Raw genomic sequence first — 72089 nt, forward strand, 5'->3', positions numbered from 1 at the left:
ATGGGGGATGCACGGGGGGGCTATTCTATATGGGGGGATGCAGGGGGGGCTATTCTATATGGGAGGATGCACAGGGGGGCTATTCTATATGGGGGGATGCTCAGGGGGCTATTCTATATTGGGGGATACACGGGGGGGCTATTCTATATGGGGGGATGTACAGCAGGGGGGCTATTCTATATGGAGAGATGTGCAGCGGGGGAGGGGAGGCTATTATATATGGAGGGATGTATAGATGAGGATGTATAGAGGAAGATGTTGCTGGAGCATGAAGCCTAAAATGTCTGTCTGGCAGATCCCGTGGAGAGGAGTCATGGCCAGAGAAGCCTTCATGATGGCCGGGGCCAGATGGAGAAGAAAAGGAAAAGTGGACGTCTCTTCATGCAGAGAAGACGCCTACTGTGAGTGACAGGATGTAACTGCACTATAATCACCTATAAGGTCTGCAGAACCTTTACACAGCTGGGATCTACATCTGTATCAGGGTGTCAAATTCAGGCCCTCCAGGTGTTGCAAAACTACAATTCCCATCATGCTTTAGCTGTCCAGTCATGATGGGATCTGTAGTTTTGTAACAGCTGGAGGGCCGGAGTGTGACACCTGTGTTCTCTGGTCACTGCTTTGGGAGAATATTGGTCTTTATATAGCGGCTGTTATTTGGTGGATAGTGGTATCCAGTCCCCGTATGCTGAGGAGGTAGTGGGCATGGTGTGATGGTATAGTGGTATTATCCATTCACCGTATGCTGAGAGTAGTGGACATGGTGTGATGGTATAGTGGTATTATCCAGTCACCGTATGCTGAGAGTAGTGGGCATGGTGTGATGGTATAGTGGTATTATCCAGTCACCGTATGCTGAGAGTAGTGGGCATGGTGTGATGGTATTACTCGTCCTGTGTATTCTGGTATTATTGGTAATATTAGTGTTTTATATAGTGGATTGTATTCAGTCACAGTGTAGCGGTATTAGTCACTATGTGGTGATAATGGCCGTGCTCATGGTGTGGTGATATTATTTGTTACTTATATACTGGTAGTATAGGAAATATTGGTGGGTTTGCTTAGTGACAGTATGGCAGTAACGTGTACAGTATGGGGATAATATTTGCTTACTGGTGTTATTAACTATGAGAGTATCATGCACAGAAAGTTCTAGATAGATAGATAGATAATAGATAGATAGATAATAGATAGATAGGAGATAGATAGATAGATAATAGATAGATAGATAATAGATAGATAGATAATAGATAGATAGGAGATAGATAGATAGGAGATAGGAGATAGATAGATAGATGGGCAATAGATAGATAGATAGATGGGAAATAGATAGGAGATAGATAGATAGGAGATAGATGATAGATAGATAGGAGATAGATAGATAGATAGATAGATAGATAGATAGATAGATAGATAGATAGATAGATAGATAGATAGATAGGAGATAGGGAGGGAGATGGATAGATAGGGAGGGAGATAGATAGATAGATAGATAGATAGGAAATAGGAGATAGATAGATAGATAGATAGATAGATAGATAGATAGATAGATAGATAGATAGATAGATAGATAGATATCCAGTAGGAAATATCTATCTAGCAGCTTATTATGTAGCTTTGATTACACATGAGATCACAACCAGCAGACACATTTTAATAATTAAAACCTTACTGTTTATACCGCCATTATATGGAGACATAGTCAGGATAAAAGGATTAAAAAAAATATAGTAACTTTTGTCCAAAAACAGCACCACCCCTGTCTTCAGGTTATGTGAGGTATTACAACTTGGCTCCATTCACTTCAATGGAACTGAGCTGCAATACCTCACTTAAACTGAGGTATGGCACTGTTTCTGGAAGAAAGTGGCCATGTTTTTCTCCTTTAAAGGGAATCTGTGAGGTCCATACCAGGTCTAGGGCTGTAGATCTCAGCAGACAGGTGTGAGGGAGATATCACTGACAGGACCTTTAATCCAGTGTAAACTTTTATAATTGTCCTTTTCATTACCAACTAAAGTTTCACAACAGCAGCCGCAGCAGCAGCACCCTATACGTCCATCAGTCAGGGCAGGAAGGGGCGGAGGCAGAAGGGGCGGAGGCAGAAGGTGCTGCTGTTGCTCCACATCTGTGACACTTCAGCTGGTAATGGAAAGAATGATTATAAAGGTTTACACTGGACTAAAGGTCAGGTCCCTGACCTGTACGCTGGGATCTACAGCTGTGTACCTGGTATAGACCCCACAGGTTCCCTTTAAGTGCACGTTCATACCTAATCCAATGCAGATTTGATGCTTCTGATTTAATCAGTTGAAATGAATGCATAAATATGCCGCATCAAATCCACAGCAGATTATGTTATAGCATTATTTTTAGGTGCTGATGGTGGGTTTCACATGTTTAAAGGGAACTAATAAGCCCGTTTGAGCTGATATGACTTTTATTCCCCGGCTCGTGACTAGATACAAGCGGGGAAGTAGTCATGGTGGTCGGCTCCCCGCTCGTATCTAGTCACTGCGCTCTGCCTGTCAGCGCGCTCAGAGGGGATGATTGATAGGCAGAGAGGTCCGTTACTGGCCTCTCTGCCTGTCAATCATCCCGCCGAGCGCGCTGACAGGCAGAGCGCAGTGACTAGATACAAGCGAGGAGCCGACCACCATGAATACTTCCCCGCTTGTATCTAGTCACAAGCCGGGGAATAAAAGTCATTTTCTCTGTTATAAAGCACCTGCTGCGGCCGTGGTCGGTACTTGTCGCGGCCGCTCCAGGTGCTTTATACAATGCTCCAGGGAACTGATCGGTTGATTGTTTCCCTTTAAGGGAGTAGTGGGGGACATGGCTAAATGAAGCAGAATTGATATACCATGATATGGTATGTGGGCTGCTGGGGTTTGATTGCCAGGGCTGATTTTAAAGGACAACTCCCGCGGGACCCCAAAAAAAAAAAAAACACAGACACACACAGACACCATACTCACCATCTCTCCGGTGACGATCGCCACTCGATTCGCCCGCCGTCCGCCTCTCCGTCGCCGCCTTCCGCCATCCAGCGATGTCTCCAACTTCCGGGTCCAGGGGATGGAAAAAGCTGCCAGTGCGCTTGCGCACCGGCAGCCTTTTCATTGGCTGGAGCGCATCACATGGCTTCCAGCAAGCTCAGCCAATCAGGGCTGAGCAAGCTGGAAGCCATGTGATGCGCTCCAGCCAATGAAAAGGCTGCTGGTGCGCATGTGCACCAGCAGCCTTTTCATCCCCATTCACTTTGCATGAAGACGCCGAGGAGGAAGAAGACCCGGACCGCCCCTCGGCTCTGACGTCGTCGTCACCAGATGCCGCCCCGGAGAAGAGGACCGTGACGATCGTAATAGGTAATGTATAAATTCCTTAACTTCCGGGGTGGGGGGTCGGGGGTCCGAAAGTGGGGGAAGGGGGCCAGGCCGGGTATTTAACCACATTACAAAGTTATATAACTTTGTAATGTGTGTTAAATGAGCAAAAAAAAATTTTTGTGGGAGTTGTCCTTTAAGTCCCAGTCCGGCCCTGCCTCTCACCCTGAGGAGCAGGAGACATACGGCCCCCACGGGCTTTGGAAGTTAAGTTGGCATGCATTCCACTTTGTGCTGTGACTAAGTCTGAAAATACAAGGAAAAAATACTGAATGCTCATATAAACCTTTATCTAGGTATAAAAAGTCTCAAAACTTTCTGAATTTTTAAATACTTTAAATAATTTATGAATTTTTTTTCTTTGAAATCAACTGGTGCAAGAAAGTGCCAGAAATTTGCAATTTACTTCTGTTAAAAGAGTCTCAAATCCCAGTACTTATCAGCTGTTGTATGTCCTGCAGGAAGTGGTGTATTCTTTCCAGTCTGGAGAGCTGAACAGGCTTTCTATGGGGAATTTGCTACTGCTCTGGACAGTTCCCAACATCATGGACAGAGGTGGCAGCACCTTTTTTTTTATATAGCAGTAAATTACAAATCTCTGGCACTTTTTGGCACCTGTTGATTTGAAAAACGAAAAAAAAAAAATTGTGAACTACCTCTTTAATTTAAACAATTTAAAATAGATATATTAAAATAATTAAAAAATAAAAAAATAAATAAAAAGACTTTTCCTGATTCACTATAGAAAAAAGTTCCACATTTTCCGTCTCCAGAGGGATAAATTATTAAGGACCGTAAATAAATTCTAATAGATAACACGGCTTGATTACTTCTATGTAGTGCATTTTTTTTATTTTATTTTTTTGTAGAGAAAAAAATTTATATGACTGCAAATGTAATCCAACGTGTTAAATTGCAGCTCCCGACTTGATTGCTCTATTCATAACGATATATAATATTGTGCGCCGTTAAAATTTATTGTGTGTATATTGCTGACGATACGCATATATATCACTATAACAATACGCCATATTGCATGCAAAGCAGATAATTACGCTTATAAATTGCCGGGGATGGGAGGCCCTGCCTTGAGCATGCAAAGTGAAATGAACATGGTAATATTCTCTATATTTTCTTCTCCGGAGTGAATTTATTTTACTTAGATTTTTTTTTTTTTTTACCCAAAGCAAATAAAAGTGAGAGTAGTCGGGATCCGAAATATTTCCCAGGGAAAGTCTCATCTCAGATGAGAGCTTGAGAATGTATTTACTGTACATATAATTAACAATTATTAATAAAAGGAGATGTTCTTTTTTTATAATGGAAGAAAGTGAGTTGGATGGGTTTTTCTACCGATTAATATAAAGTCGGGAAAATTAGGTAAAAACTAGATCTGAGGCTTCCGGTTTCCATGGCTACCATCGGGGCTCTGTGATCACTTCGGAGAGCCCTGATGGATACTGGACAGAGAATTCTCCCTCTGCAGAGGGAGAATTCTCTGTTAGGAGCCCTACAGATGCTGCGGCCGTGTTGACTGCAGTATCTATAGGGTTAACTCTCACCACCGGAGCGTTTCGGCGTCTGTGTTATCCTCGATCGTAAATTAATGTCGCTGCAGCATCAGGCATAGGCTGAAGCGACGTTAATTCACAGTGCAGCGTCGGGAAGAGGTTAAAGAGTAAAGACCCTGTATCCATCAGATGTATTGGCTGACCCTGTTGAGTTCAGCTGGATCGGCCAACTATTTCAAAAATATAAATGGTGCCCGCTCCCTATTACACCTAAAGGGCACTCCGGAGACTCAATGCTAATACATTGCTTTACGAAAATTATATTACTTTGAAATAAAACAAAATAAATATATAATTTTTTAGATACTATTCAACTTCCATTGACTGACAGTAGTAAGGGGCGACACCGGCCTCTCTGCTGCTACCAAAGTTTGTGTTGGGAACTGCAGGGCTATTTAAGTTCTAGTGCTGCATCGCTGGATGTGTATGTAGTGTCCCAGTACAGGGGTCACTAAGCTTTTACCGCCTGTCAGCATGTAGCTCTCTCGGGTGTCACACCAAGTGCTGGCAGCTGTGTTTTCCACTCCAGCCACTTGGTGTCTCACTCTCCCCCTGTGCACAGCGGCAGTCTTACTAAGGTTTAGCTATGTGTATGTTTAACTAATCGGAGGTGCAGACACTCTACTCTTTTAACCCTCTCTCTATCTTACTTCCTGTCACACGACCCTATATAGGATAGGGGTTCTTTCTGTCCTGGGGAAGTCAGTTAATAGTCACTATGTAGTCAGTCTAGTTTGTGTATGGGGGACAGACCAAGCCTAGAGTTCCTGCTGCAACGACTAAGCGCGCCTAGCCTAAGCCAGAGGCCTTGACAGGAACTGAGATTAATTTCTATGAGAAACTGATACCTGCACTATGCAGTGTTAAACCCTAGAAGTGGGGTAACCAAAACACTAGGATCAAGCAGAGGGACTGATCCCCAGTAAGGCAAAGATACTAAGGGCCAAAGTACCTTACTGATACACGCTTGTCCACCTGAGGAAATCTTCAGTGGGAACTCAACCTAGACAGAAACCTAGGACTAGTGCTACCTCACATGGGCAGTCTCTGAACTTGTGTAGTCAGAAGGCAGTCAGATCTATGTATATTTCTATACTTGAGTATGTGAAGTTCTTCTTTCAAATAACTTTCCACACACACTGCAGAGTTCTGTTACTAATTAGGCAAGGGCCCCTACACTACCCTTGCACAACAGTCCTTTCCTTCTTTCAACTATCTCCAGATAGTCAACCTCAAAAGTCTTACTAAAATCTGTACTTTTGGCACTAGCACCTGTGTCTAGGGGTGGGTATTACCATTCCCAGCTAGCATGACAAGTTGCCCCCAATAAACCAAAGCCCACTGGCTGCACACAACATCTCAACCAGCGCCCAAGAATACAACACATATAGTGAACCTAAGTTCCCCATCTTGCTGTGATTTGCAATGACCTGTTCTCTGGTTGCCCCCATCTAAAGAGACCAGAAGAGCGGTCTCATAGAGAAGCATTGAAGACACTGGCCTTTCAGTCTTCTACAGCCCTAGGGAAAGAAGAGGGGTCAGAAGAGATGTGACGTAGGCGACATCAGGATCCAAACATCATTGTAGCAACAGAATGACACTACGCCACAAGAAAGCAATCATCATGGGTGACTATACATGCCAGCCTGCAGCCAGGAAGCAAATGAAAAAAAAATTGGAGTGCTTCTTTATGCTTAAAGGTATTACACTACACCAAACATATTGCCAGTGGAGATGATCACATAAGGGATCCAATTACTTTGATGATAGATGAGTTCTCTATTGTACTTCCGGAAGAACAGGCGAGGAAGAATGGGGGCCATATAAACTATAAGCACCATGTAGGGGGTCAGACTACACTTTATCTCTTCCTGGGAGCTGTATGAGTCAATTGCAGGGGCGTAACTACCAATATCGCAGCCATAGTGACCGCTAGGCTATTTTGGGGGACACTATGTACAGAGGGGGGGGGGGGGTGAAGTGAGATGCTTGCCATGTGGGGGCACTAGGGAAGATGTCTACCATGGGGGAACACTAGGGGGATGCCTATCATGGAGGACACTAGGGGGATGCCTACCATGGGGGACACTAGGGGAGATGCCTACCACAGGGGACACTAGGGGAGATGCCTACCATGGGGGACTCTAAGGGAGATGTCTACCATGGGGGGACACGTAAGGGCATGTCTACGATAGGGGGACACTAGGGGAGATGCCTACCATGGGGGACACTAGGGGAGATGCCTACTTTGGGAGACAATAGAGAGATGCCTTCCACAGGGGACTCTAGGGGAGATGTCTACCATGGGGACACTAGAGGAGATGTCTACCATAGGGGACAAAAGAGGAGATGTCTACTACGGGGAGCACTATCTACTGGGTGGGGTACCAGAGGAGATGCCTAACATATGCTATCTACTGGGTGGAGGAGTAACAAAAAAGGGGGATTACCTACAGTGGGATGGGGAGAGGAGGGGGGGGCCCAATCAAGTGTTTGCTATGGGGTCCAGCCCTTTCTAGTTACGCCTCTGGTCTATTGACACCTATGTATCTATTGACTCCCATTCATTTCAGCTGCTTTATAACACAAAGGACATGTGTGCTTCCAATATGGCAGATCCATGAAATAGTTGACTGATTGGACAATGAAACTAAAAGTAAATTATACTTGATAAATTTGTTTTAAAGTTAAATGCATATTTTGCATAAGTATAAAAAAAAAAGCTCGAAGGCAGTCACCAGTTTCTTTAGCCCACAACAAGACAAGTTAGTCATTAGAAGACACAATGATATCATGTTCCTACACAACAATCCCTTATTAGACACTTGTGGATGTTTCCTAGTTGTAGCGAAACCAAAGAAACCAGAACGTGTAATGTAAATATTTGGGATCTTTTTCTTTCCATCTGTTTGTTGTATGAGATGGCGGAGTGTCTCTGGTGTGATGTCGGAGCCATGTATGGATCAGATGTCTCTCCCAAGCTGCTCCCTCTACCCTCTCACAGTATGCTCCCTCGATAACACTGAGAATGAGATATTTCAGCTGACCACCTCTACCCCCCACTAGGCTTGATTGAACAGCGGAAAATCTTAGGTTCTATCGAACTCAAACCTAGCCGAACCTTCCGCATTTGATTCCTGATACCTATACGGTCCGTGGGGAAGGGGGTGACAGCCTGGGTACCGCCTGGAATTCCAGGATAGAGCCTGTTACCTAGGCTGAATCCCGGAATTCCAGGCAGCACCCAAGCTGTCTCCTCCTTCCCCATGGACCAGGAAGGCATAAGGAATTAAATGCGGAAAGTTTGGCTAGGTTCAAGTTCGATAGAACCTTCGATTTTCCACTGTTCGATCAAGCCTACCCCCCACCCTCCTACCTGTTTTGAGGCTTTAGCTATAATGCCAAAATACTACTACATTATATTACACCTACAGAAATCAGTGAGTGGGCGGAACATTCAATTTAGCAGAATGTAGGAGCAGGGACTGTCAGCGTCCTGCTCCTACATTGAATCCCTAGGCTGCCAGCACTTTATGCGAGCAGCCTATGGGACACTGGGACGTGACCTCTCCAGCAGGCATGATGATGTGACGTCATCACGCCTGCCGGAGGTTCCGTCCCCACGGCTCGCAAGATGGAGCCCAAAGAGAAAGGAGAGCTGCTCCCTGCAGCCACACAGCCCGGATTAGGTGATTAGACTTTTTTTTTTATTGGTGCACAGCAGGTGGGGGCACAGCATGGGGGGCATTATTACTAGGGGAAGAGCAAGCAGGGGGGCATGGGGGGCATTATTTGTATAAGAGGCACAGCATGGGCATTATTATTATATATTTAAGGCACAGCAGGGGTGTTATTACTATATGGAGGGCTCAGCAATGGAGGCATTATTACTATATGGAGGGCAAATTAGGGGGCATTATTGCTATGTGGGGCACAGCATGAGGCAGTATTAGTATATAAGGCACAGCATGGGCAATATTACTAAATTTAGGGCACAGTATGGGCATTATTACTATATGGAGGGTTCAGCAGTGAGGGAATTATTACTATATGGAGGGCACATTAGGGAACATTATTACTATGTGGGACACAGCATGGGGCATTATTAGTATAAGAGACACATCATGAGGCATTATTATTGTGTGGGGGTACACAGCAGTTTGGGAGCCTATAGGAGGGAGAAAGGGAAGCAAGTTGCAAGAAATGTGCGGAGCCTAAGATGTCTGTCTGGCAGGTTCTAAAGGGATCAAACGTAGCTGGAAGAAATCATCATGGTGTTCTGGACCGGATGGAGAGGAAAAGGGAAAGTAACGTCTCGGATCAAAGAAGACGTCACCTGTGAGTCACTAAATGGCGGCTTTTATATTGCGCAGAGCATTATTTAGTAGGGGTGCCCCAAGGTAATTTTTTTTCTAAGGGGTGCCCCGAGGTGGAAAAGGTTGGTAAGCACTGCTCTAAGAGTACATTTTAGGAACTGCTTTTCAGCAGTGGTTTCTATTACAGGACTGCTCTGGTATCGATGATGGGGCTCAATACTTGTGTCCATGTAGTGTATATTCCCATGTCCTGCTATATTGTGTTATATGTTATCCTGTGCCATCTTAAAAAGTTATATAATAGTGACAGCTCAATGATAAATCAGTATCTAGTAGATTGTACTCCCCCCACTAGTCGGTCGCTCATTTTCCCCATATTTTGGCACTTTATGGTACTCACTTACTGGTATGTTTTAGAACCTGCTTTTCCATAAGTCCCGGGCGCTGTGAAATAAATAACAATAATAATGATAATCTAGCCGGCTGGTATTTTTTTGATTTTTAGTCTTCGGCTAAATTGCCCAAACAGATTTTAGTTTATGTTTTTACTTTATTTTAAATAAATTCAGTAATTACATCTATTGCTTATTCTTAAGTTTATTTTGCCAGCAGACTTGAGCCAACTAGAAAATCTAATTCATAATTAAAGAAGAGAAATGTGTTTGTTCCTTCTGCGTTAGCAGAATTATATTTTGTGAAAAAATGAAAACATAGCTCAAAGTATCATTGTAAACATACCATAGAGGAAGAACATGACCTCTGGAGATAGGGGGCCAAATTGGTCTGAAGGTCCCTTTACACTAACCTGGGTCACTGCAAACGAGTAGTGATCAGCAAGATCAGTGAGCGTAGGGGCCACATTCATGATCAATGTATTATTTGTGCAACCATATAATCCCATTGCTATCGGCCGCACATCTCCTGTTTACACAAGCACCAAGTACATCTGTCTTGGGTGGTAAGTGTGTGTGTCTGGGGGGGGGGGATGTATATCAATCCCAGAAGATGTTTTATTCCTGGGCTCCCCGATCGAGATGAGCAAACCTAGTCTTTCAAAGCGAGATTTGTTAAAAACTTTTTAAAAAGTTTAGTTCAGTACCAAAACAAACTTTTTGCTAAATTCGTAACGACTTTGTAAAGATGTCAGCCTGCACAATTTAAAACACATAAAAGACATTAAAAAAGGTATGCTCACCTGCCCCAACCTCCCCCCTCCCCCACGGTATCCTTCTATCTGGTGTCTACAGCCATCTCAGGCCTCACACCTGAGACGAGAGTGACAGCTTACTCAACCAATGACTGGCCGCGGCATTGTTCCGCCTTAGGGCCCTATTCCATCGGACGATTATCGTTCAGATTATCGTTAAATCATTCAAATCTAAACGATAATCGTTCGTTTGAATAGCAGTTAACGACTAACGGGCGTACGAGAAATCGTTGATCGTTTAATAAGACCTGGACCTATTTTTATCGTTGCTCATTCGCAAATCGTTCGCATTCAATAGGAAGTCGTTCGGTCGTTCGCAGTAGTGATGAACACAATAGCGACGACAAGAGGACCGCAAGAATGATCATAAGATTATCATTCCATATAAATGGGTGAACGATTTCAGGTCTTTCGTAATAGCGGTCGTTTGGATCGTTTATCGTTAACGATTATGCTCACGATAATCGTCCCGTGGAATAGGGCCCTTAGTCAGTCACTGATTGGCTGAGCAGGCTGTCACTTTTGTTTTGGGAGTGACAGCTCGCTTAGCCAATCACTGACTAACTAAGATGGGCCAGTGATTGGCCAGTGATTGGTTGATCACTGACTGAGATGGGACAGCAACACATTTAGTGATTGGCTGAGCAGGCTTACACTCTCATCTTGGGAATGACAGCCTGCTCAGCCAATCACTGGCCATGGCGCTGTCCCATCTCAGTCTGATTGGCAGAGTGGGCTGGAGGTGGCCATGGTGGAAATCAGAGGCCGGAGAAAGAAGATGTAGGTGGAGCACAGACAGGTAAGTATGATGAACGAACTTGCTGAATCGCACTAAAACAGCTAAACACCTGTAACCATTTAGCTGTTTTAGTGTGGTTTGTTTAAAGGGGGTTTTTTTGCCCCGCTTATGTCTCCGGGTCAGGTGTGGTTTGCAATTAAGCTCCATGTACTTCAATGAAACTGAGTTTCAAACCCCACCCAATCTGGAGACAAGAGTGGTGCAAAAGTGGCCATGTTTTTGTAGCACTGGATAATCCCTTTAAGGTTTAGCACGGACAAACTTGATCTTTGCAGTACAGCAAATTTTGAAAACTTTTCTTATCTCCCCAACCTTCTTGAACATCTCTCCTGGGTTGTTCCATAATGGTTGCTTTTGGGTGGTGATAGAATATAGAACTTAGCCAATTTTCCAAGATTCATTTCTAGTCCAATTCAGTGCATCTATTAGTTTTGGCTAGAATAAACGTGTTTGCATATGCAAAGTATGTACAGGAGCAGAGACACCTTTCAAAGGACTGGTGAGCTGACATTTGTTAACTGCTTTACTGCCTCGATCTTCCTTGTATGTTCGTGTCTCCAGGCTGTGGGATTCAGATGCCGAGGGAGATTGGGCTCACACGAACCAGAACTTACTGTTAGTTTGTTAGTGCACAGTTGCACAGTGAGGAATGCAAATAGTTATTCCGTCTTTTATACATTACAATGGAGACAAAAAGGAAAACACATATTAATATTGTACGATGTGCCATATTTAAGTAATAAATTTAATCTCAAAAGTGTTCCCCCCAGGCACATGTCTACAAGAGGAGTCGGACAAATAGCTGAATATACATTGTAATAAGTTTTATCATCAAAATGTCCGGCGGTACAAATTTCTAATAAGTTAATTACTGCACAGAATTAAGCGACATAAAAATATAATGGATCTATGAACGGCAGATTTGAGGAAGCATAATAGGCAGTATTCAGTACATAACATCTGTTGACTGCTATGTGCCAAATAGATAAATTTGAAAAGTCTAGCGCCAATAACATTTCTACGCATTTTACTCGTCTTTTAGAAGAAGAGCTTGGACCACCTATGGAGCACAGCTTCGCTCGCCATGCTTTTACCCAGCATGCAAAAAAAAAAGAAAATTTATAATGTATGAAAAAGTTATGCTGGTAAAAATCTATTCCAAATTACAATAGTCTAAATTTTTTTTTTATCTTCAAGAAGCAATTTGCTGGAAAGGAAATCAGATTCGCAACGTATTACTGAAAAGCTTATAGACCCAATTACACGAAACGATTGACGTCTGTAATTGGGCGATTATCGGCCATTACGCTCGATAATCACTTAGTGTAATTAAAGGCAATTGTCTTTCAACGTTTTTCAAAATGTTGAAAGACTAACGACAATGATGGCAACGATCTTCTGCCGTGTAATAGAATCGGCAGCAGCAGACCGCCGCTATCTCCTATGGGCTCCCCAGACGATCTAAAGATCATCCAGGGAGCCCCTCCCCCTGCTCCACACAGCCCCCGTACTTAGCCGCTTGCTGTTGTCATGTGTATTAGCGCCGGCAGCAAGCAGGGAACAAGGAGCAAGCGATCACTGACCCCAATTGATTGTTCTTTTCTTGGATACTCACTCTATTCCTCTCACAATCAGACCATTAGTTTGCCTACTATTTATACACGCAAAAATAGTGTTAGCCGGATACTGGAAAACTTGTACCCTCCCTCCAGAAAATGAGCACATAACTGCAGTAAACTCTTTCCATTTTGAGGCTGCGTTCACACTACGTATATTTCAGTCAGTATTGCAACCAAAACCAGGAGTGGATTAAAAACACAGAAAGAATCTGTTTACACAATGTTGAAATTGAGTGGATGGCCGCCATATAATGGCAAATATTTGCTGTTATTTTAAAACAACGGCTGTGCTATTGAAATAATGGCCGTTATTTACTGTTATATGGGGGCCATCCACTCAATTTCAACATTGTGTGAACAGATCCTTTCTGTGTTTTTAATCCACTCCTGGTTTTTGTTGCAATACTGACTCAAATATACTGACTGTTATATACGTAGTGTGAACGCAGCCTGAAAAGGTTTTAGCATATGGCGCTGGCTCCACACAACCTTTTCTACGCAAATGGGGTTTATGGATGGAATCGCCATACAGTACACACACTATGAGCAGTCCAGATATGGGCTTTGAGGACATTTATATTATATTATATTATTTTTCTCTCTTTAACCTCTTAAGGACGGAGCCAATTTTCGTTTTTGCGTTTTCGTTTTTTCCTTCTTGTGTTTAACCCCTAGGCGACCTAGGACGTACCGGTACGTCCTGGAAGTCTGTCCCCAGACGACCCTGGACGTACCGGTACGCCCTGAGCTATGAAGCGCGCTCTGGAGCGGAGCGCGCTTCACAACAGGTGGGGGCCGGCTGCAATCAGCAGCCGGGACCTCACCGGTAATGACACGCGATCGCGCTGCCGCGTGACATTAACCCCTTAAACGCCGCGATCGCGGCACGGCCTCGGCGTTTAAGTGTAAGTGACAGGAGGAGTCCCCTGTCTCTTACCGATCGGGACCCCCGCAGTGTGACTGCGGGGGTCCCGATCGGTAAAACGGACCACCGGACCGACGTCAAAACATCCGATCTTCACAAATGGTATTATTAAAAACTAGAGATCATGGCGGAAAAAATGATGTCCCATACAGCCCCGTAGGTGAAAAAAACAAAACCGTTATAAGTGTCACAATAGGCCCATTTTATTAATATTTAATTGCCAAGAAAAAAAGAATTTCATAAAAAAAAAAAAATAAATAACATTAGAGAATCTGTGTAACCTGCATATGGTTGTGTTCGGACTGACCTATAGAATAATAGTATCATGTCGCTGTTACCATATAGTGCATTACGTAGACACAGGAACCCCCCAAACGTTACCATATTGCATTCTTTTTTACGATTTCACCTATTTATATCTTCATATATAATAATTTTGGATTCCATCATACATGTTATGGTAAAATGAAAGACGCCATTACACAGTACAACTATTCCTGTAACAAACAAGCACTTACATGGCCCTGTAGATAGAAAACTGAAAGTGCTGGAGCTCTTAGAAGGGGCGGAGGGAAAAACGAAAGCGCAAAGATCAAAATTTGCACGGTCCACTAGGTCATTTTGGGCCTGGTCCTCAAAGGGTTAAAAGGCCATAGCAGTTGCATTTTTTCACCTAGAAACCCACATGAGCCCCTATTTTTTGCGTCACTAATTGTACTTTGCAAAGGCAAACTTAATTTGTTGCATAAAATATGCTGCGAAACCAGAAATAAATTATGTGCGCGGTGAAATTGAAACATAAACGTAACTGGTTTTTTTGGGTGGTTTTCATTTTTATGCTGTTTATCCTATGGAAAAACTGACATGTTATACATGTTCCTCCCGTCGGTACGATTAAAACGATATGCAACTTGCATAACCTTTATATTATTTGATGGCTTTTAAAAAAATAAAACCTTCTACAGCAAAAAAAACGTTCCCTAAAATCGCTCCATTCCCAGGCTTTTAGCGCTTTTATCCTTTGGTCTATGGGGCTGTGTGAGGTGTCATTTTTGGCGCCATGATGTGTTCTTTCTATTGGTCCAATTAAAGCACAAATACGCTGCACATGGGTCTCTCACACTGGTGTGCAAAATAGAGGGCCTGTGAACCTCCAATAGTACTCCACAATAGAAAAATAGCACACACCATAAATTCTTATGAACTTTTCTTTATCCACAATATTTTAGGATAAACATGCACAAAGGTATATCACCCGACACTCGTGCTCATCGTCTTCAGATGCTGTGTGAGAGACAAACAAAGTCCTTTAAGGCTCCATCAGAGCTCTGTCATCCTCATGGAAGTGATCGGCGTTGCGGAGGCAGACGCCGGATTCTGCGACGTTTCGTGGAATGAATCCACTTTGTCAAGCATCACGTGATCAGCCCACCACCAATATAAAAAGGCTAGGAAGTATCGCGAGACTTCCTAGACTACGGACACAAAAAGATACAATAAGATATAATTAGATACATCATCTGAACATGAATATTATGTATATACCAAGTTAAATGGTCACAAGGTGATCCCCCTAAATAAAGTATCCAAGTGTCCGCTAAGCTAGTGAAGCTGCAAAAGACGCACTGCAGCCGCATGTTTCAGTGCAAAAATCGCTACAAAAACGCACTGAATCCGCATACTTCGTTCAGACCTCCCGGATTCAGCGTACCAAGACGCTGAATCCAGAATGTCTCTTTCTGCAGTAATTTTTTCTTAATCTGCATCTCATTCTCACCCTCTATCTCTTCTAACACCATCCAACGTAAATCGCTAACCTGGTGTCGACATGTGACGAAATGGCGGGCTACGCCAGTTTCTCCAAATTCATTTTCTGGTATTGTACCTTTATTTGATATACATCGTCTAATCGCTGATTTGTGTTCACCCAATCTGATCTTGACCATTCTGGATGTTTGGCCAACGTAAGCCAGCCCGCATGGGCACTTGAGAAGGTATATGACTTGTTTAGAATTACAAGAGAACCATCCTTTGACATCAATAGGATGTCCTTTGGAAGGGTGGTTCACTGTATTACCCCTAATGATAGAATTACAGTGCTGACACTTATGGCAGGGAAAAGTACCTTTTTTAGCAGCTCTAATAAAAGTTTGTCTGCTAGGTTTTTTCTTCCCTATATCGGCCCTAACCAGCTGGTTGGCCAGGGTTTTACCCTTCTTATACACAAACCTTGGGGCATGCTGGAAAAGCCGGCCAAATTTAGGCTCAAGGCGCAACATGTCCCAATGTTTGGTGATAAAGAAAAGTTCATAAGAATTTATGGTGTGTGCTATTTTTCTATTGTGGAGTTCTTTCTATTGGTACCTTGATTGCGTATATGCGACTTTTTGATCGATTTTCATTACAATGTTTCTGGATTTGATGTGACCAAAAATGCGCAATTTTTGCACTTTGGTGGGTCTTTGGTGGTGCAGATTTGATGCTGTGTTCAGTTATTTAGATCTAATCTGCTGCGTATTTGTTGCGTATTTGCTGCGTATCGCAGCAGTAAATACGCTGGTATATGGTGTGTGTATTTATACCCTTAGGTAATATGTTCTTAAAAAAAACTTTAAAAAAAACATTGAACCAGAAAAAACTCTCCTGCTCTGCAGACTGGAAAGAATACACGACTTCCTTGAGGACGTGCAGCAGCTGAAAAGTACTGGAAGATTTTTTTTAATAGAAGAAAATTGTAAAAAAACAGTTGATTTGAAAGAATTTTTTTTGTTACATCCCCATTTCAGGAAAAAAAAAAATTCTCTTGGTCTTAAAGGCAAAACTGGTCTTTGTCCTTACGCAGGTAATGGACGTTTAATTTTAAAAATAATTTGACCTATAAATATTTTCTTTAAAATAGAATATTCCACAATAGATAATGATGGTTCCAGTAAAGGTGTCAGTTCGACATTTTTAGCAAGCGGCAGGACGAGTAACCGGCAGAGCAGTCAATCACGGAATTCAGTTCAAATGAATTAATACCAAGAGTGAAGGGAAATGTCTGAAGATCTAAGAGACTCCGACATGCGTTCTCATTATAGACGGCCCTGCTGACCCCAGCCCTAACCTCTCCCTCCTTTACAAAGTAATACGGCTAAATGTGAAGAAATAAATTGAGCTCTCCACAATGGGCTCGCTCTTCTCACTTTTCGCCTTGTTAACCCCCCCCCCCTCTCGCCCTGGTCAAGAATAATAACCACAAGTATCCCTAATACCCACGATGCTCATTCTACTTTTTTGAAGAATTTTTTGAAAACAAACCGTGACTTTTATTTGATTGCTGCAATATCCGCATAATAGCAGAAAAAATGACAAGTAAGTGAAAAGACGGGGACGGAGGCATGTTCTCGCCTATTAATTAAGCTTACGTCTGAAATCCGGAGGAATGTCAGATAACGCGGGGTCACCGTCACCTAGATAATAGTACGAAAATTAAGGAGACTGACAACCAACGTGTCTCTATTATAAGGAACTTATTTGAATATATAGTTAAAAAGTTTTTTGTGGACAAAATGTTACTCTTTTTTTGACTACATTATAACTCCAAACTTTTTTTTTTTTCTTTTAAAGATGGAACTTGGCAGCGATTTTGATTAACCCCTTAGCGACCCATGACGTACCTGGTACGTCATGGTGCCGCGGGGGGTGTTCAGAGCGGGATCCCGCCTCTATTAGCCGACACGGGACCTGTTGCCGCCCGCCGGCTAATTAAGCACTTTAATGCAGCTGTCAAACCTGACAGCTGCATTAAAGTGCTTTATTACTCACATCCCTGGTGTCTAAAGGGACGGATCTCCGGATGCGATCGCGGAGGGGAGATCCGCTCTTCTGCCCGTGCCGGGCCTCAGCATCGCAATGACGCTGATCCCGGCTCGGCAATAGATTGCTATGGCCTGCGGCAGGCCAAAGCAATCTATGACCAATGTATTCGATCTTTGCTGTGTATATACACAGCATTGATCTCTATGAGAGATCAGTGCTGTGTATATATAAGTCCCCCAGGGGGACTTCTAGTTTATGTAAAAATAAAATTAAAAAAGTGTTTTTATTAATAAAAAAATCCCCTCCCCTAATAAAAGTCCAAATCACCCCCCTTTTCCCATTTTATAAATATAAATAAATAAACATGTTTGGTATTGCCGCGTGCGTAATCGCCCGAACTATTAATTAATCACATTCCTGATCTCGCACGGTAAACAGCGTCAGCGCAAAAAAATTCCAAAGTGCAAAATTGCGCAGTTTTGGTCGCATCAAATGCAGAAAAAATGTAATAAAAAGTGATCAAAAAGTCGCATATGCGCAATCAAATTACCGATAGAAAGAACGCATCATGGCGCAAAAAATGGCACCTCAGACAGCCCCATAGACCAAAGGATATAAGCGCTATAAGCCTGGGAATAGAGCGATTTTAAGGAACATATATTTGTTAACAATGGTTAGAATTTTTTAAAAGCCATCCGATAATATAAAAGTTATACATGTTACATATCGTTGTAATCGTAAAAACTTGAGGAACATGCATAACAAGTCAGTTTTACCATAGGGCGAACAACGTAAAAGGAAAACTCCCCGAAATCAAAACAAATTCTTTTTTTTTTTTTCAATTTGACAGCGCAAATGATTTTTTTTCTGGTTTCGCAGCATATGTTATAGAAAAATAATGCCTGTCATTGCAAAGAACAATTGGTTTCGCAAAAAATAGGCGCTCATATACGTCTCTAGGTGAAAAAATGCAACTGCTATGGACTTTTAAACATAAAATGGAAAAAGCAAAAGCTCAAAAACAAAAATTGGCTTTGACCTTAAGGGGTAAAAGAGCGTTATACAAGCCATAAGGGTTAAAAGGAGAAGTCCGGCCATGCTTAAAATCTGGCAGCCAGCAGGGGCAAGGGAGAAATTGATCAGGAGTACGAAGTTACCCCTCCCCATGCCTGCAATGAGCTGCGGGACTGGCCAAGGGACCCCCACCAGGGTCAAGGATCTCTGGCACTGACACATCATGACCCAGCTGATGGACTGGCCCCTCAGCCAGTCAGTGACCGATGACCCGACTGATGGACTGGCCACTCAGCCAGTCAGTGACTGGTGACCCGACTGATGGACTGGTCGCTCACCCAATCAGATACTGGGGTGGGACACCACTCCTGTTACCGATTGGCTGAACGGACAGTCCATCAGCCAGGACAGACATTTTCCCCGAGTTGTGACGTCAAGAGGCTGATCCCACCGCTTACCGTGAGCACCGGGAGAGGTAAGTTCACACTCTAGATTTTAAAACAGCCAAAAAAAATCAAGAAACAAATTGCATGAACGAAGTAAATGGCAGACTGGTATATAGTAATAGAGGACCTGACCCATCAGTGCTTACAATCTACAAGGTAAGGACAGGGAGACAGTAGGTTAGGGGGCAGTAGCCAAAGTGTTATGCAGAGTTATTGTAGGTTATAGGCTGGCCTTAAAGATGTTTTTTTAGGTTACTTTTGAAGGTCTTGGTGGTGGGTGAGAGCCGGATGTGTTGGGGTAGAGAGTCTCAGAGTATATGGGAGGCTGGGGAGAAATCTTGGAGGGGGTTGTGTGAGGTACGACAAAGATGGGAGGACAAAAGGAAGTCATGACGTCAAAAGAAAGATATGATGTTGTGAGGTCAAAGTGTGATGCAGAGTTATTGTAGGTTATAGCCTGGTCTAAAGAGATGGGTTTTCAGGATGTTTTGAAGGTCTTGGTGGTGGGTAAGAGCCGGATGTGTCGGGGTAGAGAGTATGAGGGGAGGCTTAAGAGAAATCTTAGAGGCGGTTGTGTAAAGCACGAACATGGGAGGAGCACAGACAGAGGTCATTGGTGGATCGGAGTTTACATGCGGGACGGTAGTGGGATATCAGGTCCAAGATATACGGAGGGGACAGGTTGTGGACTGCCTTGTCTATCACGGTCACCATTTAAAATGAATTTGTTAGGCAGCACAGAGCCAGTGAAGGAATTAGGAGAGGCAAAGAGAAGGGAGAGGTGGATTAGTCGGGCAGCGGAGTTGAGGATAGACTGGAGGGAAGCAAGGGGTTAGATGGAAGGCCAGAGAGGAGAATGTTACAGTAGTCCAAGCGGGAAATAATAAGAGCATGTACCAGCAGTTTTGTGGAGTTGGGGTGACAAATGAGCGGATTCTGGAAATGTTTTTGAGGTGAAGGCGGCAGGAGGTGGTTGGGGTCTAAATGCCTGGTGTAAATGGCAGTAGAATCAAAGGTGACCTCAAGGCAGCGGACCTGAGGGAGGGGCACACAGCACGACATGCAGCCATTGACTCATACATTAGATGGGGGAGTGGAGCAAAATGGGGGGAAGATAATTAGTAATTAGTTCTATTTTGTCCATATTGAGCCTCCATGTTGAGGGGGCACGGAGAGGAGGTGGCATGTGAGTACAAGATACTGAGGGGGAGATTTATGAAACATGGTGTAAAGTGAAACTGGCTCAGTTGCCTCTAGCAACCAATCAGATTCCACCTTTCATTCCTCACAGACTCTTTGAAAAATGAAAGGTGGAATCTGATTGGTTGCTAGGGGCAACTGGGCCAGTTTCACTTTACACCATGTATGATAAATCTCTCCCTAAATGTGCAGTTGGAGATGTAAGAAGAGATCCAGGAGAGGAGAAGCTAGTGCTACAAAAGAATTTGTAGGAGGAGGAAATGGTCAACTGTGTCAGAAGATAGGCCAAGGAGACAGAGCAGAATTGGCATAAGGTTTTGTCATTTAACAGGTCAGATCTGTACATAACCTCTATTAAACATTCTCAAGCCTCCCAGTACTTATCTGCTGCTGTACTTCCTGCAGGAAGTGGTGTATTTTTTCCAGTCTGACACAGTGCTCTCTGCTGCCTCCGCTGTCCATGTCAGGAACTGTCCAGAGCAGGAGAAGTTTTCTATAGGAATTTGCTGCTGCTCTGGACAGTTCCTGACATGGTGGCAGCAGAGAGCACTGTGTCGGGCTGGAAAGAATACACCACTTCTGATTTAAACACATCTTTTTTCCCTCAGAGTACCCCTTTAATGTACTGTTTAGGAAACAGGGAAAAAAAACAGCACTCACCACATTCATAGTAGGACAGCAAGCAAGAAGAGCTGTCACATCGAACACCATCTACATGACTAGATCAAAGCACACATTAGATAAAACGCATAATAAGGCATCCAGCAATATGCAAACACCGCCATTTAATCAAACAAATAAAGCAGAAATGGCAGCTCAGCCCCAAGGGTTAAGAATTTCATGTAATTTTTAGATACGAAACAGTAAAAGTGAGCACTCCGGCTCCATCCTAAGCACCTTCTACAAATGAGGCTCAGAACATTAAAGAATATTTTGTTCCAATTGGCGTTGTTTTAATGTGTAATTCCAGGATCTAAACTGCTTCTCTCTGCACTTCCATTTGCTTTCCCCTCCATTTCACCTTGCATCATTCTGCTCATCTGAACTATAAATTTGCGCACAGCAAACATATGTCATAGGAAGGCTGAAGGATCTCGCCGGTGGTCCGCAGCCCTCCCCCTAATTCTTTAGAAAAGCAGAAAATTGGAGCGGCCTAATTTAACATAAAGAACATTAAAGGTGACAAATCTTTTGTATTGAGCTGTATAAGTTGTTTATAATCCCTTAATATCGCACTTATCTTTGGACTTAATGACCGCACGCTTTTAGTGGTTTTCTTGCTGGTTAAAAAGCTATAGGTTATTTTATGCCATTTAGGCCGGGTTCACACTACATTTTTGCAATGTTGTTTTTTAGCCGTTTTTTGCAAAAAAACTATTGAAAAAAAAAACGATTGCATTGTGTGCATCCGTTTTGATCCGTTATTCTATTGACTGCAATTATAAAAAAAAGGATCAAAACGCATCCGTTTTTTTTAACGTACAGAAAAACTTTATTTTTCTGTCCTTTAAGCCCTGTCACTTACTGATCGGGACCCTCGCAGTGTGATTGCGGGGGTCCCAATTGTTCTAACGGACTGCCGGAGGTCTCTCACCTGCCTCCGTGCGGTCCGATCGGCGCTCTGGTCACTGATCCTGCACAGGCAGGATCAATGAGCAGAGCACCGATAACACTGGTCAATGCTATGCCTATGGCATAGCAATGATCAGTTTAAAAATCAAAGTAATGTATGTACAAGTCCCCCAAAGGGACTTAAAATAAAAAAAAGTAAAAAACATTATTACACGACCCCAAAGCCCCTCCCCCAATAAAAGTTCAAATCACCCCCCTTTCCTATTATTTAAACAAAACATATAAAAATAAATAAATGAACATATAATATACCGTAGCGTGCGTAATTGTCCGATCTATTAAAATATAACAAGCGTCATCACTAACGGCAAACGGCGTGAATGAAAAGAGCGAAAAAAGTGCCAGGATTACTGATTTAATGTTACATTATATATATATATATAAAAAAAAAAGTTTATAAAAAGTGATAAAAACGTCCGATCTTCACAAATATGGTGTATATAAAAACTAGAGATCATGAAACAATGACACCCCATACAGCCCCGTACAGTAGGTGGAAAAATAAAACAGCTATAAGCATCACAATAGGGCAATTTTATTAATAATTAATTGCCAAAAAAGGATTTCATTAAACATATATATAACATTAGAGAATCTGTGTAACCTGCATATGGTTGTGTTTGGACTGACCTATAGAATAATAGTGTCATGTCGCTGTTACCATATAGTGCATTACGTAGACACAGGAACCCCCCAAACGTTACCATATTGCATTCTTTCTTACGATTTCACCTATTTATATCTTCATAAATAATATATTTGGAATTCCATCATACATGTTATGGTAAAATGAAAGACGCCATTACAAAGTACAACTATTCCTGTAACAAATAAGCACTTACATGGCTTGTAGATAGAAAACTGAGAGTGCTAGAGCTCTTAGAAGGGGAGGAGGGAAAAACAAAAACACAAAAATGAAAATTTGTGCGGTCCACTGGGTCATTTTGGGCCTGGTCCTCAAAGGGTTAAAAAAAACTGGGTTTTTTTGCAAAAAAAGAATGGACAAAACGTAGTGTAAACCCAGGGGTCCAGCAAAAAAAAAAATTTCTTTCAAATCAACTGGTGTCAGAAAGTTATACAGATTTGTAATTTATTTCTATTAGAAAAAAAAATTCCAGTTTTCCAGCACTTATCAGCTGTTGCATGTCCTGCAGGAAGTGATGAATTCTTTCCAGTCTGACACAGTGCTCTCTGCTGCCACCTCTGTCCATGTCAGGAACTGTCCAGAGCAGCAGCAAATCCCTATAGAAAACCTCTCCTGCTCTGGACAGTTCCTGACATGGACAGAGGTGGCAGCAGAAAGCACTGTGTCAGACTGGAAAGAATAAACCACTTACTGCAGGGCATAAAGCAGCTGATAAGTATGGGAAGACTTCAGATTTTAAAATAGAGGCAAATTACATATCTTTACAGTGTCAGACTGGTCCACCAAAAGACCGGAGGATCGTCCGGTGGGCCCCCAGCTTTAGAAGCTGCACAAACACTGACAGATATGTCGTTTCTCACTGGTTCTTCATTGTGGGCCCCCAGGATCATTTCCTCTGGTGGGCCCCGATACCTCAGTCCAATACTGTATCTATATAACTTTCTAAAACCAGTTGATTTGAAAGAAAAAGATTTTCGCCGGAGTACCCCTTTAAGTATGTGACTACTATGAAGTTCAGTGTTTTAAACCACATAGAAGAACTCTACAATTTATAGAATATACACGTGATCACTGTGTATACAAAGCTATAGGGAGAAGTCAGACTGCTGTCCCTGGAGGGTATGTATAGCCGTCTCTGACCCTCGGCCTGCAGCTGCACGGCTCCTAATGGCCGCAGTAACAACACATACGGTCATTATGAGGATCAATTAGCGTTTTAGAGAATAATTGTAGTTTCCAGATCCTGGTTACACAATATACTGATCGCGCTCGTACTTAGTCGATAGAGATGAACACATCTTGTATTAACCCAGTGCGGTTTGGCTGGATTTTCTGATACACGGCCATATTTTCCTATAAGAATTTAGAAGCAGAAATACTAATCTATACTAATCTATGACTAAAGACTAATGACTATTTTTTAAAGATTTGTTACCTCTAGTTACAGAAATGACACGGCAGGAAATCTTTCCTGACCTGAAAGTACATAATATACAAATAATATAAAGATTACATAGATCAGAGCTGTATACATCTTCGAGTCACTACAGAGGCCTGAATTGCTCGTCTCCACTAAAGATCCTCTACTACCCTCTGTACTTATATTTAAAATAAAATAAAAAACTCAAATCTTCCAGCACTTATCAGCTGCTGTATGTCCTGCATGAAGTGGTGGATTTTTTCCAGTCTGACACAGTGCTCTCTGCTGCCACCTCTGTCCATGTCAGGAACTGTCCAGAGCAGGAGAGGTTTTCTATGGGGATTTGCTGCTACTCTGGACAGTTCCTGACATGGACAGAGGTGGCAGCAGAGAGCACTGTGTCAGACTGGAAAAAATCCACCACTTCATGCAGGACATATAGCAGCTGACAAGTACTGGAACACTTGAAAAAAATTTTAATAGAAGTTTTTTTTTTATAATCTGTATAACTTTCTGACACCATTTGATTGATTTTTTTTTCTCTGGAAAACCCTTTTAAGAGAGCTAAGGAGGATATGGTCTGGCAGAAAGAAGAGCTGGAATATAGGAGAGATGAGGAAGGAGGAGTCGATGAGGAAGGGGTGGTCTGGAATATAGGAGAGATGAAGATGCAGGGCTTTGGACATAGGGGAGATGAGTAAGGAGGGATCTGGTATATAGAAGAGGTGAGGAAGGGGGGGGGTCTGTACATAGGAGAGATGAGGGAGGAGGGGTCTGGTATATAGGAGAAATGAGAATGGAAGGGTCTGGTATATACTGAACAAGAGATAAGGAAGGGGTGGTCTGTACATAGGAGAGATGAGGGAGGAGGGGTCTGGTATATAGGAGAGATGAGGGAGGAGGGGTCTGGTATATAGAAGAGATGAGAATGGAAGGGTCTGGTATAAAGAAGATATGAGGAAGGGGTGGTCTGTACATAGGAGAGATGAAGAAGGATTGGTCTGGCACCTGCACCAATAAGCTGCTCTGCACCTGCACTAAACAGCAAACAGGGCCAGATGTAGTTTGTCTCTATTCACTGTGTAGCGTTGGTGATGTGAAACTGCTTCACATGAACAGGAGCTCAACCGTTGATCAGTCCTGCGGACAGCTCATCAGTTTCTTTAAGCCAGATAACCCCTTTAAGGTCATGACCTTTTGTCACTAATTGTTAGCACTGTGTATGTCTCTGAGAGGGGAAACAGTGAGTTGAAAGACTGTCATGTAAAATTCATTTTCTTAACTTGTCCAAGGAAAAGGTGAGACTGGACACATTTATCATTGAGGAAGAAGCAGTCTGGCCCATAGTAGAGCTGACTACTCTCTTAAAGAAAGACCAGGAGGCTCCTATAGGAAGGCTGATACCATTATGATAATGCCAACAATATATTTGTATGGAACAGTAAAAACCTGCTTTGTTTAACATGTTTTTTTCTTCTTTTTTTTTTTGTATAATTGCAGGTAGCTCATTAGACCAGACATGATACAGCACAGATCAAAAAAATACATACATGCTTAGCTGGAATGACATGTAATTTGGGTGACCCTATGAAGTCTTATGTCTTTCTAATATAAATATCACATAGTCTACGTAACCGCAAGTCACAGAGGAGCACGAAGCAGACTGCACCTAATTAATGCAAAGTGGCTCTAAAATCATATCTCTATTGCCTGCCCTTACTAAAACATATGGTGCATAAAAAATAAATGCACTCAAACCATAAAAACCCTTAAGTACCATGACTGCAGGTTGAGAGTAATTTTTTTTTTGTATAAATTTTTTATATATTTATGGTAATGATTGTGATTGGAATCATTATCATTCAGTAAATACAAATAGAAGAAGTTACTAAAATTATTCATTGCCTGTGGGAGAGGACCGGAGAAATGTGAGAACGATTAGAATGTAGAAAAGATGTTCTCTTGGAACAAAATGTGTTTAATGGGATCTCAAATTGAGAGAAAAGCAAAAGTTTTAGTTTTGTGATTTTTTTTTTCAAAAGTGTTATTCTTAAAGGGGTAATCCCACATCAGGTTATAAAAAAAAAAAACATGCTACAGAAGCCTAGAGCATTAGTACCTGTCTGAAACCACCAAGATTTATTATTTATTTATTATTTGGGGAAGGCATTGTTTTGCCGCAGCTCTTTATCACAGTCCTCCCACCCTGCCTACTTCCCTCCCACAGCACGCCTACCAGTTCCCACACAAAGCTCTTGCAGAACATTTCATTTCATTGCAGAACATTCACAATTGGCGTTGCAGCCCCTTCTGTATGCCCTTCATGTCAGTTCTTTCTGTAGCATCATTCATTACCAGGCAGCACTCCTCACTCTCCCTAAATGTCCAAATAAATATATATGTATCTGTCTATATGACAAGGAGATGGTGATGTAAGCTGAAGAGGCTGGTCAGAGATGGTAACATAACTCCCAGGGTTGGGCTAAAGCTCAGAGATAGGGATGGTCCAAACCGAGTTCGGTTCGGATTCGTACAAACCCGAACTCTCGGTAATGATTGCCACTGTCTGCCCACTCCGTGGAGAGGGTGGATACAGCGGGAGGACCGCCTGGAAAACTGGGATACAGCCATAGTCATAGGCTTTCCCAGTTTTCCAGGCGGTCCTCCCACTGTATCCACCCGCTCCACAGAGTGGGCAGACAGCGGGAATCTGATGCAGAGCGTTCGGGTTCATACTAACCTGAACCTCGGAAGTTTCGGACCATCCCTACTCAGAGACAAGACCTGCTGGGGTGGGCTACAGGACATTAGGCAGGCACCTTGTTGGGTAGGCAAAAACTATTGGTTCAATTATTAGAAAAAGGAAAAAAACTAAATATTACTGTCAATCTTCCTCAGTTTGCATCTCCATTTAAGATTTCGTCTTGAGAAGTAAGAATGATTCTGAAACTACTTGGGAGGACCTGGTCAATGGCCTGAAGAGAACTGGGACCACAGTCTCAAAGATTACCTTTAGTCCCTTGCCATTTGTCCCCCGGTTCACACCAGCACATTTCCAGGCCTGTTTGAAGGTTGCCAATGACTATCTGGGTGATCTAGAGAAGGCACTGGAGAAGGTCATGTGGTCAGGTGATGACACCAAAATAAAACTTTTTGGTATCAATTCTTCTTGCCGTGTTTGGAGGAAGAAGAAGGATGAGTGCAACCCCAAGAACACCATCCCAAGCGCTTCCTTTGATGTGGCCACTGCCGGGGATTCACCGCCCCCGTCTGATCGGCATCCGGTGTGTTTAGTTATGGACTGACTGGCGGCAGGCTCCGCCAGTCAGAAGTCTGTGTTGGCCTGGGGCTGGGGATCAAGACCTCATAAGTATCCTCCTCTTCCCCCTATCTCTTACCTGCGACAGAGCCTAGTTTACTATCTTGACCTACCGTCCCCTGCATTGTTTACTGGTATTCTGACCTTTTGACTTCTGGACTTTTGACTTCTCAGATCACGTTTTGTACTGCGCTGCCCTCTTGTTACTGAACCAGACCCCTGACTGTGATTTTTTGTGTTGTGTCTATCTTGTCTTTGTTACATTTTTACACTATATAGAATAAGGGACAGTCGACCAGTTGTCTGCTGCCGTTTAGGGCTCTTGAGGCAAGAAGGCAGGGACAGCAGAGCGGGGGCCAGAGTTGGGGCTGCAACTTTGCCATCTAGGTCCCATATCCTGACAATTTCCAAGCTGTTGATGTGCTGAAACACTTCCTCACTCCCCCTCCCATCCCTATACCTGCTTGATTGACGGTCTGCTGCGTTCTGCTTTCAAATGTCACAATTTGTATGTATAGCACATGAACAAGACATGGAAACGCCCAGTGGTGGAAGTTATCAAGCCATCTGCATCCAGGTCCCATTGTTTAGACCAATGCCCCCCCCTTCCCCCGACACACACACGCACCACCACCACCATATTTTCACCTTTAAACCATCCTGTGGAAATTTGTGTTTTTTCCTGAGATCAAAGGAAGACAAAACCAGTAAAAAAAAAAACACACACACTGAGAACAAATAGGTGATTAAATATAAAAACCATTAAAAAGAACGGAACAAAAGCTGTGATGGCGAGGTTACCGGAGTCATCAGGACATTGTACATTGATTGAGAGACCTTCTATTAAGGCCACTTTTCAAGTGTTTTTAAGCAAGTTTTTGTGTCAAGGGTTAGACTTGCATTGTGACAAAACTAGCATTTCAAACTAGCGGGAGTCCCACTTTAAGGCAGCTCTGTCAAGGTTGTGACTGCGATGCTGATGCCACCTACAGAGTCACATCTTTGCATGTTTCAATTTCACAAACCTGAAAATGAGAACGGATAACTTTACCCTGTTTACACTGGGAAGGTGAAATGAAGAATATGATATAGTGATATAAACTGCGGAGGCTTCTATTCATAATATTAGTTTGTTCGGGATAAGAAAAATATGGCGACTTTCCTTTAAGAAACGGCACCATAAGGTAGTGCAGCTCAACTCCATACACAAAAATCTTCTTTAATTACTTCCAAAATTTCCAAGAATTATGGGCGAGACTAATACTTTTCCACAGTTAGACAAAGAAACATTAGACTATCACAGTAGTTGACCTGCCAAATCTTTAGGCTGTATAGTCTAAAGGGCCTATTACACCAAATGATTATTGGTTGTACTTGGCTGATTATCAGGTGAAAATTGTTTGGTGTGATAGGTCATGTCAAAGAATATGGTCAGCCGACATACACAATAACGGCTGATCATTGTTTTTAACCCCTTAACCGCTTTAAGACAGAGCCCTTTGATACCCCCGGATGTCCGGGTCAATTTAAGGCAATGTTCCTCCCCGCCTTCTAAGAGCCATAGCGCTTTTATTTTTTCACCTACAGGGGTTTTTTAATTTATTTATTTTTTTTATTACACTTTTTTGTTTTACACTTTCTTTTGACTGTAAAATATGCCTTCATTAGATTGCATGTACTGATCTATGCTATGCCATAGCACAGCATAGATCGGTGTTATCGGCTATCTAAACATAGAGCCTGCCTGAGAACAGACTCTATGCACAGATCACCGAACCGACAGGTACCATTGGTACATGCGATCGGGACCCCCGCAGCATGAAAAACCACCGCCTCATCAAAACAATGGGGGACATTTATGAAGGTTCTGCCCGAGGCATATGCAAGGGAGAAGGTGCAGATTTGCCCCTTCTCCCTGTAGTACACCTGCCCTATCCCCCACTCACCTGGTGGGTGGGCAGGGAAGGGCTGAGGGGGGGCCTCCCACACCTCACTTATCATTTGAGCAGGTGTAAATCATGACCCAAATCTACACCTGCTGGAAGCAGATTTGGTACGCCGGGCGCAGGCTCGGATGCACGGATTGCCGGATTTACTAAAAGGCATACGCCTCATAGTGAATCCGGACGGGGAAAAGGGTGCGGGGTCTGATTTAAGACCGCTGTACAAGAACACGGGTCTTAATAAATCGCCCCTAAAGTGTCTAAAAAGTGTCAGGCTGTCTCAGTACAGTAACGCGGACAAACTATGTAGAAGCTCCTGGCATCATAATGATACTTGATGTTGGGAGTTCCATGATTCCAACTCGTAGCACGTGGACCATAATCACTGAATTTGTCAATGCTGGCTAAAGTAGTACAAAAGTTACTCCAAAAAAGAGCAGGGACAAAAATGTCAGACATTTTGATGGTAGAGAACTGGATATAGTGGTACACATCTCACACAAAGCCATGAACAGACAAATCACACACATCAGACACATGTATGTAGTTACACAGTGTAATTAAAAAAAAAAAGTTCAACCAAAGAAGAGAAAAAGTTGTGAAAGTAGAGGTATTGGAAAAGAGCAGCACACATCAGACATAATACCATGTATATATTGATTAAACAGGTACATCATGGACACTATGTGCAGGAGCAGGGACTCCTGTAAAAAAAAAAAGTCCCTGCACACAGAGTGGTCATACACATTTTCTGGCATGGGCGCAGAGTGCTCAGCCCTAAGAATGTAGTGAGTAGAGATGAGCGAACTTTGAGCATACTTGAGTTTCTCAGAACCCGAATGCCCTGCATTTGATTAAAGAAGTTGGATGCAGCCTTACGGCTGTACCATGTTTTTTCAGGGCTCCAACTTCTTCAGCCACTGGTAATCAAATACAGAGTGGTCGGGTTCAGACCAACAAGCTCAAGGTTGGCTCATCCCTAGTAGTGAGAGGTGTTGCATACGAATCTACAGTAGTATATAAGCAGCCCTGCACACAGTACTGTATGCATCGCTGCTCAGTATACAGGAGCAGGGTCTGCTGTCGTTATCAGGAGTCCCTGCTCCTGCTCATACGTTCCATGGTACAGTTCACTAATAGTGTAGAGCTCCATACCAAAAGGGTAGCATGCAAAATGCCCTAAGATGCCACGGAAAGTAGAGGCTGTTTTTGTATTGTACCCCTATGCAACGGCCGCAGTGATGTCACACCACAGCCACCTGTTTGTGCAGCTATACGGCAGATTTTCCGCAGACTGCCCATCCTATGTCAAAGCATCCAGTGCCAAATTTGCAAAAATTTTATCCTCCACCCAGCATATCATCAACAATTTACTTCTTTGCTTAGCTGAGGTTTTACTTTTCTCTTTCAACTTCCCTTCATGAAATACCGCATGTAGCTTCTATCACGCCGGACACCATCTATATGTAGATTTGCTTCCACGTTCAGAAGAACTTTTAATGCACTACATGGCATTTAAATAAAGTGTTTGATGAGTAATAAATTAAACCCAGAAACTTTGAGAAAGTTGTGCAGCTCATTGCCGATTCCGGGCGGTGTACATTAACGGTTAACCTCACATCATCCTTATTTTAATGAATCTCATTGGGAATAGGTCTATATTTAAATAACTTTCTCTGTGATCATTTAAATACCATTTTTCCCATATTGTAGAGGGTTTATATGGACTTTCATTTTTTTCCACATTAAATATAAAGGAATGGCGGTTGATTTACAACCCCGGTATATCATTTCATGCTGAATGTTTTAAACGGGAATAGACTTTTATGGCTTTATAACAATCTATCTCGTGATAGAGTCCCATAAAAACGATCTATTTAGGATTACAATCCATGTCAAGATTTATTAGGGACATGTGCAGATCAGGTCAGTGGGGTGAAGCATCAAGTCAATAATGGGGAGTATATGAAAGAGCGTTAACTATGCGAGCGGAGTGTTTGTTGCACACCCACCTCTCACCAACAGCGGAAATCTCAGTGTCAGTCTTTGAATATTGTTATGGACGTACACATTAGAATTTATTCTGAATAAAAAGTCCCTAAAGGCTGTTTAACTGCTGCATGGAGAGCTGTAATTCACTGTATATATGCGGGGAAAGCAGGACTCACAGGCTTTCTCTATGAGTGGTGGGGGAAGCAGGAGACTCCCAGGCTTTCTCTATGAGTGGTGGGGGAAGCAGGAGACTCCCAGGCTTTCTCTATGAGTGGTGGGGGAAGCAGGAGACTCACAGGCTTTCTCTATGAGTGGTGAGGGATACAGGACTCACAGGCTTTCTCTATGTATGGTGTGGGAAGCAGGACTCACAGGCTTTCTCTATGAGTGGTGTGGGAAGCAGGACTCACAGGCTTTCTCTATGAGTGGTGTGGGAAGCAGGACTCACAGGCTTTCTCTATGAGTGGTGGGGGAAGCAGGAGTCACAGGCTTTCTCTATGAGTGGTGGGGGATACAGGACTCACAGGCTTTCTCTATCAGAGGTGGGGGAAGCAGGACTCACAGGCTTTCTCTATGAGTGGTGGGGGAAGCAGGAGACTCACAGGCTTTCTCTATGAGTGGTGAGGGATACAGGACTCACAGGCTTTCTCTATGTATGGTGTGGGAAGCAGGACTCACAGGCTTTCTCTATGAGTGGTGTGGGAAGCAGGACTCACAGGCTTTCTCTATGAGTGGTGTGGGAAGCAGGACTCACAGGCTTTCTCTATGAGTGGTGGGGGAAGCAGGAGTCACAGGCTTTCTCTATGAGTGGTGGGGGATACAGGACTCACAGGCTTTCTCTATAAGAGGTGGGGGAAGCAGGACTCACAGGCTTTCTCTATGAGTGGTGGGGGAAGCAGGAGACTCACAGGCTTTCTCTATGAGTGGCGGGGGAAGCAGGACTCACAGGCTTTCTGTATGAGTGGTGGGGGAAGCAGGAGACTCACAGGCTTTCTCTATGAGTGGTGAGGGATACAGGACTCACAGGCTTTCTCTATGTATGGTGTGGGAAGCAGGACTCACAGGCTTTCTCTATGAGTGGTGTGGGAAGCAGGACTCACAGGCTTTCTCTATGAGTGGTGTGGGAAGCAGGACTCACAGGCTTTCTCTATGAGTGGTGGGGGAAGCAGGACTCACAGGTTTTCTCTATGAGTGGTGGGGGATACAGGACTCACAGGCTTTCTCTATGAGAGGTGGGGGGAGCAGGACTCACAGGCTTTCTCTATGAGTGGTGGGGGGAGCAGGACTCACAGGCTTTCTCTATGAGTGGTGGGGGGAGCAGGACTCACAGGCTTTCTCTATGAGTGGTGGGATAGGCAGGACTCACAGGCTTTCTCTATGAGTGGTGGGGGAATCAGGACTCACAGGCTTTCTCTATGAGTGGTGGGGGGAGCAGGACTCACTGGCTTTCTCTATGAGTGGTGGGGGGAGCAGGACTCACAGGCTTTCTCTATTAGTGGTGGGGGAAGCAGGACTCACAGGCTTTCTCTATGAGTGGTTGGGAAAGAAGGGCTCACAGGCTTTATCTATGAGTGGGAGAGAGAAGCAGGACTCATAGGCTTTCTCTCTGAGTGGTAGAGGAAGCAGGACTCACAGGCTTTCTCTATGAGTGGTGGGGGAGCAGGACTCACAGGCTTTCTCTATGAGTGGTGGGGGAAGCAGGAGACTCCCAGGCTTTCTCTATGAGTGGTGGGGGAAGCAGGAGACTCACAGGCTTTCTCTATGAGTGGTGAGGGATACAGGACTCACAGGCTTTCTCTATGTATGGTGGTGGAAGCAGGACTCACAGGCTTTCTCTATGAGTGGTGTGGGAAGCAGGACTCACAGGCTTTCTCTATGAGTGGTGTGGGAAGCAGGACTCACAGGCTTTCTCTATGAGTGGTGTGGGAAGCAGGACTCACAGGCTTTCTCTATGAGTGGTGGGGGAAGCAGGAGTCACAGGCTTTCTCTATGAGTGGTGGGGGATACAGGACTCACAGGCTTTCTCTATAAGAGGTGGGGGAAGCAGGACTCACAGGCTTTCTCTATGAGTGGTGGGGGAAGCAGGAGACTCACAGGCTTTCTCTATGAGTGGTGAGGGATACAGGACTCACAGGCTTTCTCTATGTATGGTGTGGGAAGCAGGACTCACAGGCTTTCTCTATGAGTGGTGTGGGAAGCAGGACTCACAGGCTTTCTCTATGAGTGGTGTGGGAAGCAGGACTCACAGGCTTTCTCTATGAGTGGTGGGGGAAGCAGGAGTCACAGGCTTTCTCTATGAGTGGTGGGGGATACAGGACTCACAGGCTTTCTCTATAAGAGGTGGGGGAAGCAGGACTCACAGGCTTTCTCTATGAGTGGTGGGGGAAGCAGGAGACTCACAGGCTTTCTCTATGAGTGGCGGGGGAAGCAGGACTCACAGGCTTTCTGTATGAGTGGTGGGGGAAGCAGGAGACTCACAGGCTTTCTCTATGAGTGGTGAGGGATACAGGACTCACAGGCTTTCTCTATGTATGGTGTGGGAAGCAGGACTCACAGGCTTTCTCTATGAGTGGTGTGGGAAGCAGGACTCACAGGCTTTCTCTATGAGTGGTGTGGGAAGCAGGACTCACAGGCTTTCTCTATGAGTGGTGGGGGAAGCAGGACTCACAGGTTTTCTCTATGAGTGGTGGGGGATACAGGACTCACAGGCTTTCTCTATGAGAGGTGGGGGGAGCAGGACTCACAGGCTTTCTCTATGAGTGGTGGGGGGAGCAGGACTCACAGGCTTTCTCTATGAGTGGTGGGGGGAGCAGGACTCACAGGCTTTCTCTATGAGTGGTGGGGGAGCAGGACTCACAGGCTTTCTCTATGAGTGGTGTGGGAAGCAGGAGTCACAGGCTTTCTCTATGAGTGGTGGGGGAGCAGGACTCACAGGCTTTCTCTATGAGTGGTGGGGGAGCAGGACTCACAGGCTTTCTCTATGAGTGGTGTGGGAAGCAGGAGTCACAGGCTTTCTCTATGAGTGGTGGGGGGAGCAGGACTTACAGGCTTTCTCTATGAGTGGGGGGGGGAGCAGGACTCACAGGATTTCTCTATGAGTGGTGGGAAAGCAGGACTCACAGGCTTTCTTTTTTTATTTTTCACTTTTGTTCTGGGCTGCAACGGTTATACTAGTTGTGATTGAAAGATCCTTTTACCACTCATATTCCTTGCTTACCAGTCTGTGTTCTCTGTGGTCTGAATGCCAGAGGCAGTGGTGTAGCGGCCGTGGTCACGGCGGTCGCCGCCGCGACCGGGCCCGCCACGGAAGGGGGCCCGCGGCCCTCCTCCCTACCTCCACTGCGCCGGGCCGCCGCTCTGCTCTCCCAGGCCCATGGCCGATGCTCTGCTCCCTGGGGGTGTCCCCGGGATTTCCCGGCAGCACACGCACCAGGGAGCGGTGTACGCTGGGGCAATTACTTCCGGGTCAGGGAGCGCGTCACTCCCCGTGCCGGAAGTAACAGCTTCGGCCTACACAGCTCCCTGGTGCGTGTGCTGCCAGGCAATTCCAGGGACACCCCCAGGGAGCGTAGCATCGTCCGGGGGCCAGTCCAACTACAGAAGACCACAGAAGAAGAAATGAGAGAAGGGAGCTGCGACGGGGGAACGAGGTGTTAGGTGAGCTCTTTTTTTTTTTTTTAATCTGCTTGACAAGAGGGGAATGTATAAGGGGACAACACAGTGGGGGCATCTATATGGGGGGCAACATAAGGGAGGCATGTATAAGGGCACAGCACAGGGAGGGTATCTACAAGGGGGGTATCTATATGGGGGCATGTGTAAGGGGAAAACACAGGGGGGGCAACATAAGGGGGACAACACGAGGGGGGCATCTATAAGGGGACAACACAGGGGGTCACCACAGGGGCCATCTTTGGGGGGGCAACATAAGGGGGCCACCTATAATGGGAGGCAACATAAGGGGGGCATCTATAAGAGGGGCAGAGGGGGACAACAAAGGGGGCATCTGTAAGGGGTGCTACACAAAGGGGGCCATCTATGAAAGGGAATACAAGAGATGGGCAGTCTGTAAGGGACACTACACAGAGGGGGGCATCTATAAGGGGGACTACACTAAGAGGGGCTCACAAGGAGATGCACATGGGGCTATCTCTACACAGAGGGGCACATATACTGTAAGGGGGTCACATAGTGTCAGGGCTACCTACTAAACGAGGGTGTAAAGGGGCCAATACAGATTTGCAGTGTGTAGAGAGATGAGGATGGTGACATAGTGAGGAGCCTAATATGTCTGTCTGGCAGATTCTGTGGATTCGTGGCTCTGAGAAGTTCTCATAACAGCCCAGGACGGATGGAGAAGATGAGGAAAAGGAAAGAACTCCGATCAGAGAAGACGTCCCCTGTGAGTCACCTGATATACTGTAACTGCACTGTGATGTATATGGTGTATAGCAGTGATTTTCAACCAGTGTGCCGTGGCACACTAGTGTGCCGCGACACATGGTCGGGTGTGCCGCGGGGAAAGTTCCCCAAACTATGGTGCCCCTGCTGATCGCTCCGCTGCTGCTGGCCGCCTCACCTACTGTCCGCCTGTAGCGCCCGGACGTGCTCCGGGACCTATGGGCGTCCAGTAGGTGAGGCGGACAGCAGCGACGACCATCTCAGAGGAGGTGAGGAGGAAGGGGGGGAGAGAAACCTGGAGATGGGGGAGAGAAACAGGAGAAAACAATGGGGGAGAGAAACCTGGGGATGGGGGAGAGAAACAGCGGAGAGAAGTTTGGTGGAGAGAAGCAGGGGGGAGAGAAGCACAGGAGAGAAGCATGGGGGAGAGAAGCACAGGAGAGAGAAGCACAGGAGAGAAGCACAGGAGAGAAGCAGGGGGGAGAAGTATGGTGGAGAGAAGCATGGGGGAGAGAAGCACAGGAGAGAAGCATGGGGGAGAGAAGCACAGGAGAGAAGCATGGGGGAGAAGTATGGTGGAGAGAAGCAGGGGGGAGAAGTATGGTGGAGAGAAGCAGGGGGAGAGAAGTATGGTGGAGAGAAGTATGGGGGAGACAAGCACAGGAGAGAAGCAGGGGGGGAGAAGTATGGTGGAGAGAAGCACAGGAGAGAAGTAGGGGGGAGAAATATGGTGGAGAGAAGCAGGGGGGAGAAGTATGGTGGAGAGAAGCATGGGGGAGAGAAGCATGGTGGAGAGAAGCATGGGGGAGAGAAGCATGGGGGAGAGAAGCATGGGGGAGAGAAGCACAGGGGGGAGAAGAAAACAGGCCCAGGTTTCACACTGAGTGAGTATAAATACATTTAGAATCTGTATTATTAACTATATGTATAATATGTACTGTTTTAGTGTCATTTTGTGCCATTTTGGTTGGTGGTGTGCCCCGGGATTTTTTAAGTATAAAAAGTGTGCCGTGGCTCAAAAAAGGTTGAAAATCACTGGTGTATAGAACCTGTGTAGAGCTGGGGCCACCTCTGTATGACTGGATGAGGTGATAGTGATCTGTGTACAGTGGTTGTTGTTCATTAGCAGCAGTGACATTAGTCAGTATGTGGCAGTGTTAGTCAGTATGTGGTGGGATTATTTGTTACTTGTATTCTGGTACAGTATATTATTGGATTCAGTATACAGGTTTTGGTCAGTAACAATATTGTGGTGATGGTTGTGGTTGTGGTGGCAATATTTGCCCCTTGTATACTGGTTGGTATTATTGGTCAGTATACAGGATTTGGTCTGTAACAGTATGGCGGTAATATGTATGGTGATATTTCCTTCCTATATACTGGTATTATTGGTAATATTGGTCTTGATATATCTATCTATCTATCTATCTATCTATCTATCTATCTATCTATCGCATCGCTTGGTCATGGAAGGGGGGGCCTAAGTTGAACTCTTGCTCCAGGGCCCAAGGGACATTAGCTACGCCCCTGGCCAGAGGATAGGTTTAATCACACCCTGGACCGGGACTCTGACATTGCATAAGAATACCTCTGTCCCTCTACTCTACCAAGTCTCATTTGGATTTGGCTGGTGTTTACCTGTATTTCTATTTTTAGATCCTCTGACCTCTTGCTTTCTCTTTTCTCCAGTTTCTTTTCAGATTTGGTACTATATTTGCCTAAATACTTTTCTGACCCGTTTCTGTATGACCATTCTTCGGTGTTTGTCTTGTCTCAGTGTGCACTTTGCCACAGGAAGGGATCACTGACCAGTTGTCACCGACCACCTAGAGTCAGATGGTCAAGTAGATAGGGACAGTTGGGGGGCTTGTCTTCCCTACCAATTCCCGAAGGCTGGGTTCACACTGCCTTTTTGCAATCCGTTTTTTACATGCACAAAAACGAAGTCAATGTAAAAATGGAACCCAGCCTAAGGTAAAATCTGCATCATTGCCCTCTACAACCACATAGTGAAAGGACACACTGGGTGCCATCAATCTGGGTGTGAATGCCCCCCCCCCCGCCTTATAGTTATACCCCTATTCCTTTTTCATGCATGAGGTCTCCAGATTGATTATAAATAGAGATTAAGGATGGTCTGAATCCGCCGAGGTTCGGGTTCGGATAAACCCGAATGCTCGGCATCAGATTCCCGCTGTCTGCCCGCTCCGTGCAGCGGGCGGATCTAGCGGGAAGACTGCCTGGAAAAATGGGATACAGCCTATGGCTATGGCTGTATCCCATTTTTCCAGGCGGTCCTCCCGCTGGATCCGCCTGCTGCACGGAGCGGGCAGACAGCGGGAATTATTACCGAGAGTTCGGGGTTCGTCTGAACCCGATCCGAACTCGGTTCGGACCATCCCTAATAGAGATGAGCGAACCTCGAGCATGCTCGAGTCCATCCGAACCCGGATGATCACCATTTGATTAGCGGGAGCTGCTGAAGTTGGATAAAGCTCTAAGATTGTCTGGAAAACATGGATACAGCCAATGACTATATCCATGTTTTCCACATAGCCTTAGGGCTTTATCTAACTTCAGCAGCCCCCGCTAATCAAATGCCGAACGATCGGGTTTGGATGGACTCAAGCATGCCCGAGGTTCGCTCATCTCTAATTATAAAGTATGAGCAGACTCAAGCACTGTGGACTTTCCTGTGGGTAGATACAGAGCAAGGAGCCATCTCTTAAATGTCACGGCTACTTTTGCTCCCAGAAGTCAATAATCTAGTTTGCATGTCTGCCCTTTTCTCTTGTAAATATGTTCAGCAAGACTGAAAAATTTAAATTCTCTTATGTGACAGACGACCAGTAAAACAAAACCTTCGGAAAGGTCTTGGGAGAAAACCCCTGTAAAAGGCCACAACCTTTTCTGGAAAATATTTGTATGTTCCTAAGTCCTAATAAGAATACTAAAAAACTCAGAGCTACTGGCGGTATACAGCTATCACATGAAGAACGGGGGAGAGTATAGAGTGGAAAAATCCTATCTACAAAAAATCTTTATAAACATCACATTATGATGTCAGAACATTTCAATTCTAAAAGGCACATAATCACTGGGGGAGGGGGGTATGTATCATGCTGAGCACCAGGTGCAGACAGCAAAGAGATGTCCACCGATGGAGGTTTACTTAAAGGGGTTATCTTGCAGAGACAGCACCACTCTTGTCTCCAGGTCAGGTGTGGTTTGCAATTAAGCTCCATTCACTTCAATAGAACTAAGCTGCAAAACCAACACCCAAACTGGAGATAAGAGTGTCAGTGTCTCTAGAAGAAAGTGGCCATGTTGTTTTAGCTCTAGATCACCCCAGTACTTCAAGCCCGGCATGAAGGACTAGGGACAGCCCCGCTGGCCTCCAGTGTCACGACCTCCCTTTCCTCTGCGATGTGTCTCAGTTGATGCTAATGGAGCCGTGTCACAGAGGAAATTGGGTTTTGTCACACTGGGGTCAGCAGATCCACTCCCAGTGCTTTGTGCCTGGCCAGTGCTTGGGAATAGGCTAGTGCTGTGTGCGGGAACCAGGTGGCTGTTCAAAAAAATTACAGCGGCAACGGTATCCCTACACGGCACCGGTCAGTTCATGTAAAAAACACAAAGCGTTGTACCTAGTGGTAAATTCACTTTAAATACTCAAGTCTCCCATTGTTTTCAATGGGACTCATTACTTGATTCAAGCACTCCTGCATTAAAAAAAATGCTCAATTCAAGTAACTTGCACTCAACTATTTTTGTGCTCGCTCATCTCTTCCTGTAACCCATGCAGTGTTGGACTGGGGTATCTGGGGCCCACCAGAGGATATGATCCTGGGGGCCCACCAATGAAGAACCAATGAGAAACAACATGTCAGTCAGTGTTAGGGAAGGTTCTAAAGCTGAGGGCCCACCAGAAGATCCTCCTGTCCTCTGGTCCCCTTGTGGGCCAGTCCGACACGGAACCCATGTAACTCTAGTATGTTATCAAATGTGAACAAAAATTGGTCTTTGGTCCAATGAAGGGGTGGTCTGCCTATAGTGGGGTAACTTCCATAGTTAGTTAGTTATAGACTTCCATATAATTGGAGGAAAATCTACAAAGAAAAAAGCAGCCTAGATTAGAGGTGCACAAGACAAAAAGACAGAAATGGCTGCCCATCGCACCCATGGTTGACACGAAAGCTTGTTCAGCTACAATAAAAAAAACAGCATCAGACGTATATAATTTGATCAAACCATATTGCCTCATGTACCCACGTGCAGGTCTCTGATACACATAAGTCCCTAACCAAAAAACATCACTGTGCCGGTCAGTGAACACAATCCCCGCAAAGCGCGCGCAAGCAGGGAAGGGGGGCCATGGAATGGCCCCACAACCCCAATGTCACAGGACCAAACCCCTAAGGGGCCCCCCGAACCCCAAAGGCACCGCCGGCGGAGAATGTGGATGCCAAGCGACACAAGTGTGAACAAGCTCTTACCTCTCTCCATTGCTCCTGCAGGCAGAATTGGAGAACACTATGAGGACCTCCCCATATGTACACAGGTGCTTCCTGCTAATTTGGATCACATGGGTCTTACAAAGCACGAGTGCTAGTGTATCAGAGACCTGCACGTTGGTACATGAGGCAATATGGTTTGATCAAATTATACACTAACTTCTGATGTTGGTTTTTAAATGTAGCTGAACAAGCTTTCGTGTCAACAATGGGTGCGATGTGCAGCCATTTCTGTCTTTTTGGCTTGTGCTAGATTAGAGGTGATCTTCTCGTCAGATTTCACGGTATGTATTTACAGTAAACAATGATTCTACAGCAATGCAGGGAATGAATAGCCCTCCCCTATAATTTTACAGCATGCAGTAAATCAATGTCTTGATTTTTTTTATCATGTTATTGTTATTTTGACCTTTCCTCTCCTCTCTTTTTTTTATAATCCATCATAAGTAGAAGATAATTTCCTCAAACATGATTAATGATTTTTCAGATGACATCACGCCGGGCGCCTGGAGAGCCCATTATGTCTATATGCAAAAGCGCTGACCAAGCCAAAAAAAAAAAAAAGATATAGCTCCCAGTTATAGCCTGGCATCTTACAGGTACGTAAGCTTCTATCAATAAAGGACAAAATGATGAGTAGAAATTCATTGTGAAGCTCCTGAGATGCCAACATTATGGCGGGATGTGGAGAACATGACCCGCACACTACACTCCTGTGTACAGAAAGAGATCCGAGCCGGGATTATATGTCTTATTTTAAGAGGAAGGCAATTTCTTTCCCTCTATGTCTTGTCAATATTATTTAATGAGTTCTATTTCACCCTCTTCCCTCCGAATTCCGCCGCCTCCCGCTTATGTATTTTTATTATTTTTTCAATTAAAGAAACTTCTTAAAAAATGGACTTTGCGTTTTATTTTTATTAAGCCCGGGTGCCTCTGGTTTCAATTATTTTACTTTATTAGCTTTTATTTAATTTTATGGATTTATGTACAGTAGCGTTGCAGTAAGAGAGAGGGAAGCTCTGCTTTATGGCGTATTATTATTGTTTATTATGGGGATTATTATTATTATTACTGTTAGTGTTACTGTTGTTATGTTGCGTCGTTAATTATGACCGTTAACTTTTTAACCTCTTAATGGCCACAGGTCATCAATTTGTAAGTTAAAACGTCGCTTTTATTGTGTTTGGTTAAAATAGAAAAAAAAAAGGCACAGTAATCATAAAACATGAACCTTCAAATAAGCTAAATGACATTGAAGCAACAGATGAGGCACCATTGTATAGTATAATTGTACATGACACTTACCATAACCAATCACTGACCAGACATTGAGATTTGCAATAGCTTCCTACTTCCCAACGTGTTTCCCCTTATATTAATTCATATGGTTCATCAGGGGAAAAAACAAAAAACATGACTATCGTATATAACATAGGGTCAGGGATGTGTATAATGTACAGCGCTCTGCATTAGCCCTTCCTCATGTCAGTGTAGATAGCCGAATAAGCAGCTGGAACAATGTCTGATGCACCAGTTGGCTTAAAGGGGAACTTTAGCAATTTTATTTTATTTTTTCAAATCAATCGTTACTAGAAAGTTATATAGATTTATAAGTTGCTTCTATTTGAAAATCTCCAGTATTCTAGTACTTATCAGCTGCTGTATATCCTGCAGGAAGTGGTGTATTCTCTTCAGTTTGACACAGTGCTCTCTGCTGCCACCTTTGTCCATGTTAGGAACTGTCCAGAGCAGGAGAGGTTTTCTATGGGGATTTGCTACTGTTCTGGACAGTTCCTGACATGGACAGAGGTGGCAGCAGAGTGCACTGTGTCAGACTGGAAAGAATATAACACTTCCTGCAGGACATACAGCAGCTGATAAGTACATGAATATTTGAATTTTGTAACTTTCTAGTAACAGTTAATTTGGGAGAAAACAAACAAAAAAATATTTTCGGCAGAGTACCCCTTTAAATATACAAAGACATCAGTCAAATGATTTAATATGGCTCATAATGCGCCTCTTACCGTGCTTCATTGCTGCAATGCATGCTCCAGCACAATAATGGCAGGTTCTGACTTGACTGCAGGTGCTGACTTGGCCGTATGCCACGGAAAAGGTGCAGATATTTGAGCAAACCAAGTGGTTTGTGCAAACATTTGTATATTTTCCATGGCGTACACCAGCACTCAGCTTGATAAATGTGCCCCATTGTGACTATCACATAAAATCTGACATAGGTCTTAGAAAACTATTAAAGGGAATCTGCTGATTCCAAATGATACCTGACTTATCTGATGGCTATTTGCAAAGTTACAAAATCATGTTTTCCTTCCAAATGTCAAAGAGAATGTGCCAAGCTGCAACATGCAACCTTCTCCCTCCCCCACCCCTGCCTGTGCTGCATGATAGATGTGCAAAAATCCGTGCTGGAAGCCAAACCCTGTATATCAATTATACAAGGCAAGGATGAGTGGGGGAGGGAAGAGGAATGCATGCTGCAGCTGAGCACTGCCTCTTTGACATTTGAGCTTCTAAGGAAAACATGATTTTAAACTTATACGAGTTTTATCATTTTATGGTTGTTGTTATTATTATTACTTTTAATAGGGGAACCAAATGTTCTTTTTTATATTTATTTATAAAAAAAAATGTGCAGGGTCCCCCCTATTTTCCATAACTAGGCAGATGCAAAACAAAACATTACCAGCCTGTTCTGCAGTTCATCACAGTCCTCCCACCCTGCCTATTCCCCTCCCCCAGCACTCCTGCTGGTAAGGGCAACTTAATACTAGACACAGAAAGTTTTTGGCTCCTGGTTTCGCACACTTTTGTGTTCTTCTTCTGCCTGGAAAACCCCATGGCAGTTGGCTTTTTACAGCTTTGGCTTGCTATACGATGCAGGGGGTAGCTTCTCAGGGTCAGGTGCATAAAGCCTCCCTAGCTAACTATATGAGCAAAATATTTTTAAGGTTTAGAGTAGACCAAATCCTGGTTCCATTTGCTCAGCACCGTTTACGGACAATGCCATGAAGCCTTACTGGAATAAGACGGTGCTGCTCACAAGTAATTGATACTAAATGACTCTGGGCTTCTCAGTCCTGTCCTATGCCTGACACAATAACAATGCCTCCGATGTAAATGATGATGTCTGCTTTACATTATAGTAATGTCTTCTCCGGGCTGGCTTCTATTTACAGTCTGCCAGTGCAATGAATTTACAATCACTTCTGATCAGAGATCTTGCCGCTTCTCGGCCATGCAATTAGTTTAGAATATTGAGTTTAGGATTTATCTGTCAGCCATTGCACCGCGGAGGGTTTACAATGCTGCTAGACTATGCACATATGGAGGAGGCAATTTGTTCCATTTGCATTTCAGCCATAGTCTTGTGTGGCAGCTCAGGCATATTTATCTATAGATCTGTGTGTGGAAGGAGGAATTATCTGCCGGAGCTGATCTCTCTGGCACCGGCAGCTTCTATTAGTCTGTTGTCAAACACAATATAACAGCAACATAGCGGCCGGGTTGTCACGTAGCGGCTGCAATGGGGTTTCGGCAGCATTGGAGCTGCACATTGGCTGAGAAGAGAACAGAGAAGATACTTTCCACAGTGGATTTTTGCCAGAAAAATTTGTAAAGAGTATTTTTTGTATCAGTAGAGATGTCAACGGGATTTTAAAGGGGAACTCAGGCAAAAAGTTATATAGATTTGTAAATTACTTCTATTGAAAAATCTCAAGTGTTCCAGTACTTATAAGCTGCTGTATGTCCTGCATGAAGTGGTGGATTCTTTCCAGTCTGACACAGTGCTCTCTGCTGCCACCTCTGTCCAGAGCAGTAGTAAATCCCTATAGACAGCTCTCCTGCTTTGGACAGTTCCTGGCATGGACAGAGGTCAGACTGGAAAAAATACACCACTTCTTGCAGGACATACAGCAGCTGATAAGTACTGGAAGACTAAAGATTTTTTTTCAATAGAAGTCATTTATAAATCTATATAACCCGTTTGAGCTGTCTATTTTGTGTCCTGTATTTTGTTTGTCTGTGTTTTGCACTTATTTGAGAGCAGAGACTGACGCCCAGTTGCAGACGGTCAGTTAGGACCTGCACTACAAGTAAGTAGGGACAGCATGTGGGGTGTTAGCCATAGGGCCCACTTGTCCTGTGTCTCTTTGTTTCCTGGGGCCCTGACAGTACCCCTTTAAGAAAATGCATTCACACTCATGTGTTAAGGTTTATTTTTGCAGATTTTCCTTGAAGACAAAATTTGCAACAAACCCACAATGTTTTATTAATCGTGGTGCTGCCCTGTCTCAGTCAGTGATTGGCTGAAAGTGATTTTGGCAGCTGCTGGGAACACTAGAGAAAGGAGAAGGACACCAGGGGAGCACAGACAGGTAAGTATTGATGAGCGAACTTCGACCGGGGGAGCGTGAGAGGTAAGTATTAATGAGCGAACTTTGACTGGGCCAGCGCGACAGGTAAGTATTGATGAGCGCACTAAAACAGCTAAACGTCTGCAATCGTTTAGCTTTTTTAGTGTGGTTTCTTTAAGGTTCAGTTTTGGACGAACCCGAACTGTACGTCAAAGTTTGGCAAACCTGCTGAACCAAACTTTTTAAAAATCTGCTCATCTCTCCCCACAATCTAAATTCACCTCTCTGGACGATCCACAATGCAATATAAAATTTTTATTTTCAATACCAGTTCGTTAAAATAATTTTCCGCCAAGAATTTATTATATTTATTTGTCTGACGTCTTGTTTCATTTTCTAAGTAAATGACATTTGTGCCATCTACTCCCATTCCTCTACTTAAGAAGAAAGCCATTACCGGTGGCTGCGGCTCTCACATGTCGTCTGCCTTTCCATTATTTTGCCTTTCAGAAAATTGTATAAATCCTTAAAGTACATTCTTTAATCCTTGGGCTGTAGTTTCTCTTGGCTGACTTTGAAAAGCTTCCAGACATGCTGCAATGACACTATTAGACACAGAAGAAAAGAGGATTGAGCAGATTCTAGGACTGCAACAAGTAACTATTGAAGCCTTCTCAGTCCTATCAAATGTGAACAAGGAATTGTTTTATCTGTTTCCTCTCACATATGTTCACACGTCTTCTTAAAGTGGACCCGTTTGCAAATTTTTGCTGACTAAAGTAAAGGCAGTGTACAATAGGGCTTCTTACCATGAATCAGCAGATATAACTCTTATTTCAATCCATCACTCCAGCACTGAGATATTTTATGCAAATTTGGAGGTAAAGCTCATGGGGTATTCCTTTGGGTTACAAAAGCCCAGCAACATTCAGTCTCTTCTCTCCTACATACACTCTATACTTATGCCGACTTATACCACCACTCCTATGAATGGGGAGGATAGGAGAGGTAACTGTAGGCTGAGCAATCGGCTGATAGTTATTAAAGATGTATGGTCACTTTATGTAACAGACAGCAAGTGTGGGTCCGCTGTGGTTCTCAACTGGTTTGGGTTGCCCTCTAGGTTTTCCTCCTTTACTCTTCTCCAGGATGTGGAAGCTGGACTTCTGCAGCTACAGGGCACCAGGACTCCCCACAAGTGTGTCCCAGTGTTAGCAGCAGCTGGTTCCCAAGAACCAGGCAGGCAAGGCACCATAGAAAAAGCAGAGTATACGTGGTCAGCAAGCCAGGTTGTCAACAGGAAAGACAGCACGGTACTAGAGATGAGACGGGTAATGTAGTCAGAAAGGCAAAGGGTCAGGCCAGGCAGCTTCATTGACAGGTCAGACAACAGAAAAGTAAGGCGGTACAGATGAGGATCAGGCAGAAAGCGTAATCTAAGAGAACAGGCATGGGTCAGAATACACCGGAATATAGTAGAAACAGCAACAGACACCTTTGATTGGAATGCTATAATCCAACAATGCTCAGGCAGGGTGGAGCAGGTAGAGCTGGTTTAAATAGGTGGAGGTGGCTCTGAATTTGCAAGTGGCAGTAGAAGATGGAGACTTACACAGTGAATGAAATGGCGGTCGGGCATCCAGCTGCTAATAATTATAAAACTCCTCAGCAACTTGGTCTTAAAGGGGTTGTCCAGCAAAAATCTTTCAAATCAACTGATGTCAGAAAGTTATATAGATTTTTAATTTACTTCTATTAAAAAATCTCCAGTCTTCCCATACTTATTAGCTGATGTATATCCTGCAGGAAATGTTATTTTATTTTCAGTCTGACACACTGCTTTCTGCTGACATCTCTGGCCGAGATAGGAACTGTCCAGGGCAGGAGAGGTTTTGTATGGGGATTCATGGAAATCCGAACAAAGTTCCTGTCTCTGCCATAGATGTCAGCAGAGAGCACTGTGTCAGACACAATATTTCCTGTAGGACATACAGCAGCTAATAAGTATGGGAAGACTTGAGATTTTTCATAGAAGTAAATTATAAATCTGTATAACGTTCTGATATCAGTTCACTTGAAAGAAAAAATTTTCCCTGGATAATCCCTTTAATCTAATTTCTCTCCTTATACCCAAACCCCCGGAACCATCAGAACGGCAGCAGTTGTGGATCGAGAAGGTGAGTTTACACTTGTTTTTTATTTGACACCTTGACCCCTTTTCAATTTTGCCCTCCTGAGAAAGCCCCTTTGTGATTTTTAGTACTTCTTACAGAGCAGACAGGGGTTATAAATTTGCAATTTTGTAAACTTTCCTCTCCCAGGTTGTAGATTACTTTTATCTGAAATGCAAGGAAATAATTTTGGACGTCCCCAAGTAATATTTTAAAGAATAATAATTAGGGAAGATGTGATTCCCTGTTACTCCAGGTGTCGATTTCTTACATTTCATATGCAAGCTTTGCCTGTAGCTGTGCATCTTAAGATGTGTGGACTATGTATTTATATCCTAGCATTAATATGTATCGTGCCATAGACGTGTGAAGCTGTCATTCTATCTACCCTGCTACTCTTTATCTGTTTATTATAAAACATTACGTATCACACCAAATATTGGATGCTGACATATCTCATCAGAGCCCCCTTCTCTCTCTGGTCACTTCACTGTATTGGATTGTAAACATTGTTCATGAGATTTACATGTTTTTGTGGCTGAATGGAAAGTTTTTAAAGCTCAATCCTTCTTCTCTGTGGCCCACATTGACCTTGCTCCTGCTAGTTTCTGCTGCTCGCTTCTGGCCACCACTGCAATGCCACTTCTGTCCACTAGGATGCATGTGTGGCCACTCACCTGGGATTTAAGGGGGACAGTGAGTCTCCACCTGTTTCTGCATCCTCCTATCCTCTTCTGCATGCACCTAGTTAAAGTCTTCCTTGCCTGAGTGTTGTTGACTGCTTGTGTTCATTCATTGTGTTTATCCTGACTGGTGCCTGTTGTTCGGATTACACTTTCCTTTCTGACCCTTTCTCCCATTGCCGATGCCTGATGCACATCTTAATCCGCTTAATCAGCTGTTACCCACACTGGAATCATGATTGTTAAGTGACCTGGTAACCTCCAGCACTTCAAACTTCCAGTACTTATCACCTGCTGTATGTTCTGCAGGAAGTAGTGTATTCTTTGCAGTCTGACACAGTGCTCTCTGTTGCCACCTCTGTCTGTGTCAGGAACTGTCCAGAGCAGGAGAGGTTTTCTATGGGGATTTGCTACTGCTCTGGACAGTTCCTGACATGGACAGTGGTGGCAGCAGAGAGCACTGTGTCAGACTGGAAAGAATACACCACTTCCTGCAAAACATACAGCAGCTAATAAGTACTGGAAGACTTGAGATTTTTTGAAAATAGAAGTAATTGGTTTGAGCTCCCAGTGGGGCCCTTTGATTTCTATGTACGCCCCTTTGATTTCTATATACGCTTAAAAAGCAGTTCTTAAAATAGAGTTGCAATATGAGCAAGTGCTTATTTGGTTCAGAGTACACAGTCCTACCTATAAACCCTCACTACCTGTCATCGTGAGTCACCGAAAACTGTACAGAAAGTCAACGCTTACTTCTCACGGAAGAGAGATAGAAACATAATCCCGCAAATATTGATTTTCCGTACAAAGTTACTCACGAAGCAAAAGTTTGTTCAGATCTAATTAAGAAGCGATGATAAATTCTGGAGAGCCATCATTAATTTTCACTAAGATAATTATTTTCTTAATTTATAACTGCAAAATAATGTAAAATTATGTTTTACTGATGATGTATCATGTGCGAATCCGAAGGAACGGCCACCGGGAGCAAAGTCTTACAGTCACAAACTTTTCCAGATCTGAACTGTACGAAAGTGAATTCAGGCTCGTTGTTAAGTAAGGACGTAAAGCGTTGAGTGTGGTCAGCTGATGATGTTGGAAACGGGAAAATGGGCAAATGTGGACAAGGGTTGAGTGGAGATGACTGGGTCGGGGCACTCCCAAAATTGTGGGGTTTTCCTGGTATGCAGTAGTTAGCACCGACCAAAAGTGCTGCAAATACAGGCAACTAGAGTATTGGCAGTAAAGTATTAGCAATGCAGTTAAAGGGATTATACAGCATTTAAAAAGTTTCTATACATTGGCGCCTTGTTCGTAAACATAATATACTTGTTATACTTACCTCTTTGTGCTCCCCCATTGTCCCAAAGTGGCCTCTCCGATGTCCCCACTGACTGCAGCTCCGCTCCTTCTGAGACAAACTTGGAGTGACAGCGTGCTCAGCCAATCACTGGCTGCGGTGCTGTACCCTCTTAGACAGTGATTGGCTGAGCAGGCTGTCACTCCGAGAAAAGTTCGTATTGGTTGTAAGGCAACTGCAGTCAGCAGGGGGCACTGGCGGAGCGCGGAGAGGTAAGTATAACATATTAATTACATTTTCCATAAGGGTGGCAATATATAAAAACTTTTAAACACTGCCTTTAAGGATAAAGATCTAACAGGGCATCAAGGATTGCAGACTATAGAGGGGGGAACAAATGTGCCTACTGCTTCCCCATCACTCATTGAGAAAGCCTGTGAGTCCAGCACCAACACCACCACTCATTGAGAAAGCCTGTGAGTCCTGCTTCCCGACCACTCATTGAGAAAGCCTGTGACTCCTGCTTCCCGACCACTCATTGAGAAAGCCTGTGACTCCTGCTTCCCGGCCACTCATAGAGAAAGCCTGTGAGTCCTGATTCCTCGACCATTCATAGAGAAAGCCTGTGAGTCCTGCTTCCCCCACCACTCATAGAGAAAGCCTGTGAGTCCTGCTTCCCCCAACACTCATAGAGAAAACCTGTGAGTCCTGCTTCCCCCACCACTCATAGAGAAAGCCTGTGAGTCCTGCTTCCCCCACCACTCATAGAGAAAACCTGTGAGTCATGCCTATCCCACCACTCATAGAGAAAGCCTGTGAGTCCCGCTTCCCCCACCACTCATAGAGAAAGCCTGTGAGTCCTGCTTCCCCCACCTCTCATAGAGAAAGCCTGTGAGTCCTGCTTCTCCCACCAATCATAGAGAAAGCCTGTGAGTCATGCCTATCCCACCACTCATAGAGAAATGGTTGCAAGAGGGTGATGAGGATCCAGCACTCCAAGAGGTTTAAAATTCAAAAACTTTTATTAGAACATATCTAAAAAACAGCTGAGCAGCTCATGCTGTGTGGCCTGAAAGACTGACGCGTTTCGCGCATGCGCGCTTAGTCATAGTCTAATGGTCAGTGTGTGACTAGAGATTTAAAAACAAGTAATGGCCAATGAGAATGTTTCCCCATGCACGTGTGTGCAGGTGGGGTGAATAGGTGCAATCAGTGATGTACTCGCTTGGACACTGTTAAGTTAGTTCAGTGGTCAGTTAGTATTACAAAGTATAATAGGTGTTTGATTTTACTAGACATGATGTTGTAAATTATAAGTAAGCTATGATCATACAATACAGATAAAGGGAGGTGGAGTGTGATGACACATTGTCCACATAGGAGCGTGTTTGGCGATCAGGTCGTGTTTTTTTAAATAAAATGAAAAAATGTGTAACTCTATCGCATATGAAACGACCAAGCCGCACAGTCTGAACTACGCTCTAAAAATGAATATCATGAAGACAAATAAATGATTATTTAAAAAAACACGACCTGATCGCCAAACACGCTCCTATGTGGACAATGTGTCATCACACTCCACCTCCCTTTATCTGTATTGTATGATCATAGCTTACTTATAATTTACAACATCATGTCTAGTAAAATCAAACACCTATTATACTTTGTAATACTAACTGACCACTGAACTAACTTAACAGTGTCCAAGCGAGTACATCACTGATTGCACCTATTCACCCCACCTGCACACACGTGCATGGGGAAACATTCTCATTGGCCATTACTTGTTTTTAAATCTCTAGTCACACACTGACCATTAGACTATGACTAAGCGCGCATGCGCGAAACGCGTCAGTCTTTCAGGCCACACAGCATGAGCTGCTCAGCTGTTTTTTAGATATGTTCTAATAAAAGTTTTTGAATTTTAAACCTCTTGGAGTGCTGGATCCTCATCACCCTCTTGCAACCATTTACTTACCTGACGGACAGCCACCGCCTGGAACCGTGCACCCTCTCACATACGCTGGAGACTCCGAACAATATACCAAGAGGTGAGCTGATTTCCCTTGTTTACCTTTGTTCACTCATAGAGAAAGCCTGTGAGTCCCGCTTCCCCCACCACTCATAGAGAAAGCCTGTGAGTCCTGCTCCCCCCCACCACTCATAGAGAAAGCCTGTGAGTCCCGCTTCCCCCACCACTCATAGAGAAAGCCTGTGAGTCTTGCTTCCCCCACCTCTCATAGAGAAAGCCTTTGAGTCCTGCTTCCCCCACCACTCATAGAGAAAGCCTGTGAGTCCTGCTTCCCCCACCACTCATAGAGAGAGCCTGTGAGTCCTGCTTCCCCCACCACCCATAGAGAAAGCCTGTGAGTCCTGCTTCCCCCACCACCCATAGAGAAAGCCTGTGAATCCTGCTTCCCCCACCATTCAGAGAAAGCCTGTGAGTCCTGCTCCCCCCACCACTCATAGAGAAAGCCTGTGAGTCCTGCTCCCCCGCCCACCACTCATAGAGAAAGCCGGTGAGTCCTGTCCAACCCAAAACACACTCATAGGGGAAAGCTTGCGAGTCCTTCATCCCCCTCTAACTCATTGTGCAAATTTAGAAACATAATCATATTTTTGCAAACAGTTTTTGATGCAGTTTTAACCCCGTGGAAGAAAAAACCCAATGTGAATCCAACCAGAAAATATTACTTAGGATTAAGAAGAGATTGGTGAATAATGCCCACCATAACAATGGGTGTTTTTGACAATTGGTTCCAGTGAGCTGTAATATAGAGAGGAAATATATTTTCAGGAAAAGGATTTTTCACTCTGATCAAATTGAAGCTGTGGAATATTCTGTCAGGGGAGTTAGTAATGGCCGGACCACCTGACATATTTATAAAGGGACTGGAAACCTTCCCTGCGTGGAGTCATATCAGTATTTAGAGGTATTCAATTATAACAGAATGATTGTTTGGAGGAACTCATCTGACTGCTAGGGACGGATTACAGAAGGAGATTTTCTACCTCAATAGAGATAAATTGAAAGAATGGTAAACAAGAATTTTGTTTCTTCTTCCTCTGGATCAACAAAACAAGGTTACTGGTTATCTATAGTAACACACTACACTATAGTAACAGATAATTGAAAAAAAAAATTGGGGGAAAAAAATAATTAAAAATTTGAATTTATCCTCAAAATTGTAAAGTAAACTAGCAAAAAAATTCCCTTTGTCTTCTGCAACCAATAACATTACAGTTTTTTTATGGCCCTGTAAAAACTGTGACTGGTTGCAATGGGCATCACTGTCAGTTTTTCTTTAGTGATACAGCCACCCTAGTTTTCCTGTGTGCTTTTATAATTGGGTGACAGGATCACTAAGGCGGGGCTTAGTGTCCATTGAACCACCTCTCCCTGCCTCATCACAGGGAGAGTGTGGGTAACAGCATTGGACTGAGGAAAGTAGAGGGGCTCAATGGACGCTAAGCCCCACTTTTAAAAAAAAAAAAAAAATCCTTCAAACTAACTGGTGCCAGAGAAAAAAATCTTACTTTTTCCAGTACTTATCATCTGCTGTATGTCATGCAGGAAGTGGTCTCAGTGGACACAGTGCTCTCTGCTGCCACCTCTGTCCATGTCAGGAACTGTCCAGAGCAATAGCAAATCCCCATAGAAAACTTCCTGCTCTCCAGACTGGAACAAATACCACTTCCTGCAGGACATACAGCAGCTAATACATTTGTGGAAGACTTGAGATTTTTTTTTAATTAAAAGTAAATTACAAATTTCTGGCACTTTCTGGCACCAGTTGATTTGAAAGTTTGATTTTTTTTCCTCTGAACTACCCCTTAAAGGAAATGTGTCAAAAGGTGGTGACCGGTTTCAATCAAGTTTCTATTTCTTAAGAATTTGGTGATTTTTTTTTCTCTAATTTTGTACTTTACTATCTTATAATTTAATATATTCTTGCACTTTCGGCCACTAGACCTAAAACTAAGCTGCTCTATACGGATTCTTTTGAAGCATTGCCCACCTTATTAGAGACAAAAGTACCTTGAGAGAAGACACCAGTGTGTAGATACACAGAGATACAGATACAGAGATATACACAATAGTTGCTGCTCACAGTTCAGCCTCCCCCTCCCTTTAAAATGACCTCTATAAAGGTCAACAAGAAGCCTTTTTCATTCACCTGAATTGAACAGGTTCTGTCTATTGTTGTCTATGATATGCATTGCTGTTACCCATCATCCTTACTGAGTCATTTGCAATTCACTTATTCATCAGTTCATAAGTGATTAATTTATTAATATTATTTCATTATTACTTTTTTTATTTTTATTTAACCAATCTAATTACACGGCAGAAGAAAAAAAAACGTATTTTATTTAAAACAATTAAATCAAAACTAATCAAATATAAAATTTAAAAAAATAAATTGAAAAAACAATTTCTCTTTCTTGAAGGAATGAAGCAAATTGACAGGTAATCAAGAGTTAATCAGTAATGATGAATTACACTTGAGAACAATTAATTTGCACGTGTAACTTGGACCGTCTCTAAGATTATATTGTAATTGTAGTATTTTCTTCCATTACAGGCAATTAGCAATCTGTATTTCAGGAATTTTCTTAACTTTTTATTGAGTGCTAAGAATAGCAGAGAAAAAAACAATATATATATATATATATATATATATATATATATATATATATATATATAATGGAACCAAAAAAGAAAATATTGTAAAGAATTGAGATTTATCTTTCTGGGACCTATGGTGGACAATGACATTGACAGGTAAGCAACAGGTAAGCAATGGTGACTAACCTGGTGTGAAATGATGATGGTTCTGAGCCATCCCATCTTTAATCAATGTCACTTTTTATATTATGGGATGTCACAATCATTCTATTGTGTATCCATTAGGCATGTAAATATACACAATTGACAATGTCTTCTTTTCAGGTCTTTTTTGACCTGCTAACAACATTGTTATTCTGCATGCTGGTCATATGCATCAGTTTGGGCTCAAAATTTAGGATTTCAGTATTTGGATCCTATAGGGGGTACTCTAGGTAGTCACAACTAGTGCCAGAAAGTTATAAAGATTTCTAAATTATTTGTAAATTATTTTGTTTTTAAGTGTCTTTCAGTACTTATTAGATGTTGTATGTTGTGCAGGAAGTGGTGTAGTCTCTCCAGTCTGACACAGTGCTCTCTGCTGCCACCTCTGTCCATGTTAGTAACTGTCCAGAGCTGCAGAAAATCCCCATAGAAAACCTCTTATGCTCTGGACAGTTCCTGACATGGACAGAGGTGGCAGCAGAGAGGGAAGAGATGCAGTGAGCATGCTCAGCCATCGTTCCATTCACTGTCCATGGGACGTCCTAAAATAGTCAGGTTTAGCTCTCAGCAATGTTTGTAAGTCCCATAGAAGTTGATCCCAGCTGTTAGACCAGCTATATATCCCCTATACAGTGGAAAGGGAGTAATATTTAATCTAAAGGGATATCCCCCTTAAGCAAAGCGAGCTTTTAATGAAGACCTCTCTGCAAATTTTTTTTTTTTTTTTTTTGCTGACAAAAGTAAGGAGTAACAATAGGGCTTTTTTTATCCTACATCTGGATATATAACTCTTATTTTAATCCATTACTCCTGTATTACTACAGTATAAGCTTTAGAAGTTTTTTGCAAGTTAAGAGATAAAGCCCATGGGGTGTTCCCCTTAGCGCCAAAAGCCCAGCAATGTCCAGTCTGTCAGTCCAAATAGAGTGGGCATTTACCTGGAGGCTCAGGGGTGTCAGATAGGAGAGGAGGATCTGAACCTTGCAGGGTTATCGGATCACAAGGAATTGCACGATGGGCTTTATCCCCTAATTTGCATAAAGCTTATATCTCAGTGCCGGAGTGATGGATTGTAGGTGAAAAAAAAATGGTAGGTAGATTAAGAATTTAAACTTTTTTTTCTTATCCTCGCCTTCTAAAAGCCATAGCTCTTTTATTTTTCCATCTAAGAGAATCCATAACTTAGGGATACCTTTGGTAGAGCTGCTCCCCCAGGGACCAACGTAGACATACACAAATGCCATTTACTTGGGTCCTTAACTTGCATCACCATAGTGGAAATGGACCATTATTTTTATATACTGCGATATTGGGATAGGTTAGGAGAAATGAATAATGAACTGATCTCCTCAAGGGCTGGCCCACGAAGAAGGATCCTCCTCCTACTTTGTAGGCCCGCCCATGAGGAGATCACTTCATTATTAATTTCCTTAAAACTTACGGCCCCATACTTGTGTGATGTACAGGTGACCCTTACCTTTGTCTGCCCATTGGGTAACTTCTACCCTACCCATTCTAAAATCTTACTTTTAGTCCAGTTTTATGAATGACATTATTGTGCCACCAGCTAAGGTGAAATACATGGAGCAAAGTGGAGGAGCTTTATATGTAAATTCCAATTGATTTTTTATCATGGATTAAGAAAATCCTAAATCTTTTCAAATCTGACATTTATAATTCAAACGGCTATGAAGCTTAACACCATTAAACTCCAGATATAACCAAAGGTAAAATATAGCTTTAATCAATGGCGAAGTACAAGCTTCTCTTTGTGCATTGTTTTATACAGCATATATTTTATATTACTATTAGGAAGAATAATGGGGCTATAATTCTGATTTGACAATGCTTTTAAATGTTTGTAGTCTACAGGGGAAATGATGTGCTTACTCAACAGTCTTTGTTTATCACCGATGATAATAAGACTGAGATGTCTGAACATTTGTTTGAATGTGTTCTTTATTAAATTTAATAACACTGAAATCTGTCGGTTTTTTACCGTTTCGGGGAAGTTTAGTGTTGTGCTCGGAACTAAAAAATGGAGAAAACATAAAGTTATTTACAGAATATATAAAATTTCTATTATTTCCAAAGATATAAAGCAAAAAAATTTAAAAAAAAGTCTGGCGAAGCACAAAATCCATCGTCATGTCATTACCATTGGTTATTTCCATTGTATAGGATTTGTATTGTATATATTATTGATGGGGCCCCAACACTGATATCTACAGTAGTATTTCAGCCAGTGTTTTTGTGCCATTTCATCCTTCAACCCAATTGGACCAAGCTATTTTTGTATGTCAGGGTCAAATTTTTTGATTTTGCATAGCTCAGGGGCCTCTGTTGGCCTCCAAAGGTAGAACCAACGATAGTATAACAAATATACATGCAATTGGAACAATCGGGTGCAGTCTAGTACAAAAGTCGTAAATAATAGAAGAAGGACAAAAAAGAATAGAAAACTCACAATGCAGTTCAAGAATTATATAGTAGGATATATATATGGCAGACCCATACCACGGCGTCCAGGTCTTTTCAAATGGCGCCACCGAGTCTCCTCTAACCGCGCAATTTTTTCAGATAAGATGATATTATTAATGCAATCTATTACTTTATCCAAATGTAAAGAAGGCTTCCAACATGAAGCTACAGTATACAGTATATATTCTTGCTGCTAACTTTATATATTGTGCTAACTTAAAGGGTTGATTCTTTGATGGTTTAATCCTTAACAAGCACAATTGAGGCGTCTAATGCTGGGTTTACACGGAGCGATAATACGCCCGATCGTACGATTAACGATTTCGAAGTAACAATGTTTTTTTTTTTATAACGATCAGTGTTTAGACGGAACGATACTGTATATCGTATGGAAAAATCATTTTGCGATCGCTTAAGCCTATCTCACACATAGGTTAACATCGGTGAACGACTGTTTACACGGAAGGATCTGCAAATTTTTTGCAAACGACGAACAACGATTTAAGAACATGTTGTAAGATCAAAATGAACGATTTCTCTCTCGTCGTTTGATCGTTCGCTGCGTTTACACGTACGATTATTGTTCGGATTTAATCGTTCCGTGTAAACGCAGCATTAGGGTACTATTCCACAATTTTTCGACGATCAACGATTAACAATCTCAAATAACCGCTATGGCGAAAGACCTGAAATCGTTCATCCAATCACACGGAAAGATGATCGTTACTTATGATTGTTCTTGTGGTCGTCCTTTCGTCGCTATTGCGTTCATCTCTACTACATCGTCTTATTACATGCGAACGATTTGCAAACGATCAACCTAATTCTATCCAACGATTTCTTGTTGGTCGTTTAATCGTTGTCTGCTATTACACTAAACGATTATAATTCAAATCCAATCAGTTTAACGATTTTTTGAACGATAATCGTCCCGTGTAATACCACCCTAGCTGTTGCATCCTGAACCTTTCAGAGGGTGGTGGGCAGAATTGATGGTCATGCTTATTCAGGGTGTAAAGATGATTCCAACATAAGAAATCCTGTAATCTTAGTAAATTATTAGTTTTCCACCAGGTATGCCTAGTATGGGAAGCAACCAGGATACAGTGGATTGTATTTTATTCTTAAATCTAACCTTGCTCCAAAGAGCGAAAGAATTAAGCCTAAACTTGGCCAAGGTATGCAGGTGTGGTGCAGCAGGCATTGCACTGTAAATAACTTTAATAACTACCACCAGGTACATCCTCTTTAATCTGAGCCCACGGATCAAATGGCGCCATCACGGGAAAGCCGGTGCCGCGGTCCGTTTTTTGGACCGCGGCCTGGTTCCCATGCACGGCGCCGTTCTATGCACCGAAGCTGGCCGGTGCTCAAGCACTGGAGGTAGGCCGGGCCGCCCCCATTCAATCTAATGGAGCCGCGTCATACAGGGGAGGGAATTCCCTCCCACTAGGGTTGGGCCGGCCTACCTCCAGTGCTTGAGCACCGGCCGGTTCCGGTGCATAGAACGGCGCCGTGCATGGGGACCAAAAAACGGACCACGGCACCGGCTTCCCCGTGACTGCGCCGTTCGATCCGTGGGCTCAGATTAAAGAGGATGTACCTGGTGGTACATCCTCTTTAAAGGGGTTATCAGGTATCCAGTATCACCCAGATCCCCAAGACATATAACTTAGGCTAGGTTCACACTGCATTTTTGCAATCCGTTTTTGCAATCCGTTTTTTGCAAAAAATGGATGCATTTGTGTGCATTCGTTTTTCCATTGACTTCCATTGTAAAAAAAAACGGATCAAAACTGATCCATTTTCTTTTGACGGACACAAAAACGTAGCCGACACTACTTTTGTGTCCATTAAAAAAAAAACGGATCCGTTTTGATCTGGGTTTTTTTTTTACAATGCATCCGTTTTTTCCATCAGTTTTTTTGCAAAAAACGTATTGCAAAAATGCAGTGTGTACCTAGCCTTAGTAACATAGTGTTATTACTAATAGTGCTAATTCATCCCTTACAAGAAAATATAAGAACTAAGGGCCCTATTATTGTTCAGATAATCGTTAAATCATTCAGAAGTAAGCGATAATAGTTCGGTTGAATAGCAGTTAACGGTTAAGCAACAAACGCAAAATCGTTGATCGCTTAATAAGACCTGGACCTATTTTTTTCGTTGCTCGTTCGCAAATTGTTCGCATGGAATAAAGCGTTGTTCGGTCGTTCGCAGTAGTGACAAACGCAATAGCGACCACAAGACGACCGCAAGAGCGATCATAAGTAACGATCATCGTTCCGTATAAATGGGTGAATGATTTCAGGTCTTTCGCAATAGTGGTCGTTTGAGATCGTTTATGGTTAACGATTATGCGAACGATAATTGTCCCGTGGAATAGGGCCCTTAATGTGGGTTGTCTCCAGCTCTCCGACTCCTCCCTCTCTCCCAAGACAAGACATCATCCTCTGATGTCACAGGAGGCGTGGCTGGATCTTGCCTCTGAGCTGTAGCCACACCCCCTTAGTGATATCACCATCTGTGACCAGCCCCTCCAGCCTACATCACCATCTCCCTGTCGTATATATAGATACATATATATCTTTATTGGGACATTTAGAGAGAGTGAGGAGGAGTAATTATAGCATGCTGCCTTGTGCTAAACCTGTGCAATAGTCTGCAGTGAAATTAGATTTTCTATAATAGCTTTGGGCAGGAAACTGGCAGAAGTGCTGGGGGAGGGGAGTAGGCAGGGTGGGAGGACTATGATGGAGAGCTGAGGGGAAGCAATGCATTCTGGGAATTGTATTACTGAGCAACTGCTTAAACTAGGAAGTAAAGAACTAAGACCCCTTTAAATTACTTATGTCTTCAAAAACTTGGCCACTAGGTGTCTTCTTTTTATACAGTTTGCTGTACATTGTTGTTAGAAGAAATCCATCACTAGTATCAGACAAGACGGAACACAGGACGTGGGGGCGGGCTTAGCAGTAGAGGAAGGAAGAGAGAGAGAGAGAGAGAGAGAGAGAGAGAGAGAGAGAGAGAGAGAGAGAGAGAGAGAGAGAAAACGAGTAATCCTGGGCTGCTGAATGGCCAGAGAGGCAGGTTCAATGGGAAATGTTGTTTTGTAACAGCTGGTTCCCCATCCGTGTCTTAAAGGGATTATCCAGGGTTAGAAAAAGCACAGCTACTGCAAAACCCCCACACCCAAACTGAGGACAGGAGAGGTGCCTTTTCTGGAAGAGAGCAGCCATGTTTTTTTTTAAGTCTGGATAACCCCTTTAAACCATTACTGCCACTTTAAAAACCTTTGACATGTTACAAATGTTCAGATCAGTCGGACTTTCGGTGTTTAGACCCCCACTGATCGCTAGATAGAAGTGGGAGAAGTGCAGATGAGTGCTTCATAACTGCAACAACAACCTGTTTCAAAAAGCTGTAGAAAAAAACATTTATTGTAAATGATTATACTCGGACGCAAACACTTCAATCTTTCTCAATGGCAGAAAATAGCAAGGTGTATTGTGTTTTTATAATAAGAAGAGCTTTGATGTCTCTATTATAATCTGAATAGGCCATATGGTTATTTAGTCATTGATCTCTCCATAAGGTCTAATGATGATGTATACTATAATTCTCTCAAAAGAAAAAAAGCATATGCACAAAAAATGGTAGCACATCCCAAAAATCTTTATTATAACACTGACATAGATACAAAGTACCACATTATTTGTGGTTATATTTTGTTTTACTGGGTCTCTGTCTAGGTAGAGATGTTGGATTTTTGTTATTGTACATACGGTCCAGAGTCAGAGTGGTAGATTAGCCCTGGCTGGAACACCGGCAGGACTTATGGTGACATTTTAGTGTTTTTAATGTAGAGCAGTATTTGGGGTGTTGTCTCCCTCATTTTACTACTCCTGTACATTCATATATTTATGTGGTATTTTGTATCTATGTCAGTGTTATAATAAAGATTTTTGGGATGTGCTACCATTTTTTGTGCATATGCTTTTTTTCTTTTGAGAGAATGATGTACTACTTATATGCATTGGTTTAGCACTCCATGATTATTAGTGGTGCCCACAAGCTTCATATATATAACGGATGTATACTATAATTGATAATGAAGGAAAATGACTGTACACAATAATACGCCAATTCAGTAAGTGGCCACTTCATCTATATATATGCAGATTTGTAAATTACTTCTATTTAAAAAAAAAAAAGAAAAAAAATATATATCAAGTCAGTGCTTATCAACTGCTGTATGTCCTGCAGGAAGTGGTATATTCTTTCCAGTCTGACACACTGCTCTCTGCTGCCACCTCTGTCCATGTCAGGAACTGTCCAGAGCAGGAGAGGTTTTCTATGGGGATTTGCTACTGATCTGGACAGTTCCTGACATGGACAGAGGTGGCAGCAGAGAGCACTGTGTCAGACTGGAAAGAATACACCACTTCCTGCAGGACATACAACAGCTGATAAGCACTGGAAGACTTGATTTTTATTTTATTTTTTTTTTTTAAATAGGAGCAATTTACAAATTTGTTTAACTTGGACGCTGATTTTTCTTCCTTCCCTCCTTCCTCCATTCCTTCCCCCCTTTCCCTCTTTCCCTTCCATCTTTCCATCCACCCTCCCTCCCTCCACTCCTTCCTCCCACCCTTTCTTCCCTCCTCCCTTCCTTTCCTCCTTTTCTTCCTTCATTCCTTCCTTCCCTCCTTCAGTCCTTCCTTCCCTCCACCCCACCTTTTCCTTCTTCCCTTCCCTCCTTCCTCCCTCCCTCCCTTCCTTCCTTCCTTCCTTCCTTCCTTCCTTCCTCCCTTCCTTCCCTCTTTCCTTCCTCCCTCCCTCCCCTCCTCCCTCCCTTCCTTCTTCCCTTCCCTCCTTTACTCACTTCTTTCCTCCCTCCCTCCCTCCCTCCCTTCCCTCCCTCCCTTCCTTCCCTCCTTCCCTTCCTTCCTCCCTCCCTTCCCTCCTTCCTTCCACCCTCTCTCCCTCCCTCCTTCCCCTCCTTCCTTCCTCCCTTCCCTTCTTCCTTCCTTCCTTACTCCCTTCCCTCCTTCCCTTCCTTCCTCCTCCTTTCCTTCCACCCTCTCTCCCTCCTTCCTTCCTCCCTTCCCTCCTTCCCTTCCTTCCTTCTTCCTCCCTTCCTTCCACCCTCTCTCCCTCCTTCCCTTCCTCCTTCCCTCCCTTCCTTCCTTCCTCCTTCCCTCCTTCTTTCCTCCCTTCCCTCCTTCCTTCCCTTCCTTCCTTTCTTCCTCCCTCCCTTCCTCCCTCCCTTCCCTTCCCTCCTTCTTTCCTCCCTTCCCTCCTTCCTTCCTTCCTTCCTTCCTTTCTACCTCCCTCCCTCCCTTCCTTCCTTCCTCCCTCCCTCCCTCCCCCCTCCCTTCCTTCCTTCCTCCCTCCCTCCCTTCCTCCCTCCCTCCCTTCCTCCCTTCCTTCCTTCCTTCCCTCCTTCTTCCCTCCCTCCCTCCCTTCCTTCCCTTCTTCCTTCCCTTCTTCCTTTCTCAGTTGATCGCAGTCATACACACAGTAACCATCACTGGCATATTGTTATTCTTGGCATTAGGCGTCCCCTCAGCATTTGTTTATTTGTTGTCAGAATGGAGACATATGCCACGGTGCGCCTATAATGAAGCACACCAATTCGGAGGGTCCTCGGCAGCTGGGCTTTTAATGAGGGGTTAGGGGAGATATCAAATGTTATTTCTAAGAATGCCAAAATAATCAAGTAAAGTAAATGGAATCACGTCAAGAAATTAAAAAACAAAAACACAGATCAGCCATCGGCTTCTTGCACAAGAACGTAGACGGTAACAGGAACAACAAGGGCGTCGTTTCATTTGTCGTCTAAGCTGTAAAACGGCCAAACGTAACTGTGGACATATGGCGTTATTCTGGGCAGCTTAACCTTTGATATCGGGTCAGAACGGCTAAATAACCATTGTGACTCCGATGCTGAATGTTTAATAAGCGCCATCTGCCATGTTCCTTCAATTACATTGTGAAGGATATTGAAGAAATTGGACAATAAAACATTCGCCAATATTTTAAGCAATTACTAAGAGAGGGTAACAATATAAGGAGGGCAAAAGGGGATTTCGGACCCCCAACACATAGGACCTCCATCTCTCAGCTCCCTTGAGTGATTTGAAGACATACGGCGTATAAAAATTTTTATTTTACCTCTAACAGTCAAAACGTTCTTTTTGGAAAAAAGTCATTTAACGGCAAATAATAGCTTATATTGGTATAACCCCGGTCATTGTTATATAATAATGGCCATTGTTTACCAATTATTAAAAAAGCAGATGTCATTTTGACAGTGCGTGAACATAACCTAAGGGTGGTTGTACTGCCCCTACAGTACCAATAAATACAGTACCAATAAATGGGGTGTTTAGGCATCTCCCATTAAAGACGATTGGACTTACACAAATTGTATAACTTCTTCAGCTGCTTTCAGCTAACTGACTGTCTCTGGGAATTATAAACAGCTGAAGGTGGATGGAGAGCCCTCCATCCAAAGTGGTGGGACCCACAGCTAAGGGGGACATATGGCATATTCTTATGCCCTAGATGGGTATACCCCTTTACTGGAATTTTTTGGGCAGCACAGAAGGCTTAATGGTTAGCACTGTTACCTTACAATGCTGGAGTTTTGGGTTCACTTGGTCAATCGCTGGCTATGGTGCTGTCCTGTCTCAGTCAGTCAATGATTGAACTGTCACTCCCGAACAGGGGCGTAACTACCACTGGGGCAGCCAAAGCAGCTGCTATGGGGCCCACCACATCAGGGGGCCCCGTTGCCTGCTCCTGCAATACACTGTACCCCTTGAGCTGTCATCAATTGCAGAATTAGGTGGCTGAGCGGGGATTCCGGCCAACCTTAGTGCTTGGTGGCTTATTTGATAAGGGGGCAATCAAAAGTTAATTATGGGGCCCAGCCATTTTTAGTTACGCCCCTGCTCCTGAGACAAGAGTGACAGCCCATTCAGCCAATCATTGGCTGTGGCACTGTGCCATCTCAGTCAGTGATTGGCTAAGTGGGCTTTTGGAGGCTGTGGGGAACCTGGGAGATCGAAGAAGGACACCTGGGGGAGCGTGGCTGCAATGGATGTGGCGCTGTCCCATCTCAGTTAGTCATTGGCTGAACAAGCTGGACACTGTACACCTGAAGGGGAGCCTTTTTTTTAATTATTATTTAGACGTGTGGCCTCCATCTTTACGAACTTGTTTCGAACTTTGCAAAAAGTTTGGCTGGGAACTGAACCAAACCTTTTGCAAAGTTCAATTCTGGAAGTTCGGTTTGCTCATCTCTATTGATCTCCCTTGATATCTGGCACAGGACTTACATACCATGCTATGTACTACTACCTGCCCGGCCTTTTAGTGACCTCCATAAGAAAAGCATACTGCGCAAATATCTTTATTGATATAAAAACAAACATAGTCCAGCAAACCAACACCAAGCCACCAAAGCTCCATATTACACGGGACGATTGTCGTTCGAAAAATCGTTAGAACATTCAGATTTAAACAATAATCGTTTTGTGTAATAGCAGGCAACGATTGAATGATCAACGAGAAAACGTTGATCGCTTGATAGAATTTGGACTTATTTTCATCGTTGATCGTTCACAAACCGTTTGAAAATCCTTCGGTGTAATAACGGGTCATTTGGCCGTTCCCTGGTCAGCCAGGAATAGACGAGCGCAAGAACGACCGTAAGTAACGATCATTGTCCTGTGTAATAGGGTGAACGATTTAAGATCATTTGTGTGCGTTTTTATGTCAATAAAGATATTTGCATTGGAACCTTGGACTGGAGCTGAACATCCATCTTTTCTGTCCTGTGTACGTCCCTATAGGAGAAGCAGTGAGCTGCTTTATTTCCCTTTGGAAAAGCGTATGGTGAGGACAATAGAATCCTGGGAAAAGCTTCCGGATCTGGAGGCATTTTTGTTAATGTTTTTGTTTGTTTTTCTTATTGCTTTTTGCTCACTACATGTCTCTATGTCTTCCCTGGCATTTATAAAGTTCTGTAGAGAAGTTTCTAAAAATAATAATAAACATCCAGATCCACAGCTGATCACCGTTCTCTAACAAGGAAAGCGAATAACGCGCAGATCATGTTTACTCTTTTCATACAAATACAAATAAAAGAAGATAACAATGCACGTCTTGGAAACGGATTGTAGTGTCTGAATTACTGTGATCCTTGCTCCTAAAGTGCCAGAGCTAGAACGAGCGGCTTTTACAATGGCCTACAAGAAAAAGGCAAAACTGTCCAAACTATCTACAAGCAGGAGAGTTTTTCTTTGGGGATTTGCTCCTGCTCTGGACAGTTCCTGACATGGACAGAGGTGGCAGCAGAGAGCACTGTGTCAGACTGGAGAGAATACACCACTTCCTGCAGCTGATAAGTACTGGAAGACTAGAGATTTTTTTTAAGTAATTTACAAATTTGTATATCTTTCTGACACCGGATGATTTAAAAGTATTTTTCCCCCCTCCCTTTATAATGTTGAATTTGATTCTGGGCTAAAAAGGATTAGTACGTTCTCTTAATACTGTATATCCTGGATAAATTGACATCAGGGTGTTCTCCACACAGTCTGTCAATGTCAGCACAGATTGGAAAATATCTTATTGCAGGAAACACCTTATTGACATAAGGAACGGTTACACCCAGTTGTCAATTTTCTTATTTTCCCAACAGTAATAACAGAAGGTTAAAGGGATACATGGATTTAATAAAAGCCCCAACCAGGATGCTACTCTGTATTAACAAGGAGCAAGAACCCCAAAATAGCTGTCTACAGATGGGTAACCTTTTTGGAGGAGATTCTGGCTTGGCTTACAATCTAAGTAATGTTTTAAGGTTCTTAAAGGGGTCAAGCATTGATTTACAGGGATGTCACCTCCAATAAGTGTCCCCTTTTCTTTTTGGGAGGAGAGATACATATATGTGTTTTTTACAGTGAAGCTTTGTATGGTCAGTAAGTCTCCACACGTAAGCCTTGGCAGCCTCCTCAATGAGATAGATTACAGAGACAGCACCACTCTTCTCTCCAGTTTGGGTGCAGGTTTTGTAACTCAGTTCCATTGAAGTGAATGGAGCTTAATTGCAAACCACACCTGAACTGGAGACGAGAGTGGTGCTGTTTCTGTGAGAAAGCGGACATGTTTTTGCCTTTTACTAAAACAGACATGTCAGACATGCTGACAGGTGTCCTTTTTAAGGGTTACAGTCATTTGCACTAAATTTTCCTGAGACCCACTGCAATCCTGAGATACAGCCCCCCAGTGCGTTCTTCTCCCCCAACTACTAAAACACTTAACTCTTTTACTCCATAGACTCTAAAAAAGTGAATGTATTAGATTGACAGCCAGGGTGAGATGGATGCTGCCGTGACTTTATCTGGCTTTATCTTAGAATCACAACAGGTTTCAGGGGTGAGACTTGGTGTGATCATTAACTTCTGACATGTATGATGTCCGGTCAAAAGTGACTGCAAATGAGAGTAATGCTTAACACTACCTAAACCAGATTTAGGAAAGTCTTCCATCACTTAAAGGGAGTTTTTAGGGTTAGAAAAAACACAGCTACTTTCTTGGGGGAAGAAAAAAAAAAGCACCACCCTTGTCCTCAGGTTGTGTGCGGTATTACAATTCAGCCCCATTCACTTTAATGGAACTGAGATGCAATATCACACCCAAATGGAGGTCTATGGATGGGGTAGATATTTTTTTTCTAAGCTTGGACAATCCCTTTAAGATATCATTTTCAGCTGTTTGTCCACTTTTCCAGCTGTTTATAACTCGGCGTGTAAACCTAGACTAAAACAATAAGCGGTGAAAACAGAAAATATTGTGGTTAATATTCCATTGTCTCGATATTCTCAATAATCTCTTTTGTTTCGTGTCATGGTTGCTCTTCTATCACATCGACCTCATCGGGGCTAAGAAATCTGTCCAAGGAATAATTGAGCCCGATGCCAAGTGACGCTGACTACAGAAAGGTCAGGAGGCACATAATTAAATCGGAGGATTAGACAAAGCAAGAGAACAAGTTCATTATAACTTCTCGGTAGGAACCAAACATCTTAATTATATTGTTCTTCTTCGTTCTCTATTTTTATTAGTTGCAATAATACCTTAAGTGAGGAAACCATCGAAAGTAACTTTGAGAAGTTTAGAGCTGAGGTCACTTTCAGTTTTCTTGGTTGCTTGGCAATGAGATGATCAGAATAGTTCTGGACTTCAAGATATATTTATACGAGCAACTTGAGTGGAACATAAAGTCATAGCCCACCCACTGTACAGAATTAGACTTTGCCATGTGCATCAACACACAGAGCCATGGATTCCAATCATATCGTATGGTCACTCCAGGGGGAGCACTCGTGTGGGATGACTGGGACCTGTCATGGTCATAGTAATTCCCCCGAGGCCCACCATGCAAGATGTCTGGCCCAATGGCATTAGATTTTTCCCTTGAGGGGAGAAGTCACAGTCTCTAGTACAGTATGTATAACTTTTACTGTTGACAGATTCAAAATAGGAGCAAAGTCTCTTATACGATCTAACAGTAGGACTTGGTTGAAGCCAGGACAACCCATCAACGGTAGTGTCATGAGGTCTCTGGGACGGGTGATCTCTATTCTAGTTTGTGTTATATTACTAGTCCATTATCTCATTCTATAGGGAATAATAACTGGATGGTCTCCAGTTTTCCCCAGAAAATGTCTACTCATTCTGAAGCAGAAATGCCCAACTGTGGGGTGCAGGTCTTCAAAGATAAGAAGTTTGTAAACCACTTAGTCCTAGGCCTTGCTTGAAGCCCTGAAAGGTCCTAGAGTGAAGCTATGAGGGTTCTGATCCACATCTCCCTAAAGGCTGTATAAATTTCTCCCCTGCTAAATCTTCTACTCTTCAGCTTGAAGAGACAGAACGTACAACTGCTTTGTTGTACTAGAGAGAAGCAGAAAGTGTATAAGAAAATTGAATTCAAATTAAGCTATAACCCCAAGATATATACAGTAACTTACTAATATAGTGATATCAGTAATAGGACTGGCTTCAGCAGCTTTAGCATGATTCACTTCTGACGGGATCTTGAAAATTGAACAACTGCAAAATGTGTATTGTCTCCACCTCCTCCCTCCATGGGCAATGTATCATACTGTGATGTCACAGAAGGCTTGGCTGGACTTTGTCTCGGAGGTGTAGCCCCGTCTTCTTAGTGATGTCATCATCTCCAACCAGGCGCTCCAGCTTATATCATCATCTTCCTGTCCCTTATGATCTTCTTATATATCTTTAGGAGTGAGGTGTTATTACAGCATGCTGCCTTGTGATGAATGATGCTAAAGAAAGTGCAGAAAGGAACTGAATGCAGCAGGTGCTGCAACCTCACTGATTGTGCAATAGTCTGGTGTGATATAAATTCTGCATTGGGCAGTTGAACTGGAAGGAGTGCTGGGGGAGGGGACTAGGCAGGGGGGGAGAACTGTGATGGAGATCTGAGGGAAAGCAAAGCATTCTGGGAATTGTAATACTGAACAACTGATTAACCAGAAATAAAAGAACTAAGACCCCAAACAAATCGATTTTTGGTGGTCAGGCAGGTAGCACAGTGCAGACAGGTAAGCAATGCTGTATGCCTTTGAAGCATATAGGTGTCGGAGTACCCCTTTAAGGTGAGCTTATGCAGTAATCTTTCTATCAGTTTGCAGGTATTTTTAGACCGATCTAAAAGGAGAAGATTACATGGAGCATAAAATAAAATTGTTCTCACACGATAAATCCTGTTCAAGATATTTGCTTTAAAATTTACACGGAGAAGCCGGATGTATTTGGTTTTCTTATTTTCCGTGTTATTTTTATTAGCTGCGAGAATGACAAGAATCTAAAAACACAACTTACCTGAGTAGCTGCATAATATTTCCTTCTCCTTGGGAAATAAGAGAAATAAGTTGTTCACTTCCTATTAGCGGCTTCAAGGCTGACACTTTGGAGTAATGCGCTACTTACTGGGAAGCTTGAGGGAAGATTAAAACGCTATCCCGGGTATTCTGGACTCCATACAAATTCTCTGTCTAACTAAGAAAGATGTTAGATGAGTATCGGAAAATTGTTGTACATAATAAAGGGAAAATAAAGGTAAACGAGAGGTAAGAAGTTCAGAGGGTTTGTAGCCTTTCTGTAGCTGTAGTATAAGCTCTGCCGATGTATTCTGTGAGTTTTCAGGCCATGTGCACACTATGTATAACACTGGCCCCTTTGTGGCCACATCCGAATTCACCGCTGCACACAATAGAGCATGCGGCCGGAGCCGCACGCTCCATTGTGTGAACTGACAGGTTCTCTGCGGCCACTATTCAATGAATAGCGGCCGCAGAAAACTGACATGTCGATTTTTCTTGTGGCCGGATGGAATCCAGGCCGGAGCATATACTATGGGGAAGATTTATCAATCATGGTGTAAAGTTAAACTGGCTCAGTCGCCCCTAGCAACCAATCAGATTCCACCTTTCATTTTCCAAAGAGCCTGTGAGGAATGAAAGGTGGAATCTGATTGGTTGCTAGGGGCAACTGAGACAGTTTCACTTTACACCATGTTTGATAAATCTCCCCCTATGAGTATACGTTTCGGCCGGGATTACATTCATTCACAGACAAGACAACAAATTGCAACAACAGCCGTGATTTATACAAACCATACGTTGTGTGAGCATGGCCATATAATGTATATAGGTGACTCTGGTAATTTACTAAACCTACATGTATTTTACGTTAAATTTTATGCATAGTCTGATCAACAGGGACCAAAGGATAAGAAATTGAGTTACTGAGGCTTTCTTACGGTAAATCACTCTAACAAGGTGCTAAGAAGGTTTTCAAAAACTATAAAAGAGCACCGAATATATAAATCATGTAAATCATACTACAAATGGTTAATGTGTCCCCTTCGGTTTTCAACAACGCTCTTCGTTTGCAAAACCAGTGAACGCAAGTCACTACAGGACAGCAATTGGATAACTGGCTGCCAATTTCTATGAATCTTAAAGAAAGATAATCCGTCCACTAAGAGATTGTTTTGATTCTGAAATGTAACTTAAACATCTAATCCATAAATTACACCAGTGAATCGTATTATTTATCCCCATCATTAAAGCTGTGGATTTATTTGTTATAATAAAAACCACTATGTTACAGTATACACAATCATTTATACACCCGCAGCATGACTATCAGGAATAAATATAATTGACTGTTATAAATTTCTTGACAAATACGTTTTATAGCAGTTAATGCGGATGATGAGCGATGCTGGATGTTCATAAAAGCTAAGTAGGCAACAATTTACTGCCAGAGATGGAAGAACTGATGACTTATTACTGCTCCATAATAATAGTGGTCAATTATTTCTCCTGGAGACAATACTGTATATTTACCAATCTGATACATTGTGTTTAGGACAGATATCTATCTATCTATCTATCTATCTATCTATCTATCTATCTATCTATCTATCTCCTATCTATCTATCTATCTATCTATCTATCTATCTCCTATCTATCCATCTATCTATCTCCTATCTATCTATCTATCTATCTATCTATCTATCTATCTATCTAACTATCTATCTCCTATCTATCTCCTATCTATCTATCTATCTATCTCCTATCTATCTATCCATCTATCTATCTTTCTATCTATCCATCTATCTATCTTCTATCTATCTATCTCCTATCTATCTATCTATCTATCTATCTATCTATCTATCTATCTATCTCCTATCTATCTATCCATCTATCTATCTTTCTATCTATCCATCTATCTATCTCCTATCTATCTATCTCCTATCTATCTATCTATCTATCTATCTATCTAACTATCTATCTCCTATCTATCTATCTATCTATCTATCTATCTATCTATCTATCTATCTATCCATCTATCTATCTCCTATCTATCTATCTATCTATCTATTTAACTATCTATCTCCTATCTATCTATCTATCTATCTATCTATCTATCTATCTCCTATCTATCTATCTATCTATCTCCTATCTATCTATCTATCTATCTATCTATCTCCTATCTATCTATCTCCTATCTATCTATCCATCTATCTATCTCCTATCTATCTATCTAACTATCTATCTCCTATCTATCTATCTATCTCCTATCTATCTATCTATCTATCTATCTATCTCCTATCTATCTATCTCCTATCTATCTATCTATCTATCTATCTCCTATCTATCTATCTATCTATCTATCTATCGATCTATCTCCTATCTATCTATCTCCTATCTATCTATCTATCTATCTATCTATCCATCTATCTATCTCCTATCTATCTAACTATCTCCTATCTATCTATCTATCTATCTATCTATCTATCTATCTATCTCCTATCTATCTATCTCCTATCTATCTATCTCCTATCTATCTATCTATCTATCTATCTATCTATCGATCTATCTCCTATCTATCTATCTATCTATCTATCTCCTATCTATCTATCTCCTATCTATCTATCTATCTATCTATCTATCCATCTATCTATCTCCTATCTATCTATCTATCTCCTATCTATCTATCTATCTATCTATCTATCTATCTATCTATCTATCTGTCTCCTATCTATCTATCTATCTATCTCCTATCTATCTATCTATCTATCTGTCTCCTATCTATCTATCTATCTATCTATCTCTCTATCTCCTATCTATCTATCTATCTATCTATCTATCTATCTATCTATCTCCTATCTATCTATCTATCTATCTATCTCCTATCTATCTATCTATATATCTATCCATCTATCTATCTCCTATCTATCTATCCATCTATCTATCTATCTATCTCCTATCTATCTATCTATCTATCTATCTATCTCCTATCTATCTATCTATCTATCTATCTATCTATCTATCTATCTATCTCCTATCTATCTATCTATCTATCTATCTATTATCTATATATCTATCTATCTATCTCCTATCTATCTATCTATCTATCTATCTATCTCCTATCTATCTATCTATCTATCTATCTATCTATCTATCTATCCATCTATCTATCTCCTATCTATCTATCTCCTATCTATCTATCTATCTATCTATCTCCTATCTATCTATCTCCTATCTATCTATCTATCTATCTATATACAAGTATGTCAGCAGCACAAAAATAAGTGAGGTGGGTGCCAGTAGTGGTTCCAACCACGAACTCCTAATATATTAAAGTAAATCCAACGGCACTCCGGGATGCAATGAAATCCAAAACGGGATTTATTCCACTGATCAAATCATGTTACAGCACAGCAATCAAAGAGGCAACATTTCTGTGGCCTCACGCCACCATTTTCAAGCCAAAGGAAGTGAGCACATCACACATTCAAATACAAGAGGGTTACACCCAAGGGTGTTTCCCATTCGTGGGGTCACATGTCAGTCATAGTGATTGTAAATGCATTCATCTGGTGTTACTAGTGAATATAATACATAGGAAGACAGTAGTATATATATAATAAATCACAAAGTGAACAACATAAAGTGCACTCAAGTGAAAATGCAGTGAGCCAAAAATAAACAAAAAAACATTTTTTTCACATGGGAAATTCCCAATAAGTATCCGTGTTCCATATTAGTACAAAGTCTCTGGAAAAGTCTTGTTTCTACATGGATATTGTTCATATAAGTCCGCCTGAAAAATAATTGTTGCAATAATCAGGGATCCATTTCGGGAACTTCATCGGCCGCTAGAGCTTCCGTGGTTACATCATGTAGCGTCCCAGTCTCCAGGCAACAGCTGACGTCAGGAGTGGCGCTCCAAACAGACGTACATCGGTATCGGTCACAGGATCATGCAAATTAGCCACCATAGCAGGCAGCAACAGATTATAACAGAGTCGCTTTTAAGCTGCTCTACAGCGGAATGTGGCCACCCCGCTGGAGAATGCCGTTCAGCAGTGGGGCCCGACAGGCCGCCATGTTAGCCCAACAAAACACAGGCAATATGTAAAATTACCGCAACCACCGAAGACGCATCGTCTGTGCTGCATCTAACAAGGAGA

Source organism: Dendropsophus ebraccatus, chromosome 5 (assembly GCF_027789765.1).
Source record: "Dendropsophus ebraccatus isolate aDenEbr1 chromosome 5, aDenEbr1.pat, whole genome shotgun sequence".
In the NCBI taxonomy this organism is placed as follows: Eukaryota; Metazoa; Chordata; class Amphibia; order Anura; family Hylidae; genus Dendropsophus; species Dendropsophus ebraccatus.